The 71,122-nt window shown below is 35.8% G+C and overlaps 1 non-coding gene across 1 annotated transcript; it reads left to right on the top strand.

Annotated features, from left to right (window-relative positions):
* The first annotated feature begins 16,659 nt into the window (after positions 1 to 16,659).
* Positions 16,660 to 16,764, top strand: LOC144240441 (U6 spliceosomal RNA). The gene has a single exon (XR_013337718.1). It is a non-coding gene; the product is annotated as a U6 spliceosomal RNA (small nuclear RNA).
* Positions 16,765 to 71,122: the final 54,358 nt, after the last annotated feature.

Genomic DNA, 71,122 nt, shown 5'->3' with positions numbered 1-71,122 from the left:
CACCCCTGAACAGTAAGGAGCAAGTGACCATCTATTGTATGCTTGCAAATCCAGTTCGGTAGATATATTTTGGGGTAATTTATTTAAGGACTGTTTTGCACTCAGTGTCATCTTACCCCATTTTCTTGGATTTTTAAAGAAATCATGTTGTTCAAGAGTCAGAAAATGTGGGGGCGCCTGCGTGGCTCAGTCGGTTAAGTGTCCAACTTCGGCTCAGGTCATGATCTCACGGTTCGTGGGTTCAAGCCCTGCGTCGGGCTTTGTGCTGACAGCTAGCTCAGAGCCTGGAGCTTGTTTCAGATTCTGTATCTCCCTCTCTCTCTGACCCTCCCCTGCTCACACTGTCCCTCTCTCTCTCTCTCTCGGAAATAAATAAAACATTAAAAAAAAGAGTCAGAAAATGTGAATCAGTTCTTTCGAAGGCAGCCAAGCCTTTAGGACAAAGCTGAAATAGCAACATCCACCTCCATGTGTGGTACTTGGCTCCAGTGCTCGGTTTGCAGAACTGTAACATGATTTTTGATTTCAAAGTGATGCCTTCACTTTGTAAAAGTAAATGATAACTTTTATGTTAGAATGAAGTGAGGGATACAGAGGAAATTAATATGCTATTCTAACTTTATTTCAAATGGACACCTAACTCTATGCCAAACATAGAATATTATTTTATTTATATTTAAAAGTCTATTTCTGGTACACTAAGGGAGGTGTATGTCTGTGTAGATTTAACTTATAGGCAAAGCACATTTCTTGCCTTAATACAATAATGACCTGAAGACAAATTCGTGCTGAATATTAGTGAATTGAAAGGAGGTGAATCCAAACAATTAGGAAGCTTTTAGGTAGATTAAGTAAACTCTTGAATAAGTAGCATCAATGTTTCATCGAGGCAATGAGCCTCATGTGGTGAGGAGCTTAGAAATCCTGTCTGTCCCACCCTCTTCCCGCAGAGAGGTAAATATAATAATCTCAAAGAAAAGGGAGTATAATCTCAAAACTCAAGTAATGATTCTGAGGACAGCACATCCTTCTTCACCCAACTGCCAACTCATTTTAGAATGATCTTCCTAAATGGTGAGGCTTAAGGCCAGGAAGACAGATTACCTTCCCTAAACACTTCCATTGTTATGCACACTTAAAATTTCACCATTGTTAATTCATTCAGGTGGGTCTTAGAGGCTTTTCGAATTTATGTTCGATGTAGAGACTTTCCCTCTGAAATGCTAAAATGACTCAAAGTTCCTTGTCGGAGGTAGTTTTCAGTGATGTAAAGTTTTAGATATGAGATACTTGCAGCTCTATCTATTTTGCTCCTGAAGGACAATCTCTTGCTCAATATCAATATGATTTGTGTTAACATATTAATCTGAGTAAGCTTTAGTGATAGACCTTGTTCTGTTTTCCCCCCTGTTTACCAAGGTGCATAGTAAACTTAAGTAAAAGCCAATTTCCGGATAACGGAGAGTCCAGTAACTTTTATCAGGTACATGTAAACAAAAGTGTGAGGGAAGTAGAATTTTCTTTTATCACTATGTTGGAATCATATCAGCATACCTCCATTGCTCCCACCTCTAGTTTCCACCTCCTCTCCCTTCTAAGATGGTGGAGCCTTATTCTGTCCTATACATGCCTGTTTCAGCCTGTTCTTCTGCACAGATTCATTTCTTATGAGACGTATCAATTTGAGATGTTCGAATACTTTCTTAAGTCAAGAAAAAAGTCAACTCCCATATATGTAAGCCTTAAGCAAATGGAGTATGTTTTCAAAAAAGTTACTTTGATCCTTAAAACAGACCTAAAGAAAGGAAAGATGTTATCATAAAGCATATTGCTAAATGAGGAAACTGAGGTTCAAAGTAATGATGGAAGGTGTACAACTTTAGCATTGACAAAGATCTTAAAGATGCTCTGGTTCAGCAGTTTCATTTACAGTTGAGTAGATCGCAGTCCAAATAGGTTAAGTGACTTGTGCAAAGTCCTGTAGGGAATGAGTGGATACAGGAAAATTAAAGTTCCTCCAGTCCGCTGATATTTAGACTGCACTATTCTGTCTTTTATTTAATTAAGTGCAACCCAAAATATGCATTATTTTAAAAAGCTATTTAAAACACCATTTACCTGAAATGGAGTAAATGTCAAAAGGACTTTGTAAGTCACAAATTTTTAATATCTTTTACTTCTTCCTCATTAAAAGAGAGAAATCTTTGGGGAACAAAGAGAGAGAGAGGGAGAGAGAGAGAGAGGACTCTCTTATGTGAAAGTGTTCAGTATAAATCTTGAACCTTAATCATATTTGATTTTAAATTGGGTATGCAGCAAGAATGTGAAGTTAACTACAGGCTTAAATTCTACTCAACGTGTGACAAATCTAGGGTATACAGTGAAGAGAAAGATAACAGAAGATATTTAGAACTCTTCTTCATATAGAATTGATAACTTCATTTGGTTTCCAAAATATTTGGTAGCGTTCATTTTAAACTAGCAACAGCAATTCTACTATAAATTATTTCCACCATTATTTTAAAGCTAGAATACTGTTGATAGTATTTAATATGAATACTCTCTCTGTCCTAGATTCTGTAAGAAACAAATAAAATATGCAGTTCTGTTTCCAGGACAGTTTCATTTGCATTTCATTACACTTTTAACCCTCAATTTTTATTCTTTTAGAGGCCATTAAAGGGGCTGGTAATCATACCTTATATATTATAAACAACACTCAGGTCATCAAAGAGATCATGTGGTCCGTTCCTCTGATTCTCAGCATGACAACCTGAGATCATTCAAAACTAGAGCTGTTTCTCTAATTTTTCAAGACATCAGGTGTGAAGATCAAATCAATAAAATAAAAAGTCTACTTTCTTGGAGCCTGATCTGTAAAATGAATTGAACTGTATCTTATGACACATCAAATAATTAGCATTTGGTCTCAAGCTCACAATCTAAAGATAAACTAAAAACACAAAACAAGATGGAAACTAACACTTTAATAAAGCAAGAGTGAAATTATCAAGTGATACCCAATTTATTCTCAAATGATTGATTCAGGCCATCCACGCTGTTAGAGTTAGAGAAAGGGGAAATATATCCTGACATTCAATAGAAATTCTCTCTTACTGTAACTAAAGGTAGTTTTATTTGACTTAGTCATTTATGATCTCGAGAACTGACAGATTGCAAGTATCATTTTATTAAAAATTCTGTCTCTGTTAGATGTTATCCATGACTTCTGAGCATTTTAAAAAAATTTCCCCCCTAGGCTTCAGTTGAATATCTATTAAATAATCTGTCTTTATTGATAATTATGCTTTAAGTAAATTTCCATGATACATCTAACTTTAATGGAAAGTTTATTTCTATCTCTCATTTATATATATAAATATATATGCATATATACATATACATATGTATAAGCATACTTAAATCCATGCTGTTACCTTTCATGATTTCCAAATCAGTTTTAGCCTTATTTGAGTCTAGGTAGGCCTTTCTCACCTCAAATATACACAGTTCTTTCTTGAAATACTATGTGCTCTGACCCCTTAGCTATATCTTTTTTTGAAAGCGACTTGATTCAATTCTGCTCAAATATATTAATATTGCCTTTGCAAATAACTCACTTGGCAGGGACAAAAAAGTTCACATGTCAATGTGATTAGAAAAGAGGTGAGGCACTGGAATAAGTGAGAGAGGCATTTTGGAATTAATCAAGATAAGAGGACTGGCACATCATATTTTACCCACATGAAGGCACAGAGTATATGCAATGTCTACTTTCCCTTGAAATACTTATTATTTCACTTTGCCTTATAATTGATAAATCATTCCTTTAATTAATCAATTCTACTTTTAGACTACAAAATATTAAGTTGAATGTTCTTTTTGATTATTTTTTTCGTGTATCCTAAATTTCTGAATATGCATGATGTTGAAATGAGAATAGAAATAGAATATTTTGTGTAGAAGACAATATTAAAGACTACAGTGTAAAAGAAAATAATCTTTTAGTTATAAAGCCTTTTCGGTGTTATACAAATCAGAAAGAAATACCCTTGAAATAATTGGAGGGGATTTTCTTTTCCACTGATGAAATGCGTAGAGACTCAGTATCGTATGCCATGGTGTTTACTGTGTAAATTAAAATGCCTTTTCTTTCTCTATATCTCCAAGTCACTGTTATATTGCAGAGTTATCAATACACAGTAACACAACAAAATCTTATGTAGCTATTCTTCCTAGGTAACTATATTGCTGGAGAATTTTCTGTCAGGGCATGAATACATGAAGGTAAAAGTATGAAAATGCCCTTCGCTATCCAAAACTTTCCTTCATGTCTATCACACCCTACAAAGAGGAAGGAGACCTGATATGGAGTAAAAAAAATAAGTAGAATAAATTAAGCTCCATAAAGAGCTGTGGATCTTTTTTGTTTCATACTCACTGGTGCTAGTATACTTTCTCTCCAGAGAAAATAGTATCTCTCTTGGACATTGTGAAGAATATAAACCAACCATTTACACAAGTGGTAGTATAAACAAGCAAATATGGCATTGATCTTTAGATATGATTTTATTTCCACTAAATTATCCTGAATGGTTTTAATAACACTCAAAATGGTCAAGTGTACAGAGAAATTGGAAGAAATTTAAACCTAGACTACAGTTGATCATACCTAATATTAAATACTCTGGTGCCAGTGCTCAAACAAGTGACTTCATACCAATAATTATGTCTTTTGCCCGAGTTGTTCAAATTATATCATTGAATCAGTTTCCTAGAAATCAAGCTGGTTATAACAAATCTGCTCCCAGGAGCTTAATCTGTGGTTGTTGCTGGGAAACAACAGAACAGTTGTTGAAGGGAAAATTAGAACCTGACTCACCCACCTTCACCTGTATTGATATTGAACTTTATGTATGATTTAATCTTCTATGTATTTCCATGTGTTACAGAACCATCTGTAACAATAGGCCATCCATTCATTCAGCCAATACTTAAATAGCATTCTCTTAATGCCAATCATTATGCCGCATGATAAGCTTTCAAAAAAAACTGGAATCCCCTGAAAATGCCAATTCCTTTCTTTGCACTTGCATGAAAACAGACTCAGGGTCAGACTATTTAGATCTCTATATAAGTTATGACTAGGTGGCCACTACAAGGAGAAATAGCAGCAAAAATAAGGAAGAAGTGCTATATTTATCACAAAAACTCTTAGTTGTTTAAATAAATACTACTTTGAAAATGTAAAATCATTGTTCCGTATTACTATCAAATGATGGTCACGAAGATTCCTCGAAGTCAGGAGGGGAAAAAAAAGAACACAGAAAAACCCATGATTTCCCAGAGTTTAACAATTGATAATCGTAACTGGACCAAAGTCCTTTGAAATATTACTTATATTCTTCATAAGTCACATCACCATCTCTTTGCAACATATTTGAGCATTGAGTGTACATCTTGGCTGTCTGTGTATGTGAGTGTANTATATATATATATGCATCTAGAATATATATTACCCAAACAATTATTAAGAAAATGGGAATAAGAAAGCAAAATATCTGCTTTACAAAGTGTAAAACTTTTATAATGAATTCATATATCAGAAAATTCCACATTTAGAGGATATATTTTGAAAGTATATTGTCAGAACCATAAGCCTTACTGTCACTACTCTTAGAGCAACTACCTTATGAGTCATTTCATTGGGTTTCTTTTTAAGGAGGCTTCAATTCTTAGAAAGAATATATGCCAGTTGAGATGTAAATGGTTTTGTCACTATGACCACATTCTTGTAAGAAAAACTAAAGGCAGTTGAGCAAGCCATTTTAGTCTAGAAATAAACTTCAATGAGTCTTTCATCTTTTTCATTGAAAGTGACCCTCAGTTACCTATATAATTGTCATTGATTCCAAGAAATATTTATTGGATGAGAAAAATAAGATGCTAATTTGTTAATCATATTTTTGATATTAACTTTGATTCCTTGGGAGTTCTTTCTTTTGCTATTTTATGTGATCCCTTTTTATAATGTGATTCTATTATAGTGAATATCATAATTTGATATAGACAAAGTTAATCTTTATTCTAACTGGATTTTCTTATAAGGAAATGTTTGGAATCAGAACTATGGGCTTAGGGAAGAATCACTGTAATTCTCTCTCTCTCTCTCTCTCTCTCTCACACACACACACACACACACAAGATACTAACCTAGTTTTCCATATGCTTCTTTGAGTGATTGTTCCCAATCACATACACTGAATGGCTGTGCTGATTAAATTCTGTGATCTTTTCTCCACATTTAATTCATCCTGTCAGGTATGGAAGACCTATAGCTTCATTAAAAAAAAAAAAAAAAAGAATAGGGCTTTGTTCCTTGACCTTTACTTCTGAGAAAAATACTAAAACACTGAAACACACACATCTAAGTGGCAAACATTTATAGCTAGTTTCTATTTTGTGAAGGAGAATGAGGGATTTCTAAGCTTTAAAATGAGTCTATGTTTTGGAGTCAATGCAATTTTTTCTTTTGCCTTGGACAACTGCTGGAAAAAACAGCTTTCCATGTCTCTGTCAGATTCCCACATGCAGCCTATGAAGTTTGCCCGAGTCCAGGCTGGTTATCTCACAAATCTGTGCGAAGCTCTGGTGAATAATTTATACCAGGCATGAGGTGACAAGTTAAACACGCCCCATTTTGTCTAAAATACTATGAAAGCATCAAGATGGAGCCAAGCTGCAGGGCAAGGGAAGCTCGGCTGATGGGAACCGAGTTCGTCTAGAAGAGAGGATGCCGCTGTAAAGAAAATGAAATGTAATGAGATACTTTTTCATGCATAATTCATAGGTGAAAACATGACTGCATAAAAAAGCCATGGATTTTAACAAGGCAAGCCTGCAATCATGCACATTATCTTTCCAGAAGAACTTTATATAATATTGGTCAAAAGGAGAGTGTTCTGAATACCGGTACAAAATAAAGCCGACAGGCTTTCAAATGCAGCAGAATTAACTTTACAGTGCACAATGCCTGTAAAAGAAACAATTTCTGTTTACACCTGAAAATACTGCTGAGCCAAAATTTACTTTAAGACGTCTGCTATCTCTTCTTTAAATGGGGGGAAAAAGCAGAGGAAGAGAACAGAAGATTCATATTGATAAACATAACTAACATGCATAAGCCCTATGCACTCAATGTTGTGGGGTTAGGTTAGACTGGACAGGACAGACATTTTCATTTTTCTGGCAACAAAAGTTTAGATAGAAATGTCATCAATGAAGACGCTTTAAAAATGATAGCATGTTAGCTACTGTCAACATAAAATTTAATTTGGTTGTGTTGTAAGAGCCAATATTGTTAGTCTGCTTTCAGGACCAGTTTAAGGGGATAACACATGCCTGATTTGAAATGTTGTTTAACATGTGGGGCTATTAGTTGAAGGATTCTAGAGGAATGTTGATTAAAGCTTGGAATGCCTTAAATTTATCACCAACAAACCCTAAAAGTCATCTTAGACTGGAAGAATTGTTGAGGTGCAAGGTGGGGGCCAGGGGCCATCTTTTGACTGTCTACACTTAGAAAATACAGAGAAATACAGGATTGTAACCGAGGGGGTCAGGGAAGTCTGGAAAACATAGGCTGGAGAGCTGTTCAGGCTTGTTTGCTTGGCCTATGCCATATAATACTAATATTTGGAAGAAAAGCAAAGTAGCTACATTGCATTCAGTTAGTTTTGCGGCACTGTTATTTGGCTAAAGAAAGCATTAAATGTTGAAATACGTTGACAAATCAGTCTCAAAGGGATCATCTACCACAGGATTTTTGTTTAAGGTCCATGGTTTAAGAAAGATATACCATAAAGAACAGTAGGTTGAAGTGGCTTAGATGCCAGATAATCTGTTCCATTTTAGCAAAATTGTGTTATTTTTTTAAAAAATATTTTTATTTATTTCTAGGAAAGAGAAAGAGAGACAGCGTGAGCAGGGGAGGGTCAGAGAGAGAGGGAGTCACAGACTCTGAAACAGGCTCCAGGCTCTGAGCTGGCAGTCAGCACAGAGCCCGAAGCGGGGCTCGAACCCACGAACCGCAAGATCATGACCTAAGCGAAAGACGCTTAACCGACTAAGCCACCCCGGTGCCCCCAAAATTGTGTTATTAACCTCAGTTTGATGTATCTCAGTTATGCTTCGGGTTTTGACAACATTTGAAAAATGTGGGCTTTAGGAGTTAGGTGATGATTTAATTTCTATATATGGAATGTGAGCTTTTGTGACTCATTGGCAGGACAAAGCATAACCATGTCTGGAGGTGGTTACAAAAGAGAGTTCTTTCAGTATTGCGGGACTTCCATCCAGATTCCAGGGATAAATTTATAGCCCGAGTTTGGCCATTTACATGATGTTAAACTATTCACTTGCATACTCCTGTGGCATATTCCCAGCACTGTTTTGCTATTAAAAGGCATTTACAACACACTGCCTCAGTTACATGAGGTTATCTTTCTAGGATATCAATAACTAACCAGCTAGTTACACTTGTTTAACCCTGGCAACAAAATTTAATACTCCACTGCTTGCTTTTCTTGTTCTTTCTTTTCTTCCTTCCTTCTTTCCTTCCTTCCTTCCTCTACCTCTATCTCTATCTCTACCTCTACCTCTCTCTCTTCTCTCTCTCTCTCTTTCCATCATCTATATCCATCATCTCTCCTTCCCTTCCTTTATCCTACTCTTTTCACTCAACACACACACACACACACACACACACACACACACACAGTGACTTAGCTCTCCTATTAGCAAATCCAAATTTGGAATGTTGGAGAAAAGACAGTCAGGGTGACACTATGTATTCCTGATTCTGCTGGAAGGTGGGAAGAAGCGCTCACCATCTGTTTCCTCTACCTGACAGATGTACTCTCTTCTACCTCTTCTTGCCAGTTCAGCATGCTGCTGGGAAGTTTGCTACATTGAAGGATCAATTTTCAAGCACAGAAAGAATTTGTTTGCTTGTACACCTGTGCTATAAAGGAAGTTTTCCTATTGCTTATGCCAGTTGGATGACTTACTGAATTCTTTAGCATACATAAAAATGCAAAGTGCCTGAAATGGGAATCAAACGATAACATTATTAGAATTCTCTCTTGGGGTCAGATGAGACGGACTGCTGCATTAAGAGGATGTGCCTGGGTACAGCTTCTCTAGTCTAAATTTGTTTCCTATTTGTTTCCTTTTCTGTGAAAGCAATGCACATATTAAATATATAGAATACAAAGCACATTTGGAATAAAGAGGGGGCAGAATGAGACAAGAATTTTAAAATTCCCATTGGTTGAGCTTCATACAAAAGGACTGGTAAAGGCCATTGTAGGTCTTCTGGATTCTACCTTTCTCTGTCAATACCTCCTCCATTCAGGCAATCTTAAGAACCAAGTCATGGGAATGTAGGAAGATGCAATCCCGGATCAGGTAAATTTTCTTTGTAATCAGGTAAAATTAGATTACATCGTCACTTGTTTAAATTCCTTAAAAAATTCTCTAATTACACTTGAAACATTGATCCCTTTAGGATTTTGGTTTCTGTTTGTCCCTCCACCTTCATTTTTCACCATTTCCCCTCTCATTCTGCTTTAGCTACTCTGGCTTTCATGATAACAAGAAAGATGATGGGGTCTAGAAGCAAGACTAGAGAAGTTGGTAAGGTAAGAACTTTACTTCCCCTATTGACATGAGGAAAACACACACAGACACAGATGGTAGGAAAATTAGGAAATTCTTCTCTAACGATGTCTTTTCTATAAGTGACACATAAGGTAAGGAAAACTTTGGGAAGGATTTCAGATTTCACATTTTCTCATAAAATTACCTGGAGGAATTAGATGCCATTCCATGCATCTAGAAAAAGAAATAATGATAACCAGAAACCAGCATGGGTTCACTAAAAATAAAAATTTTGAGCAAATTTCATTTCTTTCTTGACAGTGTTATTAGATGAGCAGATTAGAGCATAGTAATGGCATTTGGCGAGGTCTCCTATGATGAAAAACCTTGACTCCATGCTTATGAATTTGATAGATTGGATGAAGCAAAATGACTCTGCCCAAAGCTGCTGACCATTAGCAATCTAGAAAGAGGAATCCAATTGTAAGTCACAGGGCTCTATTCCCCTCTCTGCTGTCCACAATATATGAATAATTTGGATGGAAAATTGTAAGGCACTTACATCACATTTATGGGTAACTTGAAACTGGGAAGAATGGATACTTGCATGCAGAATGAATATTTTAAAAAATCATGACAGACAAAAACATGTTCTTGATTCCTAAAGTCCTTTATGCTCCTGTGTCTCCTTTTCTTGAAGAGTTTTAAAATTAAAATGGTTTGTCCATGACTTTGATAAATCCAGGTTTGGAATGTACCTGGGTAAGAGAGTTCTAAAGGAGTGAAAACATGTAGGGTGATGACATCTACCTATTCCTAGAAGTGTTTAAAGATGTGCAGTGATCAATATCATATTAGTTCCCTCTACCTGGGTGAGAAAGTTTATTTGTTTGTTTCTTTTCTTTTTATTTCTTTATTTTTAATTTGAATATAGTTGACACACATTGTTACATTAGTTTCAGGTGTAGAGCTTAGTGATTTGACAAGTTTATACATTATGTCATGCTCACCAGTATAGCTACCATTTGTCTCATTAAATCGCTATTACAATACCATTGAGTGTATTCCTTATGCTCCACTTTGTATTCGTGACTTACTCATTCTGTAACTAGAGACAAGTATCTCCCATTCCCCTTCACCCATGTTGCCCAAGCCCTCACCGACATCCCCTTGACAACTATCAGTTGTCTCTAGAGTGCTGATTTTGATTTTGGTTTGTTTATTCATTTTAGAAATCTCATTTATGAGTGGAATAATATGGTATTTGTCTTTCTCAGTCTGACTTATTTCACTTAGTATAATACCCTCTAGGTCCATTCATGTTGTTGCAAATAGAACAATGTCAAACTTTTTTATGGCTGTATAATACTCCATTGGGTGTATATACTGTTTTCCTTATCCATTCTTCTAATGATGGACACTTAGATTGCTTCTGTGTTGAGAAATTTTAATTGCCCCTGTCCCTCTTTCTGCTGATCTTTTTTAGATTCATATTTCCAATTATGTCCTCATTCTCTTCTCTGATTTAAGTATCTGCGTACCCAGAAACATCCAATGTATGAACCACACTGTCTCTACTTTCTAGGTTACTTATGCTAGTAGGATTTAACTACTTGCCAGGAAGGAATTCTATATGTTTGACCTAAACATGACAAAGCTGGGTTTATGTGTCACAAATAGAGTCCCGTAGTGAAATAATGTAGAAATATGTGTTTTTAACACTTTTTTCAGTTCAAGAATTAAGTTTCTATCAAATAGACTGTGCTAAGAAATTTGCAAGTTGAGGTTCGCTGCAAGAGATGATAGATAAAAGTTTTAAATCTTCTGATTTTTTTTGGTAACTCTTCCTTTAACCATTGCCAATTTTTGGAATACTTGAATTAAGATGAACCAGAGGCTGGGCATTTGGTTTATTTTAATATGTCATACGACTAGTTTTTGGAAACCAGCTGATATTTACTTAGCTGCTTCCTCAGATCAAGGGCTTTATACTTTGTTACTCATGTAGCAGAATGCTTAAACATGCTGAATTGTAATCTGTGAGGAAAAAACAAGGGCATTGTAGATTGTTGAAGGAAGAGTAATAATTCAGTCTTAAAATGCACTCAGTTCTTGGGAGTGTGAGACTGTACTCATTTACTATTATGGAATGGTCCCAAGTTAAACGGAACCCTCGTTTTTACAAACTGCAGAGTCTAATGCTGGAAAAAAAAAAAAGAATTTAAGATGAAATTTTCAGAATTTGTTGATAAATAAATCATCTTTTTTCTCTTCTAAATTATGTTTATGTAAGACAATTAAAAAATACTTCAGAATGTTTTTCAAAATTTACTTGGTAGGATTGTTGTGGAAATAATGCTTTTACCATACAAAATGGGTTTGATTAATTTTCTATTATGTATATTTATTATACTATATGTATTATACATTTTTAAAAGAGCCACAAAGTTTATATATTCCCAAACCAAAAATATCCATCAACAGATGAAAGGATAAATAAATTATGGTGTGTCTGTGTAATGGAATACTACTTGTCAATGAAAAGGAGAAAAATAAATAAATGCAATAACATGGATGAATCTCAACAAGAGTATGCTGATTGAGAGACCAGACAGATAAGAGTACATACCATATGATTTCATTTACGGAAGTTTCTAGAAGGTGGCAAAACTAAAAAACAGATTCAGAAACTAGATCACTGTTTGCCTTGTCAGGGATAAAGGATGCGTAGTGATAAAAGAAAACTTTTCTGGGTAATGTTAGATGATATTGGTAGTTACACAGGGGTATAAATGTGGCAAAGCTCATGGAACTCTATATTCAAAATTGATCGTTTATTTGATATAAATTATACCCCAACAAAGGTGATTTAAACAAAACAAAACAGCTTCCATGTGTAGTTTTATGATCATGTGGTCCGCCCAAAAGTGTTTGGACTTTCTGTAAGCTACCAAAATGAGTGTTATGGACTCATTGAAAGTTTCTCCTCCTTCAGGACTGAAGTGTCTGCAGCCGGCAATTCAACAAGAGCTTAAAGTGGAAGCTGCCTTAGAGAAAGTGAAAGAACATCTACGGAGCGCTTCTCAGATCTGCATAAGATGCTTTCACTACATGTATATATATAGTGTTGTGTTTGAGAATTTCTGTTAGAGAAGAGATTTTATGCTGTCATGAAACATCAAGATAAGCCATGTGATGGGAGTGTCCTATATTAAAGAGGCTTGAGTGTGGTCAAACTATTCTACATGAGGCAATGGCAGGAGCTCATGGAATTCGGAAGGAAGGAATTTGAAACTTAGATGTAGTAGGCCCAGTTGTTGGAATCAGTAAACGGGGTACATTTGTGGGACTCAGGGTGGGGCCTTGCCACATAACTTTCTAAGACTACAATAAGAGTCTGTAAAGGTTTATAGCAGACTTGGTGGCTCGGTTCAGGGTGATCCAGAGTAGACAAGAAGCTGCTGGCAGAGGCAGGGAAGTCAGACCACCAGGGCCCTCTCACTGGGAATTAACAGATCTGTTGCAAGGCTCGAGCGTTTGCCTATGATAAATGTCAGGGTCTGCATCTTTCTCGCATAAATCTGTAGCACTTATTAGACTTTCTGGTTTATACAGTATTGCTTTTACAACATATATGTAACAATTTTTAAAAATCATCTCAAAGTAATTTCTCAAATGAGAAACATAAATCATCTTAAGCTCAGAGTTGAGAAGAAGGAATCATAAGGCTAGCTTTTAGTCTGTTGAAATCCATATACTCCAAATATGACTTTACATTTTGTATTTGAATTGTGGGTAAATTCTAAAACATCAATATGTGTGTAAATATCTATTCTGAGGCCAAAATTTGTGTGACACTTGTTTTGGAATATTTTATTATGTGACATTTCTACTTGAGGTGTTAAAAATTTAAGGTTAAATTTAAATACAAATTTCAAGTATTACTGTTAAAAGTTTATTTTGTAAATATTAGATTCACTGTTATTAAGTTTTTAAGCTAATGCCATTTTGATTTTTTACCGTAATTCTCCTAAGAGTTTACTGTTCAATTCTTAAATGCTTCCTTTCTACATTTAGAAAAAGGCGAAAGATGTATGCGATCTGAAGACAAACCAGAGTATGCTTCCTTTCTACATTTAGGGAATGATTAAGACCAGTACATGGGGCCAGGAGTGACCATAAAGAAAATCAGCTTTTCTTATAAGTATGGAATTCTTTCTTTTACTCCACTTAATATAAACATTGCCTTCTTAGCAAACACCAAGTTATCATCTTGTTAGGCAAAGAAAAGATTAATATCGGTTTCTTCTTTTTTCCTCAATTTAGTATTTGTCATAACATTGAAGAACTATACCACTTTTTATTCCTGAAAGGATAAATAACTTTAGCCAATAGTAATTGACCTAATTGTTTTTGTTTTTGTGTTTGGTGTATAGATTAGGGTATGTGGATTTCTGAATGACTTTTAGAACAAGATTTCCGGTCTCTAGGTTGAAACCCATTGATGAGTCATAAAAGTGATTTAGTAAGTTATGAAACATGTTTTCATGTTTTAAAAATGAAACAATAGAAAATATCATGAGTTCCTCACACAGTATTGTTCTGGGAAACATATTTTCTAGTTGTGCGTGCGTGTGTGTGTGTGTGTGTGTGTGTGTGTGTGTGTGTGTATGTACTGGGTTGTAAGATAAAATGTATTTTTGACTACGGGTTAGAACAGCAACAATATTTCTAAATAGTTTATACAAGTATTTTAGAGGATCACCTGGAAGTTTCTGATAGCTCAGATAATTGAGTATCCTTCCTATAAAAGAAATAGGTAGTAAATAAATTGTTGGACTCAGCTCTCATACTCACAGGTTTCATAACAATGGAGTAGAATAAGAATATTAGGTTCACAGGTTGTACTCTTACATCTTTGTCTGAAGTCATTTTCTACTTTTTAATTCATTGCTTAAACAACATATCTTAAAACACTACATCAGTATATTTTCAGGACATTTCAAAAATTAAAATATCATTGAACTTCTTCGGTTCACATTTTGATGAAATGTAAGTATTCCATCATTTTTCTCCTATTTTTAAAATTCCATTTCCCTGGAATGCTCTGCTTCCAATTGGGCATACAGAGAAGTACTTTGCATAATTCAGAGATCATTTCCAAGATCACCCCTAGAGAAGGGTCTCTTGAACCACGAAATTTAAAATCTCTCACCTCAGGGTTTCACAAGAATATTCTTTTCTTTTTACTAACACTTATCACTCCCTAAATTATCTTGTCTAATAAAATATTGGTTTTCTTCTTTACTCTTCTGGCCGTTTACTCTGAAATCCATCCACCCATCTCTCCAGAATGTAAGCACCACAAAAGCAAGCTCGTTGCCTATCTGGCCACTGCATGCCTTAGAAAAGTGTCTGACATAGGCATTCCTCAATGCTTGTTAAGTAGATGACTGACTTAATTTCAGAAATAATGACAAAACTTTGCTTATTGATTTATAAAAACTTTCTAAATGTGGAAATGAAGCTAGCTACAGTGATATAACATGTATAATGGCATCTTTTCAACCTGGCTTTGTCCTCACTAGGCCTTACCTATTTATTTTATATTTACCCTGAATTTCAACTTGAAAGTTACTAATTGCTCTTTGGTAGTAATAGGAGTGTTCAGATTCCAAACCTTCAATGACTTAGGAAATAATGGTGAGAAAAAGAGCTTATTACCAATCCTGATGGGCAATGACATTGAAAACTGGAGTCAAAAAAAGCTATCATGAAAGCAACTGAAATACTTGGAGTTTGTAAGGAAGGTGGATGCTTTGGTATATTACTAACTGTCCATCTTCTGTTTTAGGAGTCAATACAAGCCCTCGGTGTATTAAAACCTATTCATATGCTACAGAGAAATAGTTTTCAGTAAGCAAATTAATAGAAGCAGATGGTTACTACCTCTATTATATGCTGGGAAAACAATTTATTTGCTTAAATGCACTTATTTGAATGGAAAATAGGTAGATATGAAGTATGCTGAAAAGAAATAGGACAAAACCTTTAAGTTAAAAAGAAGCCGGCCCTATGTTAAAGGTTAAATACTTCAAACACAACATTATTTGGGGAAAATTTTGACTCTATGGATAATGGAACTGAGTCTTAAAAACTTCAGATATTGATGGAGGTGAGGGGATGGGGGACAGAGAAACTGAGTGATGGACATTGAGGAGGGCACTTGTTGGGATGAGTACTGTGTGTTGTATGTAACTGATGAATAACGGGAATCTACTCCTGAAGCCAAGAGCACACTGCATACACTGTGTGTTGGCTAATTTGACAATAAATTATATTTAAAAATTCAGAAATATATAACATTTAATAAGCTGGCTATACTTTAATAAGCTAGTTGCATTTAATAATAGTGATAGTGATACACATTGGCTATGATGTAGCTTTTTTACCTAAGAGATTATTGTGATTATGGAGCCACTTGTAGTGCAAATAATTACAGTTTAAATAGACTGCAGTTATTTGGAAGAAAGATCCAATAATAAATATATTACATCCATATTAATACCAAAGAGCAATTAGTAACTTTCAAGTTGAAATTCCATTTATTTATATACATCTTCTCCAGATTCTCCTTAAGTGCTACCCCTATTTGTTATGTTTTAACAGATGTATGAAACACCAAAGAGGAAGTATGTCAAATCAAACTGTTTATTATTTGATCTTAAAAGATGATCAAGGGGAGCAAATGTCCAATGTTTAAATTTTAAGACCTAAAACAAATAATTCAGAAGACTCTCATCTTTTGTTGATTGCTAAAATATACCACAGAATCTTACTTCCTCACTACTTAATTTGCTGTTAAGAAAGAATTTCTTGAAAAGAATTGCTTTGTCTGACAAAGATGGAAGATGGAAGGTCTACTGAAATAGGCATTGTGTGTGTGTGCACATGCGCACGTGCTCACGCGTGTGTGTGTGTGTGTGTGTGTGTGAGTGTGTGTATCTCGCTTTGGCTGTCCATATAATAGAACTGAAATGAGAAAAGATTAGCATGGCCCTTCATTAGGATGACACACAAATTTGTGAACTGTTCCATATTTTTCCTATAAATGAAAGTTAAGATAGTAAATTCTAAGTTTTTATCACGAGAAAAAATATTTTTGTAACTATATGAGATACTGCTGTTAAGTAAACTTGTAATTATTTCATGATATATGTAAATCAAATCGTGATGCTGTGTCTCCTAAACACATGCAGTGCTGTATGTCAAGTATATCTCTAGGAAACTGGAAGGACTGATTATGCCACAGAGGCACAAACTGAAAGGTACAGGTAATAATAATAAGAGCAGCAAAATACTGTTAGTCTATCTTATTGAATACTGAGTTGGTGCAGATTCTGACCCAGGTAGTTTTTCACAAAAACCCTAGGAAGTAGTTATACCAGTTATACTTCTTCCCAATTTACAGACATAGAAACTGATAATGTTTTCTTTTTTAAATGTTTTTATTTTTATTTTTGAGATAAAGAGAGACAGAGTGTGGGTGGGTGAGGGGCAGAGAGAGAGGAGACACAGAATTCGAAACAGGCTCCAGGCTCTAAGCTGTCAGAACAGAGCCCAACGAGGGGCCTGAACTTGGGAATGACAAGATCATAACCTGAGCTGAAGTTTGATGCTCAACTGACTGAGCCACCCAAATGCCCCATGTTTTCTTAATTAAACCCTGTAAACACTTATACTAGAAGTGCTTACATATCAATGAAAGAACTTTGTATCCAAAATATGGCTGGTGAATACAATGTTTCAGGGGATAATATGCTCCTTCTATTACAGCCACAAGATACTACCTTGGTTAAAAGGAGAATGATTGATTGATTGGTTGATTGATTATGACAACCCTATTTACCCTCACTTTCAAGTCGATTAAGAATTGTCCAGCTGCTACAGGTCTGAAAACGTTTGTAAGTAAGAAAGAATGCCCTTGATAAATGCAGTGTTTTACTCTGTCAAAATGTAACAAAACTTTTTAAAAAGTTACTACTAAAGCATAATTAAACATTTTTAAGGGTATGGATTTTTGAATTTTTAACTCCATTATGTACATTTTGAGTTCCTTCAAATAGAAGCAAATTAGGACTTCAAAGGGACCATGGGAGGATGTCTATGGTCAAGTGCATTTTCCAAAAAATACTCAACAACTGTTGTTTTATTACTCTCACAAGGATCACACACTACAAATTTAAAGCTATTTGGCCATTGTCATATTATTACTCTCGACTTACACTGCATTCTTACCATGAACAAAACAGTGATTGAGGACAAGTAGAAGATTTTCAGTTCTTAATTGAAAACCGGGAATTACAGAGAAACTTGGTAATCTAAGATTTGAGGTAGATCATTTTGAAGCCAATGATTTCTTGACTCTCTCTTTCTCAAAAATGAATACAAATATTTAAAGAAAAGAAAATGCTATTGAAAGTAGCCACAGTTTCAAGCTAGCCCACAAAAGTATCCTCAAACCCAAAATACTTGGGCTGCCTTTTACCCTTCAGAATGTTTATATTGGAATTAAACTACACAATCTTTGAGAGTTACCTAAACACTATTTATACAATCTGCTAGTAGAAAATTATGTTCTAAAAAACAGATAATAAATCAATCTATCTAAAAATATTTTATAGCTAAAACTAAAATATTATAAATAATAAAAATTATTAGGAAAGAACTAATATGCATAATATTTGTTTAATTCTATTTTCATAAATTGCTGCTTAGGCTGTCTGAGGAAACTCTAAAATATAACACAAATTAATGTATACTTATACATGTATGTGTACATACTCATGTATTTATATCCAAATCTCTGAAGATAAAGCCCACAGTATAGACCAGGTTTTCAAAGGGATCTCATATCTACGAAGCATTGAATATCAAGAGTATAGAACTCAATTTTAATAAGTTAGTTTTTTTTATATAACTACTACAGTCTATTATACCAGTCTCTAAATATTAACAAATATTTGGTAGTTCACACAATTGAACTTTATTTTATAATAAAGTGGTTAACCGAGAATATTCTGGAGTCTGTCTGCTAAGTTTTGAACCTCAGGTCTAGCAGAGGTGACCATAGACAAATACTAATTTCTAATTGTCTCCTTTTAATTTGTTGTAAATTGGGAAATTTATAGTGCTTACCTCTTAGGTTTATTGTGAAGAATAAGGAGAGGACTCAAGTAATACACTTAGAAGATGCTTAGTACAGAATAAATGTTCGTAAATGAGTTCTTATTATAACACTTCTCTTTTCTGGGGGGAAGCACTTATACAGTTAAAAATATATGTATTGTGTGTTTATTTTGAAATCAACCTGGATTGTATATTTGTCCCAAATACCAAAACATATATAGAATTTATTATATTTTATGTCACTCTTAAATGATAAAAAACAGTATATGTTGTAAGAATATAATATGTATATTTTATATATATGTATATTATATATATATATAATATACATATATATATATGATTTAAGTCCTATAATTTAAGTCAGGTTTAATACTATCTACCTGGAGATGGTGTCAGACACCACAGGTTAAGGGCTTGGTCTCACAAGACTGTGCCCTCCTCCCCCTTTACTTCAGACGTAAGTCATAAGGAGTAGGTTCTCAGGTTATTCACCACTTCTATCTGATTTGGCTTTCAACCAGAGATTCTTTTGACCCCCTTCTCAATTTCAGTTGAGTTGTTAGAGTGGCTCACAGAACTCAGGATAATACTTACTTATGTTTCCCAGTTCGGTAAAGGATATGATAAAGGATAGAAATGAAGAGACACCGAGGGTAAGGTCCTGAGGGTCCTGTGGAGTTTGGGTACGCCACTCTCTCCGTGTGGATGTGTCGGCCAGCCAAGAAGCAGTTTGAACACATCTTATTGGGATTTTATGGAGGCTTCTTCACACAGGCATGGTCACTGTTTTGCTCCATTTCCATCTCCTCTCTCCTCTCTGGAGGCTGGGAAATTATTTTCCACTCATGCCTCAGTCTTTCTGGTGACCAGTCCCCATTGAGGAGCCATGCAAGAGCCCACACAGAGTTCATAGAACAAAAGATGTTTACAGCGCTCTTCTCACTTAGGAAAGTGAGGTTTTAGGAAAGGAAGGTTTTAGGAGCTCTGTGCCAGGAACTGGAGGCAGAGACTAATAAATACAGTTTCTATCATGTCACCTTAGTACAAGCATAAAACAAGTGCACCAATTTCAAAAGTTTGGTTACCGTGGGTACCTGTACATCTCAGTCAGCTAAGCTCAGGTCATGATCTGGGTTCCTGATTTCAGGTCCCGCATTGGGCTCTGTGTTGACAGCTTGGAGCCTGGAGCCTGTTTGGGATTCTGTGTCTCCTGGTCTCCTCCCTGCCCCTTCCCTGCTTATGCTCTGCCTCTTTCTCTCTCAAAATAAATAAACATCAAAACTGGTTACTTTGAGAAAAGAAAGGTTGGAGAATATATAAAGAAGAAAGGGAGAGAGGAGTGAGCAAATACAGTGAAATAGCTACATGGGTGAATGTATGTTATTTTCTATATGTTTGAACTATATTTATCAAATACAAACTATGTACAAAAGTGTATATTCTAGAAACTTTAATGAATCTGGGCAACATTGGTAACTTTTTATTCAGTTATTACCGTTTCAAAACTACAAGTTATGATATTCCAGAAGACCTTTTTTTATTAAGTATTGCTCCTACTCCTTTTAAATATATAATAAATATTGTTCACAATATATAATGACTATATTGGATAACAGCAAAATGAGATAAACTTTTTCTTTTAGTAAAATAAAATATTTAGACATTGATAAAAGGCAGGTATGTGTTATCACAAGATTTATTTTCACCTTATTAATTTCCCAGTCTGACATATAAAGAGATTGGTTGCACTAAATCACTAATTATTTACTTTAAATAGGTCTTTATAACGCCTTGAGATATTTAATTGGTTACAAAGATTGCTTTTCTGGTTGGGTTTTAGTTACAGATAGAATTTAAAAAGATCTGAAGATATATATGTGTATGTACAATACAGTTAGTGACCATGTTGTTTGGTAATTCCTATGATGGGTATGATATTTAGATAATTATTTAATACCTACTATGTGCCAAGGCCTGGAATGGACTCTGAGAAGATAATGTTATAAGTTAATTTCATTGAGGATGATTCAAAATCCAATAACTATAAAATTATGAATTATAAATTATGTTAATATATCTGTGTAAAAATGTTAGAGAAGAAAGAAAGAAAAAGGTGTGAGAACTCACGGACTGTGATTTATGTGAGTTTCTTTCTCAAAAGTAAAGCTTTTACATTCCGTCTTGGATACCTCTCATGCGATCATCTATTCAGGGGCAGGCTGGTGTGGCAGGGGAGGTGAAACGGCTGCTATTTACACACAATAGCTAATGAAAAAGAGTCTCTTGGAATTGTGCCAACTGATGGCTCTTTGCAGAGGTAGTGATTTGTCTAAATGAAAATTGTTGTCTTGATTAATGAGTTAACAAATACAGAAGTTTGTGAGATTAGATTCTCTGTTACAAGGGCAAAATTTCATAGAATAAGCATGATTTTGAAATAAACACATTTTATTTTCTAGCTGACACTTTTATTCTTATTTGCTGTCAATAAAATAGGACAAAATTGGTTATACATGTATCCTTTCATTCCTAATCCCAAGATTCCTAGTGATACCCCTCTCCACACACAGAAATATTCACACTTTAGAGGCTATATGAGTGAAAATGAAGGCCCCCACATATTGCAATGAGGATGTGGTAATTAATAGGAGAGTATGAGTAAAAACTAAGCTCATGCCATATTCTATGGGGAAAATGTCTTCTTTAAATAACAAGAGTCGATATGTAAATATCTGGTTTCTTGTAAGATTCAGACTATATACTCTAGTATTTAATAATTTAAGTATAGATATAAACCATATATAAGAAGGAATTAATAATAGAAAGCAATAAATGATTAATGAAAAAAATATAAGTGAGATAAATGAGTAGAGTGTACATTACCCAGTAGCTTTGCTACTCTTACATGGTAAAGTGTTTTGAATTGATTAATTAGTGTGGGATTGGAGTGAAAGAGGTAACTCTAGCCAGGATTTGAAAGATTGTCACAATTTTGTTAAGTGGAAGAGACATAGGGGTTATTTTATTAATTCATTCAATAATTCATTCATTTAGTCAATTAGTATGTAAAAAAATTTTGAGTATCTAAGATGGACATCTAAGTAGCAAAATTAGCTTGTCACTGGGTAGACAGGTGTAAAGCAATTAGAAATGATCTCTGACCACACGGAACCACAAATTTCATGATAAGTATTATGAAATAAATGTCCATGATATTAAAACAGATCACTTTTAATTTAGAATTCTGAGTCACACAGAAAGATTGTTTGTGAAATAAATATTTAAGGCTAGAAAAGTGAATGGAATGCAGGGACCAATCTGTTCTCTGAAAATCAACTTTAGGAGCTCTTTCTGGGTTGCCTGACGAAGACCTCTCTTCCAGACACCAAATTCAATATCCCTCATGAAAGCACTGTTTTGGAGTGCTGGGATGACTCAGGCAGTTAAGCATCCAACTCTTGGTTTTGGCTCAGGTCATGATCTCACTGTTTGTGGGTTTGAGCCTCACCTCCAGCTCTGTGCTGACAGTGTGGAGCCTGCTTGGGATTCTCTCTACCCTCTCTCTCTCTGCCCCTCTCCCACTTTCTCTGTCTTTCTGTCTCTGTCTCTGTCTCTCTCTCTCTCAAAGATAAATAAATAAACTTAAAAAAAAGAAAGAAAAGAAAAGCCTTGTTTGTGGGTATGGATGAACTTCTTCACTTCACATGGAATGTCATACAGCCTGGTCACCCAGAAAGCACAGGAGCAGAAGCAGGGGGAATTTGTCTTTCGAGTGAAGCCTTCAGCCTCTTGGGCCCTCAAAAATCAATGCTTTATCTGGGCAATGTTATCTCACAGATTATTATCTCACAGATAATTTTGCACATCAGAACTCCTCTTTTCAATGATGGAAATAGGCCTTCATGCCACAGTGAGAAGCGGATACCACTCTGAGGATGGTCTTCCTCTCATTTGTTCTCAGGTGCATCCTCACACACACACACACACACACACACACACACACACACACACAAGTAAATCAGTACATTTAAGAGAGAAAAAAAATCTCATCCTGTCTCTTTTAGAAGTTTCCATATAACTGCTCTTACTAATATTTCCTTCGAATGGGAAAATGCACTAAATGCTCTTATAAATCACAGCAGAGATTTACAATAATAATTTGATAAAGTCTGTTAGAGAAAATCCTGAAGGCATTCATGATGATAAAAGCAGACACAATATTTGGTATGTCATTCAGTAGGGAACTCAGACACTAGGTATGAGTGTGAGAAACATTTCCAGATACCTTAGGTCCTTGTCCAGTCAAGTGTGATACCTTTCCTAAGTAATCTAGGCAGGAGTGATCTAACTTAAGTATTTTCTTTAATTATATTATTAGTATCAGCAACCACAAAATTACATTATATTCTCCATTCTATCACATTTTTTTTTTTAATTTTTGAAAGATAGAAAATGTACAATGAGCTAACCTTTACTTCCATGGATACACAATTATGGGCAGTGGAAATAGGTGCTGACAGATGTCACCAACATGGTATAAATCTGGAGATAGGGAGGCTTCCTCAGTGTTACATTAGTTACCCCCAAAAACTCTGATTTAATTAAGGAAATCTCAAGATATATGCAGAGAAAACATTTGTAGAATAGAAACGTGTGCCCTGGGATTCTTTTAAATTGTAGATTCTGTGCAGAGGTGTTTGTATTGAAGAAATCTTGCTTTCATGCCTTTCTGTACAATGCTCTCAATTTCTTTAGACGGAAAGATTTCCGTATCTGAAATATAAGGCATTATACTCAATACAGACCAAAGAATGCTATTGTCACAAAACATTATATGGCATCTCCTCCTCAGACATTTGTACTCCTCAGGGAAAGACAAATGTCACAAAAATGGTGCTAGTCTCACAATAGTGGCAATCCAATATGGCTGCCTAATTCTTAGCTTCAGATTGTTTTCTGTTTTGCTAACCCAAAGGCTTTTTCCAATGTCCATATTTAATAATATGACTGTTATACAGAAAATAACCTGAAAGTAAATACTAAAAATCAGGGGAAAAAAAAAGATGAAAAATACATCTGGTGAAACCTCTGTGGTGTGAACAGAATTAATCACAGACATGTAATTAAGCTAACTCTAGCCTAAGCGTCATTATTATTATGCTTTAATATCTGTGAACTTTTCATTACATGGCATGATGTATGCCAATGTGCTATTCAAATACCTCTATTTTCAGTTTCATTGTTTTTGTTATAGTTACATTGTCATCTTTTCTGTTAATAATTTAATTTAAAGGTAACCATGGAGAACTTCTAACCCTCATGTCTCTGCATATAAATTTTAACGAAAATGGGTTCAGCGGTTTTGATTCTGTTTTCTGTTGTTCAGAACTGACTAGAAGCCATGACTGTTTAATAAAACTGATCCTTTCAAAAAGAATCCAGCAAAGACCAAATTAGAGACAACTTCTAGCAGATACACTGAAAATTTGTTGTTAAAAAAAAAAATCTACCTTTCGGGGCACCTGGGTGGCTCAGTCTGTTGAGCATCTGACTTCAGCTCAGGTCTTGATTTAATGGTCTGTGGGTTCGAGCCCCACATCGGACTCTGTGCTGAGGGCTCGGAGCCTGGAGCCTGCTTTGGATTCTGTGTCACCCTTTCTCTCTGCCCCACTTCCATTCGCACTCTATTTCTCTTTCAAAAATAAACATAATTTTTTAAAAATCTACTTTCAGGGTAGCCACCTTCATTAACTATCTTAGCTGGATCTTCTGGATAATTTGAAGCTGCTTCTACATACGCATTTGCTGCCTCACTTTACACTTTATGTTACGGTTAATGCTGCTTTCCTTAAGCCGCATGAACCAGCCTGCACTAGCTTCAGACTTTTCTTCTGTAGCTTCCTCACTTCTCTCAGCCTTCACAAAATTGAAGAGACTCAGGGCCCTGCCATGAATTAGGCTTTGGTATAAGAGGCTGTTGTAGCTGGTTTGATCTTCTATCCAGACCACTCAAACTTTCTCCATAGCAGCAGTGAGGCTATTTTGCTTTCTTATCACTTGCATGTTCACTGGTGTAAAGGTTTAACTTCCTTCAAGAACTTTTCCTTTGTATTCACAACTTCGCTCACTCTTTGGCACCAGAGGCCTAGCTTTTGGCCTGTCTCAGCTTTCAACATGGCTTCCTCCCTAAGCTCAGTCATTTCTAGCTTTTGATTTAAAGTGAAAGACAAGTGACTCTTTCATATGAACACTTAGACACCATTGCGAGGTTATTAATTGGTCTCATTTTAATATTGTGTGTCTCATGGAATAAGGATGCTCAAGGAGGGAGGTAAGTGGGGGGATAGCCAGTCGATGAAGCAATCACAACAGACACAACACAAATCAATTAAATTCACCATCTTGTAGGGAAGCAGTGATGGCCCCCAAAATAATTAACAATAGTAATACCAAAGATCACTGATTACAGACAAACAAAATAATAATGAAATCCATAACAAATATAATAATAATGAAAAAAATGGAAATTTCATAAGAATTACCAAAATGTAGGATAGACACATGAAGTGAGCAATGCTGTTGGAAAAATGGCCTTGACAGACTTGCTCAACACAGGGCTGCTACACACCTTCAATTTGTGAACAATGAAGTACCTGGAAAGCACAATAAAGCAAAACACCATAAAATAAGGGCAGGCCTGGGATATGTTTCATAGTCAACCAAAAATCAAGTTTTGTTTATTGTATTCTATTTAAGAAGTCAGGAAAGTGAATAGTCTATTTAAAATATCAAAACAAAAGTAATAATGTTTTTCCTTTCTAAGTTTTTATTTAAACTCTAGTTAGTTAACATATAGTGTAATATTAGTATCAGTGTAGAATTTAGTAATTCATCACATAATACGTCACCCGGTGATGTATTCATCACAAGTATACTCCTTAATACCCATTACCCATCTAGCCCATTTCCTCATCCACCTCCCCTTCAGTAACCCTCAGTGTGTTCTCTTAAAGTCTGTTTCTTGATTTGCCTTTTCTTTATCCCCCCATGTTTGTTTTTCTTAAACTCAACATATGAGTGAAATTATATGGCATTTGTCTTTCTCTGACTGACTCACTTAGCACAAGACTCTCTAGCTCCAACCACATCATTGTGAATGGCAAACTTTCATTCTTTTTTATGGCTAAATAATATTCCATTGTATATATTTACTACATATAAAGTAATAATTTGAGACACACAAATTGTGAAGTCATATCTCAATCTGCAAATATTTTGGCACTGTAAATATATATCTGTAAGATTCACTTCTATGGACCACATTATATTTTACTGAAGATGTGTTCATGTTCTTGAATCACAAGGTACCTTTGACACCCTGATAACCCCAGCCCTTACCTCCCTCTCTTTTCAAACAAATGCCAGAATTTGTTTCTATATACTTATATATGCATGGAAGACTTATCTGCAGCTAAGTGAAGAGAGATGATGTTCTTCCATGCTAGCAGTGAGGAATTGAGTTGAAAAAGGAAAAGAAGTGTATACTAGAATAGAAAGGCTTCTATAGCACAATAAGTGTGCTGGGGTAGACATTCTAGAGATGAGAAGTTAGGGGAGGATGCAGATGGAACTAGTAAAGAGGATTCAGGAGCCAAACACATGAGTTTTCCCTCTTTTCCCAGAATGTAGTAGTGTCCCCAGGATTGGAGGCTGTAGGAAACTCAGAATATAACAACTAGATCAACACACAGATGACCCCAAGCTGTACGGTGACAGCATCTGGGGCTGTGCAAATGGCTTTGCTCATGGAGCATGCAAACAGAGCAGGAGAAGAAAACAAGAGCAACTAATATGGTGATTGCAAAGAGATTTTGATAAGTCCCATAAACTACTAAGCAAATGCTTGTGGATACTTTTTTTAAAATTTTTATTTTTTTGAGACAGAGAGAGACAGAGTATGAGTGGGAGGGGGCAGAGAGAGAGGGAGACACAGAATCTGAAGCAGGCTCCAGGCTCTGAGCTAGCTGTCAGCACAGAGCCCGATGCGGGGCTCAAACCCACAAACTGTGAGATAATGACCTGAGGTGAAGTAGGATGCTTAACTGACTGAGCCACCCAGGCACCCCAGAAAGAGACTATTTTAAATGAGTAGATGTTTCTGAGACCATAGACCTATAATCCACATTCAAAATTTATTTTGTTTTTATCCTGATGAACTTATTTTAGGTGACCTGTGTCTCAGTTTAGCCTTTCGTTTTCCCTCGGAACATACTGGTGATCTGTCCTTATGAGATGATAGACTAATTTCTTGGCATTAAGATCATACTGAATTTACTTCAAATGCACATTGGGGCATATTATGCAAATAGACAACTGTTATAAATCTCAATACCTAGGCTGACACTCTACAAGTATGTGTGAAACTCAATTTAGCTGTTAGAAGTGATTTATTATTTATATTTCCAAATATGTATATGTCTCTGAAAGATCTGTTTACTGTTCGCTCAGTGAAATGTACTGAGGATATTGCAAATGAGTGAATTGCAGATCTAAGTCACTGACCCAACAGTTCTCTTAGATATTCTGATCATTAACTGGAGGAAATCTGGCCAGTATCTACTGATTTAGTCAAACATTTTCCAACTTCACATAAAGTTATAGTACTAGATTCAGCTTCTTGCTTTAAAAATTCTTGCACAGGATGACAACTTGAAGCTTCTCTCTGTGATTAGAGTTGTCTGTTATATTTGGATACCCAAGGAACTCCAGCATGGACGATCTGCTTTATTCCATACAAAATCTAAACTTCATTTCTAAACAAACTCAGGGTTTGTTTCTATCCTGAGTTGATACACCAATTATTTGCACAACTCCTGATGCTTTTCTATTTCAAAAGGTTTTTCTTTTTACAACAAAGTTTATAATATAACAGCTCTTTAAATGTCAAATGCTCAATTATTTTCTTCAATTCCCATGAAGAGAGTATGTATATATATTATTTTGTCTAATCTATGACATCTTTGAGAAAGTAAGAAGCCGTTATCATTAATGGCATTCTGTGTGTTTAATGGGGCCCTAGAATAATCAGCACAAACGGAATTTGTGGCCTCCTTACCTGTGATGCACAGGAACATGTTACGCACATTAATGAAAACCTCACGAGCCATATGTACTCTTTGTATATGTGCTTATGTCTAATATATATATGTATATCTATATCTGCATCATCTATATATCTATATCTTGTACTTTGTTTTCTTGTATTTTGCCTGATTATGCAAGACAACCAAGAGTGGTGCCTGGATGGCTCAGTCAGCTAAGTGTCTGACTCTTAATTTCGGCTCAGTCTTGATTTCAGTTCACAGTTCGTGGGATCGAGCCCCGGGTCAGGCTCCACACTGAGCGTAGAGCCTGCTTAAGATTCTTTCTCCCTCTGAACCTCTCCCCCACTCTCTCCTTCACTCTAAAAAAATATATAAGAATAAAAATAAAAGAACAGTAACGCCTCTCACCACCCTGGAATGATGTGACAGTAAGTAGTAAATAGTATACTTTCTGGGCTTATTATTTCCCTTGGTGGTATAAACAGGCTATGGGTTTCTTTTGAAAATCTCTGCTGTGGCCACTGCTTCTTTCATGACTTTACAAGATGTTTTTTACTGATAATTATCCAGAAAATTTTAATTAAAAAACAAATTTAAACAAGACCATACACAGAAATCTCCTGTGCCCATTTCTAGCTACAGTTTTCACTAGTTACTAAGTGAGAAGGGGCTGGAGGTTAAGATTTTATATTACCTAGTGCTCGTTCCAACTTCATTATGTTTGATTTAACCAAGAAGAAAGTTTTTTATAATGTTATTTAGATAGAGCATTTTCAGGAAATCTTTGTTGTCTTTCAGAAAAATCTGGAGATAAATAACTCCTTCAGATATTGCTAAAGAAAAATATTTAAATCAGCTGGAGCTTAAAAGACACTTATTATGTAAATTCTGATGCTCACACTTTACAGGGAAGAACAGTCAGCCACAAGATAGAAATACAATAAATTATCCTCTCTTTCCTACAATTGCTTTTCAGTGTATTACTTCTCATGGTTCTCCACAAAATTTTCTGTACCGAGAATCTAGAATATTCTGTTTGAGTAAGTACTATTTGTTTAAGATAATTTTCTATAAACTATACTGAATCTCATCAATAGTAGCAACAGGGCATACAATTTCCTAGAATTCAGTACACATGATGACAGGGGATCAGAAGCACAGTTGGATCTCTAGGCAATGTGATGGAAAAGGTTTGGAACATGGACTCAGGTTGACACTCAATAAGGTCACCTGCAAAATAATGATAGTAATATTGACCTTTTCTCAGAGAAAGAAAAAAAAGACAATGTGTAAGAACAGCCCTTCCTACACACTTCAGAGTGCTCCACGAACACTAATTCATATTAATGATGACTGTCATGGATAGCTTTGCCAGTGTGTGTGAAATGCTGTCGTCTCCACAGCATCAATACCAGGGAGGGTATGGTAGAGAAAAAGAGAGCTTTGGCATTCTCTGGACCATTGCTGTGTCTAGTTCAGGACTGCCATCAGCCAGCAGAAGCCTTGCCTCTCAAGATGGACACGTTGCTGCTACCAAGCAGGGTTATAGTAAAAGTCGAAAGAGTTTATCCTGCCCTTGTGGCTAGAATTCCTTTAGTTCACTTTCCCTTTGTCCATGGACAGGGTAACTGCCAGAGGGAAAAAACGAGAAAACTCTGAGAACTAGCCCCTTGCAATGGCACATCCTCAGCAACACCAATGGCCACATTTAGATTTGGTATTTTATTCTCTAAGATGAAGTTAGTTTATTTGCGTTGGCTGTTTTTTTCTCTTTGCAAAAAGGATTGAGAAACTTTCTACGATGTGCCATTTCTATTTGTCTCTTTCCTTGTCTGTTTCCCTTACTCTCTGCTTGAGAGAAGAACAATGATAAATTTATTTCTTGAAAAAAAAATAGCAAATTGTGAGAAAGCCCTTTCATTAGCTTTTCTTTCTCTGCTTTATTTGCTTCAAGAGATGGAATAGTCTGAAAGCAAGCCTTTTGCAATGGCCCTGGATTTAACAATTATTTCCAAGGCTCTATCTTCAAGTGCAGAACTGCACCCTAGCAAATTCCACTAAAAGTGTTATAAATTAACTAGATGTTCCAATTAGCAATTGAGACTCTTTGCAAGCTAACTTTTAAAATAATAAGAGCCCTGAAAATCTAGCTGAGAAACCAGGAAAGGACATTGGAGAGGCTGTCACGATGACGGGATTTTGTCCTGACTGTGCAACATTTTAGCTCCTTTCACTGAAGGTTATGGAAGAGGGGGCACATTAAAATCCTTAAGTTGGGTCAGGTAGCCTGACAGACTCTGTCTCAGTCCATATCAATGATGCTAACGTGTGATAAATGTTTGGTCTTTGACCTTCTTTATGCCAAACTTCTTTAATTTGCCTACTTTCCTCCTTTCTGTTTTCTCCTAATCACTTCACTTGATTCTCATTCAAACTCACTTGGAGGAAAAAAGAGGTAAAAAAACAAAAGCAGAAAAGAATATCACAGACATTCATTGAATCCATTTAAAAGATATTTAAATAGGTTTTGCCATTGATGCTTCATTATAATTGCTTATTAGAAAAAAAGCAATTTGTCTAAGCTTGTTTACATTTTTTACAAATTGGAATCCAGATGGTATTGTGGAAGGAAATGGAATGTATGATCAGAAACCTGGTCAGGTTGACCTGAAAATAAAATGTGTGTCAACATTTACTACCCTTCGGATGTTGAACAAGTGATTTAATTTATATATGGTGCATCTTATTACTATCACAGTTTCAAAATCCAAATTCCTGATTTCCCTACATATTAGCTCATTTGCTCTCAAACCAGTATAATATATTGCCATTAATTGAGATTAACTTGAAGTAATGACATCTTACTTTGGAATAAAGTTAACATTTTAAAATTCATTTTATGATTGGTTAGAAAACAAAACTGATGGTTTATTTCAGGCACAGAATTTGGTTTCCCAATGGGACTCATAAAGCCCACCTCAGTGCTGTGAATGGACCAGAGGGCCTTCCGAGTTCCCCTCTTGATACGAAATCTGAGTCTGATAATCACCCTTAACAAATGAGGACCACATAAAATGCAACTATGCTAACATGATTTCCTGCACAAATGTAATGAGGCTGAAAGTTGATGACGTTAGTGCCGGTGAATATGACAGTCCACACTGATAGGGAGATCACCTCAAAGTCACCTGAGCTCTCTGGCCACTCATTCTCGGCTGCCTCTTTATATCCCCTCTCTTTCCCCTTGACCTATCAGCTTCTTTTCTCTAACTGTCATACATGTGGACCATTCCATGTGCTCTGCACTGGTCAAGACTCTGGGCCTTGGGCACGCATGCTGCAATATGTGTTAGAATGTTTTGTAAGAGATGATTACTATGCTTGGCTATCCTCAGGCCCAAACACTTGTCAATTTACTAAAAATCAGATAAGAAGCTCTTCCAGCTATGCATCTTTATGCTCCTGACACTTTAAAGTACGCTCTTGAGACTTTTACATTTTCTTTCCAAAATCACAGAATTAAATAATACTTTAGTAAATATGCTTTAGCGTCTATAAGGCAAATATGCTGGAATGTGAAATGCCTTAATGTTACAGCTAATAATAATTAATAAAGGAAATATAAATAAAGCTATGGGTGTAATCTTCAATTTCTCATTGAACAGATTGAACCTATGCTTGTTCGGGCACCCTAGAAAAAAATGTTAGGTTTTTTAACTTTGATTTTTAATGGACAGCAACTGTTCTCCCCGGGGAAATAGTCTCAGCAGAAAAATCCAGGAGTCCTATGGTCAATAATACAAGAAAAAATATGAGAAATGGGGAAAATATCTTCTGAATAAATACATAGGTCAAGAAAAGAGTGATATACTTAGAAACATTTTTATAGTATCTGTACATCTTCTTCTCGGGGCTGGATTTATCAGAGAAATGTCCGGCAATGCGTGACTTGCTGTGATGCTATGGCATCAAAAGGATACAAATTTTTGAGCAAGGTTGTAAATGATATAAAATATCTCCTTTTAAATCTGAGCTTATACAGTTATATCAACTCTGTAGTCGTAACACACGTTAAAGTAACTATAAACAATAATGTTTTCAACTAATAATATCTGGAATCTTTTTTTTTTTATCTTGTAATAGGTAAGTTCAGATCACCCCATAACCAGAGTGTAATGAAATTGTCAACATTTTCTTCATTTCTTCTTTTCCTGACAAATGGTGTGAACATATCACCTTTTTCTCTTAATGGAAAACCTAACTGGAATACGTCAAAATGCTATTAGGTTTTTCATTTTCCTCTACAATGCAATGCTCGGGAATGCATGCAGCCTTCATCTGGGCACCACTGTGGAATATTCCTTGTCCCTGATAAAATGACTGCAAAGGAAAATCAAGCAGAATTGTTCTCTGGTTTGTATTGCTGCTCCTTTGTTACAGTGTCTCCGAGAAAGTGTGCAGGGGGATTAGCTGTGCTGCAGGAATACACATGGGTTATGTTAACCAAAATGTGTTTAAAATTTTACCCGAGTTATTTTAATGTGCAAACATGTTTAATGAAAAAGTCTTCATGTCCAACACTACTTATGCATATGCTATATTTTGGAATAAAAGAAAGCACAGTAACATAGATTGCTTGCCATAAGTTTCAAAAGACACTTATTGCAATATTATGTAGGAAGAGGGGAAAATAAAATCAAGTGCCCTCACCCCATGGGAAATATCTGTAGCCTATTCATTGTTTAATTTATTTTGTCTTGAACTAAACCAATAATGGGATATAAAATAAATCCAAGTGAGCATACATGAGGCATAGAAGTCAGTATAGGAAATGGACATTCTTTCCATCTATAAAATTTTACCTATGGGTTGCAATTATTAAAAAAGAAAGTAACATTTTGCTCCAATGGCAATTTAACAAGAAGAAAGCCTTAAGTGGTATTTTTGTTGATCTCGTAAGCAATTTGATTACCTGGAGTAAAATAAAAGAAAGAATACTTAAAATGGAGTGTGTGTGTGTTTGTGTGTGTGTGTGTGTGTGTGTGTGTATGTATTTCTTCTAGGACATCAGTTCCTAAAAAAGTAGTTATGTGGCAGAACACAGATTTTTGAGTAATCAACACAAATCTTAATGTCATTTTTAGTGAGGTGGTCCAGTGTGACATACATAATCTGATCGTTTCAAAAATCATATAACTTAATGAAAAAGTAATATAAAGCTATTTTGAACCTCTGTAGACTTCAGCACAATAAAAATTACTTCATGCTACTTGTATCAATCAGCTCTAAATAATTTACATTGTTAATAAATTAAGAGACAATTGACTCATTTCTCCAGGTGTGTTATTCTTGACAATGCTTTAGTGATTCTTCTAGCAATGTCTGAACAGTAGTATCTTGATTCGCTCTGAATGACAGGTCCAGAGCAAGCATTTCTCCTAATGCTTTGGAAGAGCAATAAATATTTTCTTGGAGCTCTTGTTATGATTTATTTTTAAAATCCTAACTAGAGTTATGGGAAGACTTCATAGTGAAACATTTTCATTTTATGTTCACCTCAACAAAAATGCACCAGCTGGTAGGGAAACTCATTTGAAGTACCGAAATGATGCCACAGTATTCAATAACTGAACTTCCTAGAACAAATGGCTATTACAAATACACAGCACAGTCCTTTCAATCCACAAATAATTTACTGCTAAATGTGGGATGGGCATTCTGAGGCCAGAACAAACAATTTTATGCTTATGCTCCTTTCTCTTTCTGTGTCCAGAGAATTTAAAGGCCAAAACCAAATATTTCCTTAGGAGGAGAATTTTATAAGGAAATGTATCTTCGAATTGAAAATTAGAATTAATATTGTACAAATTACATATATATCCATTAGAGTGATTTGAGGGCTACTCAGCAACTGTCTTCAAATTTGGCTGATTTAAGGTACAATAGTCGCTATGGAAAAATTCACACTTTTTATTCAGGCTCATCAGTGTGCTGAAGCTCCTGTCTCAGATAGATATATTTTCAAATCAGGAAAAAATAAAATAAAATGCACCTAGAAATCAAATGTCGAGGTCATTAGCTACCACCATTTGGTCTTGCTGTAATGACATCCCAATCGCATGCGTGGCAATTTACATACCATTACCCATTACGCTCTGTTCTGCAATTTGGCTTCTGGAGGTCACTGTACCTTGATTTACTTTGTTAAAAGAGAGCATTTTCTAAGCATCAAAGTCATGCTGTTTCAGGGCCCACTATATCTCTGCCAGCAGCTTCTGCGAAAACAAGGTGCAATGACAAATTGAACTGGAAATCCTGAAATTTTAGCCATTAAAAAAGAAATCTGTAGAAAAATCTCACAATATTCTATTTTAAGAAACCCAAAGGAAAAGAAAGCTAAATTGGAAATCGGTGTCTGTTAAGTTTTGTCCTTTGGTGCGTTTTTACAGCTATCACATAGATTTTGCAGGTTTCCTTTATTTGTGTGGCATTTATTTGTTTTATTTTTAATTATAGGTGTGAAGTAGCTGCCTCACTGATTCATTTACTTCAGCATTAGCTGCTCATGGTAGATGCTCAATCCACTAGATATCTGTCACAATTTTGGATTGGATACCCATTATCGAGATTGATAGCAGTTATCAAACCTCAAAATACGTGTGTGTTCTCTTTTAAATATTAGCTGTCAGAGTGTGATAAGTTGTGTTGGTTGTATGGAGCAGGGTTGAGCATATGACACAGTGAGGCTTAGTTTTAAAGACGAACACACTTTATAGCTGAAATCCGTGACAAAAGAGAACTGCAGGCCGGATGCCAACATGCGGAGAAGACAAACACCAGGGTTCAGTAACCATTCCAGATAAAGGAAAACAATTTGACCTTCCTACTTTTGTCTTATAAAACGATTTGTTTAAGTTTTAGCTTTAAAAAGAATAAAAGAGAGGAAGAGCATTAAATGGTTTCTGTTGTGCAGCGGGGAATATGGGCTCTATTGTAAGTGCTCAGAGAGGTGGTTCTGCCGAAGAATTGTGAAATTCTTGAAATATGCATTCTGGGTAATGCCAGATACCATGAACATATGAAAAATGTTCCCATTGTCAAGACTTAGTTGAAATTGGTATGGAGCAGTTTGGGAACTCATTTTTAAAAAGGACCCTCGCTCGACAGATGCCTTTTTCGTCACGTCCTTACCATGCTTCTGTGAAACACCACCTATCGGCTTAGAAGCAGTCCACATTGGCATATCCAAGCTCCAGTTTATTTGTTTTGTCTTAGTGATTTTATTTTTACCACTCCTGAGCGGATTTAAACATCTTGCTTACATATTTTTTTCTGCAGAAATTTGCACATTAATTCTATCTAATTGGCGACTCTACAGACTTTATTGTATCCTTGCAGAACAGACAGCTGTAATAGGGAAACCCTGGCACAATGCTGCCTCTTTAATGGCTACTTTAAAAGTATATAATTGTCCCTTTGTCCACACAGTCTAACAAATATGCTGTTCTTCTGACAAAGAGTAACTGCTAATTTTATTACTATCGTGTTTTACAGCCTCGAAATATGCTAGTGGAGAGTTCACTTGTAACCAAGCAAATGCGGTGTTTTAATTAAGCGGAAACTTGAAAAGGAAGGCTTCTGCAGAGAGGCTCAATTGTTTCCCACAACCTTTATGAAAAGGGCAGGGTGTTAAAACAAACCTCCCACTTTTATTTTCAAAGGAGAAAAAAAATCAGAGCTAAAGATAATCTCTCCATTAGTATTATTAATAGTGTTCAGCTTTCTTGACATGCTTTAGAAGCAGACAGTCTTGTCATGAGCATCACATTTGCAAGCACTGTCACGGCTCCTGAAGGCTCTGGTGAAAGCAGGGAAGTGTGTTAACAGTAACTGCAAACGGCCTTTGGGGAACAATAGGCTTACCTGAGACTGTGCCCGGCTTTTCAAAATATGAGTTGCTCTATTATGCTCCATACTCACGTTAGTAAGCATACAATACTTGACCCGGCATCATTTGGTGAAGTACCATTTCTGACTCTAAACTCCTCTCTCATCCCCTTTGGATCATCTGATTTGTGCGTTAGAGCATCTACTCACGGCACAGCGAATCCAGCATGCGTGTCCAATGTTTCTTGCACCCGGGCTTAGTTACCCAGATTCATGGATGTATGTTTTCCCCTTTCTCCAAAATATCTAACTTTTTGGTTCTGTCCAGTCTTCTAGCATTTAGGTGACGTAAATAATTACCTAATAAGACTCATAGGTAGTAAGCTAATAGCTGTAGATGATCCCAAGATTTGCAAAACAACTGTGTCATGAATCTCTCCAAGCATATCAGGAGCACTCAACAAGAACAATGTAAAATTCTTACAGAAATGGCTGTAACTAGGATATAATTTTTGTTTCACTGTTCTGTTTTATAATTAATCTGCTCTATGTTGCTGGTGTCGTTGAATAAAATGCCTTGTAATGGCAGTTTCTCTATGCAGGCTGGCCAAGAGAATGGGCTAAATTTACATGACTGGATTTTGTTCCAACAGAGCACTGGCTGCAGCATAATCAGTTTGAATAAGTAATCAGCTCGGATATTGTTTTGAGCTTTGTTTTTTCCTTAGGTCAAGTAAGTCCCTAACTGACATACTTTTATAGAATTAGGCGAGGACTAACTGAGTTTGGCATCTAATCTGTTTTAGCCAGTAGTTCATTTTATCTATTGTCTACATCCATTGGGAGTCCAAGCTGCCCATCATACAAACGATGTGTGCTCTATTTCTTGGTGGAAATGGTATAAATTCTTGTTTCAAAGATGAAATATGAAATAAAATATTTTGTAGAGTCACATGAAATAAACATAGAACAGAAAGACTGTTGGGGAGAAAAGAAGTGTCCAAAGGCAAGACAGATACATCCATAGACCCACACAAGTATCGGACATAGTGAAACAAACAACAAAAAGATCCATTATGATTTTAGAGGGGGTGGGTAGCACTCTTTTACATCTCTCTTTGTGATCTGCAGAGGTGTACTTAATATACATTACAATTTTCACGAGTAACATGTTTGGCCCTGCAAGATTTTTAAACCCATAGGGTGGAAGATCACTTTATAATGGAATTTTTACTGGATAGCTTTCTATTTAGATTCCTAGGTAAGAATGCCACAGCATCATGTACAAGCCAACTGACATGTAGATTCTAATTTTGAATATAGTATTGAGACACTGCAGTCTTGAAACAGAAGACATTATCGGGTGCAAAAAATAAGGAATGTTAACCCACTAATATAGCTGTTAAAATGTGATACACATTAAAAAATAGACGGTAACTGAGAAAAGGAATATGGATTATTTTTCTGGATAAATTTGAGATGCTCAAGTAAATTTTCAAAATATTTTAGTTATTTTAATCCAGGAGGAAACCGTTTTCAAGTTATGAGAACTTGAATTTATGAAATCATATAGGTAGTCCAACCTCTACATACACAAATATGTATGGGTACATGCTTAGCATTTGGGAACATGTGTATTTACATGTACGCTCACATACATATCACTGTAATGATTTTTCTTCTTTCATGAATGTAATTTGAAGATACTTAAAATAAAAATAAGAAATGATAATGAACTTGCCCCTACTTATGATAAAAAGGGATATAAAATCAATATATCATTATTCGGGCATTAGAAACTACTGTGGCTTAGCCAAAAAAGGAATCCAGAGGCATAATATGGTTTCATCTGTTGTTATTTTCCTCCCACTGAGCAGACCTCTCCAACTCTCGGCTCTGATGCTCAGGGAAAGTAAAGCACAGCAGCTGAATTTCACCCACTCACCCCCACATGACTTGTGGATAAAGATAACGGTTCTGGTCCCTGTTGCCTTCACTTCTTTCCCTGAGATGACTTAATTCATCACAAACAGAGTGAGCAATAAAAACTAAGGCTGAAGCTTGTGCTTTAGTATGAACATAAACTGTGCCTTATATGTATTCAAATTCCTGTCTAGTTGGAGGAAATATTCATGACTCATATTAAACTAAGCCCAGAATTAGGCAAAATGCAACAGACATATATTGAAGTGAGCATTTTATTATGTGCCATGTCAGTCAGATTAAAGAAAAGAGGGCATGACACCAACAGGATATTGCATGTATATCAAGCAATCTATTTACATGTGACAGGGAGGGTTTGATTTCTGGAGAGAGTGACAACCCAACGAAATAACGGCTTGCCTTCAAAATTGCTACAGTATAAATGTACATCTTTTAAGATGGAATTTTAAATTACAATTAGCAAAATGTAGATAAATACGCTTAGGAATGAATAGTGACACACAGAAAAAAGGGGACGGAGAAATCTGTATAAATGCAAAGGCTTTTCAAGACATTAGTGTCGGTGTCCAGCACAGAATACTGGAGGAAACTTCCCATGTGCCTTAACAATCTAAGAGCCAGACATTTCAAACAAGTTAACATTATGCCGCTACTCAAACAGAGAAGTGTGCGGGTCTAGAAGGTAGCTAATCACCAACTGGGAAAAACTAGAACATAAAATATAAGCACTACACTGTTATTAGCAATAGATGATCAGAAAATGATTACGTTCATAAAATTCAGGTCTACCTTTATTCTTTATATTGACACTTTTTCAAGTGAAATTATATATTTTGCTCTATAAATAGCCTGCTTCTATTTCTCTAATTCTTTCCCTCATTTATTAAGGGATAGGACTGAAAGAAGGCAGACTATTGCGCTAAAACAGTATAATTACTGTTTGTCTTTCATGGAGGTGGCCTTTGGGGGAAGAAAGAGAGATAGAGAGAGACTAAAGTTGAAACCACTAACTTCATTACCAGCAAAGATAAAGTGCAGTGAAACAGAAATTCTTTGAGTTCACAATCATTACACTTGGATGCTCTTACCAGGTTCTGGGATAAGAGGGAAGAACAATCAATGGTCAATTGACTTTATTTCCTTTCCTTAAATTATAATTTGTATGACTTTTACATGTCTCTAGGATTAGCTGAGCAAACCACACAGAGACCACCTGACAAGCAGTCCATAAAGTACATTAAATGAGAAAAACAGTTTGGATGTGATGCTCGTCAAGCTGGGTTCTCATAGCAGCAGCAGGAAGCTCCTGTCTTTCATTTCCAGAGATTTAGGCAATATCCGAGCGGTGCATGTGGGGGAGCTAAAGGACAGAGGCAATCAGAGCTGGCTTTGTACATCAATAATGGCAAACCGTATTTTCTCATAACCTTTCCTTCTTTGTTCAAAAGGGGACTTCCATTTTAAACTGTAATCTGTGACTTTTGAAACGGACATTAAGGAATCTTGCCGGCAAATACTTCTGGTTGATTTTCTTTTACTGTCCCTCTTGCTGGTTTAAAAGGAAATCATCATGGCTGCCTTATGTGCAGGTGAAAGGTACCAGAGCTTCAGGAAACAATTAAGCTCCCCTCCACCTTAAGATTCTTTGACAGGATTAAGTTTTTGGAAAATGTTAATCAGTGTGGTACACTGATATTACAGTTCAGTGAATATTGTCTGTACATCCTCAGATCAGGCCATTTCCACCATACCCAGACTAAGATTTTGGATCAGATATTTTCTACTTCCAATTTCCATTTCCATTTTGCTTAACTATATGCAACTTCTGAATGCATTGCCAATGCCATCTTAATCATGAATGGAGATTCAACAACCTAACAACACAAATGATGACTTAGAAACTATAAAATTCTACGATAGAGAGTATGGTAAGGGTGATTTGTTCTATACAACTGGCCATTGTAGCGTGGTCTTGACAATTCCATGATAGAAAACTTAATGATGTTTGATTGGGAATGAGTCTCTCTCTCTCTCTCTCCTCCTCCTCCTCTCTTTCTCTCTCCTCCCCTTGAGAGTAAGACTTTTTAGCTGCATCGTTTGCAGATATGTAACACACTGGCTAAATCTTAGAGACAAGTGTGAGAAGTAACACTTCTGGCTCCTAGACGGTACATCACACATGATAAAAAATATATCTTGCTTGAATATATTGGTTGTCATAGTAGACAAACTCAAATCATCCTAATCCTTTGGGAAAAGTTTGAGAACTTTCATCTTTAAAACACTTGCGAAGAGTAGGGGAGAAAGGGAGAGGAAATAAACAACAGTAGTCTTTAAGGTGTATTTATAAATTGGGTTTCATTGTTTTCTTCAGCGTTACAGTTATAAATTAGGTCTACAGTTTGCAAGGCCATATGTCATGGGCAGAGTTTAACCGCGTCTGGCATGTGTACCCTCTAAATAAAAAGCAGGAGGTGGTTAGTATACTGCACCTCCAATTAATTGTATGACAAATCTCTTCTGACTAAGACACAGAAGAGTGTTCTTGTTTTTTTTTTTCTTAGAATATTAAAAGACACAGGATATTTGGAGATGAAAGATTATTCTGATTGCCTCATAAAGCTAAACACATTCCTAAAGATAATGATTTTGAAAAAGCATTGGAGTAGCTGATGTTCCAATAACTCGGTTAATTTGGGGACCATGAAATCAAATTCTAAATATGTGTACTGTTTTGTTTATGATGATATTGCCACTAGCTTCCATATGTTCTTTGCATATTATGTCCCTCATATGTTCTATTATGTCCTACGCATTATTTAATGCGGCATTAAAGCTTTTCTTGAGCTCCAGTCCTTTGTCTTCTCAATATGTTGCAGCCTGTCTTCTGAAGAACCTATTAATATTCCCAGTTTTCCACATATAAGATGCCTTTACTCAGATACTACCCTATATCTGATACAAAATGAATGCACCGGGCACAGTGACAAGCGGTAAATGTTTATCTCAGAAGCAACACCAAAAATTCTTATTTACCCTAAATACATTCTGATGCTTAAATAATGTGAGTAAATAGAGTCATTGGACAATAAGGATATATAATAAGTTATATAAAGAAAGAAATGACTTTTTATTGACAGGACAATTTAGGCCTAGTCTCAATATGGAAAATTCAGCTAGCTTTTTCCTGGCCTGCCCTAATAATGGTTTATTTGGGATTTGTTTACTTCATTAATCGGATAGAAGTTACTTCATCTCTTAGTAGTTGTGCAGTGTCTGAAATTATTTGGGAAGACTGCAGACAATAAACGACTAGACTACAAACCTAAAGAGAATGCTGGAGAAGTGTGTATTCACCTTTGAAAAGTCAAAGCCTAGCTCAGTTCTCGTTCCATGGGAAATGCTTCACAAATTGTTTAATAAATGAATGAGTCAATGAATAATTACACAAATGGGTGAACACAGAAATTTGAACGTGCAGTTGCAAAAGGTAAAATAAAAAGCCACAACTGAACTTGGAATCATAAAAATATTGAATGATATTTAAAAATTATTTATATTTGGAAAAAGATTATCTTGGTTTTGGCACTTTTTTATCCAAGAATATGCTAGGCAGAGTGTTGTCCCGAGTATTCCCAAAGAGTTTCAGTCAAGTTTCACCCGTTGCTGTCCCTGTGCAGGCACCCTGTGTTTGAGCGTGGTAATGGAGCATAGCCACCTAGCAGCCCTGCTTTTGAACATGCAGTTCCCTCTGTGCCTAGCTCCTTTCCCCAAGCTACCTCATCCCTTCTTACTTTGTGACACTCAATCCATCTATTGTTTCACTGGCATTTTTCTGACCTCCTCAAGGCCATGACCGCTAGTTCACAATACTTAATTAGACAACCTCCAAAATCCCACAAGACTTAGAGCACATGTCTCTGTTATAGTTTCAGGAAGATACTGTTGTGGTACAATGCATTCTGTACCTTTTGAATTCGTCCACTTCTTATTCATTTCTTTTTGAATTTTTTAAATGTTTATTTATTTATTTTGGAGAGAGCACAAGTAGGGGAGGGACAGAGAGAGAGAGGGAAAGAGAGAGAGAATCCCAAGCAGCCCTCCTGGGACTCGATCCCTTGACTCCCAGATCATGACCTGAGCCAAAGCAAGAGTTGGGCGCTTAACTTACCGAGCCACCCGAGAGCCCCCATTCATTTCCTTAACAAAATATTTAGCACTGTTTCTGATAGAAATGGACAATCAGTACATTTGGCGACTAAATCTAGAGAGAGGTGGGGGCCCTGAGTGGCTCAGTCAATTAAACTTCTGACTTCTGCTCAGGTCAGGAACTTACAGTTCATGAGTTTGAGCCCCGCCCCACTCCTCCTTAGGCTTGTGCAGACAGCTCAGAACCTGGAATAAGCTTCTGATTGTGTCTCCCTCTTTCTCTGTTCCTGCCCTGCTTGCCCTCTGTTTTTCTCTCTCTCTCTCCCTCTCTCAAAAATAAATAAATGTTTTTAAAAAAATTTTAAATAAAAAAATAAATCCAGACAGGGAGTATATAGATAACAGATACAAAACAGTCCTGACAATATGATGATCAGTTGAATTATCTGGGATGGAAGAGAGTAAATATTATGGTAGAAAGCAAGTGTTAAAAATACATCATAAGGATAAGTAGTAACATGTGTGATAATGACAGACACATAAAAACAAAAGTGCACAAGTTACTCATAAGGATTTGACTTTTGGGTATTTAGTAAATGTATGTAAGCAAGAAATACTTTTTCAGTTTAAAGCTCTTTGAGCTAGTTTCCCAAATGAGTTGTGTGTTAACCTTCCAAGGGCACCCCTGCTTCTTGGAAACACTTGGAGGTTAAACAAATCTTTTTGTTTTGTCCTGTTGTGTTTTGCTATATTTGCAGAAAACATAACCCTTGCCATTGATAACTTTTGAAATTAATTGTAGTTTTTTCTATGGTCTAGCATGTGATTGGTTTTGTAGAAGTTTATGAACACTTAGATATGAGGTTTGGCAGATAGAAAGTTTGACATATATGTGTTGTATCTTACACATTCTTATCATCATTATGTCTACATCATTCTTCTCTGTCTTTAATTATATTTTGTCCATTAAGACTACTAGAATGTGAGTAATGTTGGAATTCTCCCACAAAATTTTTATTTATGCTACTTTACCTAGTATTTTCCTATTTTATAATAGTAATTCAGTGGCATTTAGCACATATAAGTTCAATGCTATCATAGTCTGTGTAAAATTATATGCATTAAATGCTCACCAATAGAAAATAACCTTCTTGCTCCATTAATTCGTTTTTACTCATTAATTATTTTGACCTGAAATTTTACTATCCCTTACACTCTGCTTTAATTTTGTTTACATGTGTTTGACATATATCTTACATTTTCATTTCTAAGTCTTTTATTTTTATTTTAGGTGCTTAAACAAGTATATATTTAGATTTTGGCTGATTTCACTTTTTGCCACATGTAATGGATTGGGCTATATCACTATTATCTTATATAGTTTTGTTCTGTGTGTCCGTTTTAGTTGTTTCTTGATATTTATTTGTTTGTTTTCTGGATCTTATTTATTTTTTACTTTCTATATTGAAGGCAAAGATATGATTAGTGGACCAGCCTACTGCCAATTACTTTACTAGGTACTCAAAGCGATTTAAATTCTTATGCATCTAACATTCAGTAATGAAACAAAGCCAAAAGCAATGGCCCGATGATACCACAACAACATAATGTGGACTTTTGTGGACTGATCCGTCATAATCAAGAAGGGCTGTAGGTTTTCGGAGTCTGCAAATTAAGCTGTTCAAATACACACTTGTCACATGAGTGGCACTTTCTTCCTTCCACTTTATTCTTCATCCTTTTACCTTGTTTTGTCCAAGCAGCATACAAATTCCAGCCAGAAAACTATCTGACTGTGGCTGGAAGAGTAGGGCTCTGGTTTATATCATTCAACTATTCTTCCGGCCACTGCTCTTTGCCTTCATGAGGTGTTGCTGATGAACACTAGAATAGTACCGTCTGCTAAGATCATGGCTTTTTGTCTATGAGGCAACAAAGATCTGCTCGTCTGCAGTGTAGGAAGCACTTTATGAAGGATGAGCAATCTGTAGTGATCCCAGTGATCTCAGCACAAATGTTGTCCCAGAGTACCATGTGCATGGAAAAGGATGAGCCTTTTCATACTCCAAATTTTCTCCAGCAAAAGCACTTGATTGTATCTATGTTTGAGTTAGGTTTCCAATACTTTTTCCTCAGTTTTTTTTTTTTTATTTCTTTGTATGTTGAGTTGAGTTCCTGTTCTTTCTATAAGGTCCTTTTGTATGTTCTATTTTTAAGTAGACTTTATCTTTTATAGCAGATTTAAGATCACAGCAATATTGAATGGAAAATAAGAGATTTCTCATATATCCCCTGCCTCCATACATGCATAGCCTCTCTCATTATTACTTCCCCCACCAGAGAACTACATTTGTTACAACTGATGAAACTATGTTGATGCATCATAATCATCCAAAGTCCATAGTTTACACTAAGAGTTAATTCTTAGGATAGGTACATTCTATGGGTTTTGACAAATATATAATGATATGTTTCCATCACTATAGTTTTAATACAGAACAGTTTCACTCACTAAAAATTGTCTGTGGTCTGTGTATTCATCTCCCCTTTCCCCTGAATACCTAAAAGGACCATTTTTCTCTCTTTCTGTCTCTTTTCGATATAGTTGGAATCACGCAAAATGTAGCTTTTTCAAATTTGCTTCCTTCATTTAGCAATATATATTTAAGTTTCTTCCGTGTCTCTTCATGAATTTATAGCACTGAATATTTCATTGTCTGGATGTACCACAGTTTATTTATATATCCACCTAATTAATGTAGGACATCTTGGCTGATTCCAAGTATTGGCAATTATGAATACAACTGTTATAAATATCTGTGTGCCGATTTTTGTGTGGACATAAGTTTCCAACTCCTTTGGGTAAATACCAAGGAATTAGAATACTGGATTGTAGGATAAAAGTATATTTAATTTTATAAGAAATTGGCCAACTATCTTCCAAAATGGTCATACTATTTTGCATCCCAACCAGCAATGAATGAGAGTTCTTGCTGTTCCACTCCCTCATCAGCATTTGGTATTGCCAGTGTTCTGGCTGTTTGCCATTCTAATAGATGTGTAGTGGTATCCCATTGCTGTTTTAATTTGCATAGCCCTGATGACATATGACATGGAGCATATTTTCATATAGTTATTTGTTACCTATATATCTTCTTTTGTGAGGTGTTTGTTAAGGTTTGAGCTCATTTTCTTTTAAGCTTTTAAAAAATGTTTTTATTTGTTTTTGAGAGAGAGCCAGAGTATGAGTGGGGTAGGAGCACAGAGAGAGGGAGTTACAGAATCTGAAGCTGCCTCCAGGCTCTGAGCTGTCAGCACAGACCCCAATGCAGATTCGGGGCTCAAACTCTTGGACTGCAAGATCACGACCTGAGCTGAAGTTGGATGCTTAACCTACTGAGCCACGCAGGAGCCCAGGGCTCATTTTCTATTTGGGTTGTTTATTTTCCTACTCTTGAGTTTTAGGGATTCATTGTATATTTGTTGATAGACACAGGTCTATTCAGATTGCCTATTTCTTATCCAGTGAGTTTTGGGAGATTGTGCTTTTCAAGGAATTGGTCTCTTTCATCTAGGTATGAACTTTGTGAGCATGGAGTTGTTCATAGTATTCCTTTATCTCCTATTAATGTCCATGGGATCTGTAGTGATGTCCCCTCTGTCATTACTCATATTAATTATATTTGTGTTCTTTTTTTTCTTAGCCTGTTAGAGGCTTATCAGTTTTATTCATCTTTTCCAAGAAACAGCTTTTTATAGTTGATTTTCTCTATTGATTTCCTGTTTTCAATTTATTTGATTTCTGATATAATTTTTATTATTTCTTTTCTTCTCCTTACTTTGGATTTAAATCTCCCTGCTCTCCCCCCAGCTTTCTAGCTTCCTATGGTGGAATATTAGATTATTGATATTAGACCTTTCTTTTTTTTTCCAGATATATGTGTTCAATGCTATTAATTTTCCTCTAAGCACTGCTTTTGTATGTCCCACAAATTCTGATAATTTTCATTTAGTTCAAAATATTTTTAAACTTTTCTTGAGATTTGTATTTGATCCATGTAGTATTTAGAAGTTTGTTTTTTAATCTCCAATTATTTGGGAATTTTCCAGATAGCTTTCTGTTATTTATTTATGGGAACGGACATTGTATGATTTATGTTCTTCTAATATTGTTAAAGTTTGTTAAGAATGTAATCTATCTTAGTGAATATTTTATGTTAGCTTGGGAAGAATATGTATTCTGCTGTTGTTGGATAATCCAGTCTATAGATATCCATTAGATCAAGTTGATTGATAGTATTGTTGAATTCAACTGTATCCTTACTGATTTTCTGTCTGCTGCTCTGTACATTTCTGATAGAGGGATGCTGAAGTCTCCAACTATAACAGCAGATTCATCTATTTCTTCTTACAGTTCTATCAGTTTTGCCTCACATATTTTGATGCCTGTTGTTAAGGACATACACATTAAGGATCATATATCTTCTTGGGGAACTGACCCCTTTATCAGCAATGTAATGTTTCATCCCTTATGACTTTTTTTTACTCTGAAGTCTGCTCTTCCCAAAATTAATATAGATACTACTAATTTCTTTTGATTACACTTAGCATGGTATCTTTCTTTTACATTTACTTTTAAACTATATGTATCTTTATTTTTAAAGTGGGTATCTCACAGACAACACATAGTTAGTTCTTATTTCATGATCCACTCTGACAATTGCTGCATTTTATTTCGCGTGTTTAAAACATTGATATTCAGAGTAATTTTTATATATTTGCATTAATATTGTCCATATTGTTCTTCTCCATTTGTTGCCCCAGCTCTTCATTTGTCTCTTTGTCTTCTATATATTTTCTGCTTTCTGTGGTTTCAATTAAGCATTTTATATAATTGTTTTTTCTCCCTTTCTTTAGCATGTAGCTATGCTTCCTTTGTTACTCTTTTTAGCAGTTGCCCTAGAGTTAGCAATCCTCACGTTCAACAAATCCAAGTTCACTTCAAATAACACTATACCACTCACAGGTAATATGAATACTTTATAAAAACAAAATAATTCTAATTATTCCCCCTTGCCTCACGTATCATTACTGCCATTAATATCAATTTTACATGAACATAAATAAGCATATATATAAACAAATATATGGCATACAAAAGCATACATAGCTAATAAGTTTTGCAATTATTATTTTGAACAAACTATTAATAGGGAACAAGAAAATAAAATTTTTTATTTTAACTTCACTTATTCCTTCTGTTATGCTCTTATTTTCTTTATGTAGATCTGTGTTTCTGATGCTACAGCAGCCTAAAATGTACCTTCAGTTTCAAGGACCTCATCTGTCTTGTTCACTATTAGGTATCCAGCCCCTAGAACATTCTCTAAATCCAGAAGGCACTTAATAAGCATTTATTGATCAAATGAATAGAAAATAAATGACTATTCTATAGAATATTGTTTTTACCTTTATTGCAAAAGTCACACTTACGTCACCATCACAGAACCTAAGAACAATATCGCTGCAGATGTGTTCCAAGGTTTTGACGCTGTTTGCATCAAGTAACATTTAATGAAATTGAAGAGAAAGATTACTAGATGTTTTCTTACCCTGAAAATAGGTGGCAGCTTTGCATTCTAAAATATATGATTGCTCACAGACTGACCACAGTTAGGTAATCATACAAAGAGTTTTAAGACATTATTAAACGTATGTTATAGTTCCCTTTAAAATGCTGATCTCCAACATCCACAGGGATTTTAATCTCCCCACAAACACCTTAAAAGAACAAAAATATTCAAGTTTTTCTGAAGCTAAAAATCTCATGCAAAACTTGAAAAATGGAAGAAAGCAAGCTGCAGAGTTTTCCATTATTCATATCTTAAGATTCTTAGGCATCCCTTCATTGGTCTAAAGTGATAAATAAAAGTAAATTTCATGTTATAAGCATAGAACTTCAGAATAAACTGGGGTAATTCTTGTACGATGGAAACATAGTCATAGAGTCTTTTCTAAAAAGTATACTATTTTTTCTGCCTCAATTCTGATTTTTACTGTAAATCTTAAGTCCAGTTGGTAAGAGTATATATAAGTAAGAATACCTTTGATAATTACATTTCCAGCAGGTTTGTCATCTGTAAAAAGAAAAATTTTGTCTCTACCCTCACACTGAAGGTAACTGAGATGCCATATTCTTTTTTTTTCTTTTTCTTTTTTTAATTTTTTTTAAATGTTTTATTTATTTCTAGGAGAGAGAGAGACAGCGTGAGCAGGGAAGGGTCAGAGAGAGAGGGAGTCACAGACTCTGAAATAAGCTCCAGGCTCTGAGCTGGCAGTCGGCCCAGAGCCCGCCGCGGGGCTCGAACCCACGAACCGCGAGATCATGACCTAAGCGAAAGTCGGACGCTTAACCGACTAAGCCATCCAGGCGCCCATGAGATGCCGTGTTCTTAATAGTTTGAGTTTCTTAGAGAAGAATATCTATATAAACATAAGATACTGGATCGCCTGGGTGACTCAGTCGGTTAAACATCCAACTTTGGCTCAGGTCATGATCTACCAGTTCATTCATGGGTTTGAGCCCTGTGTAGGGCTTTGTGCTAACAGCTCAGAGCATGGAGCCTGGTTCAGATTCTGAGTCTCCCTCTTTCTCTGCCCCTCCCTGGCTCCTTCTCTGTCTCTCTCTCTCTCTGTCAAAAATAAAAATAAAAATAAAGCATAAAATTTTTTCAAAAAAACCCAAGGTAGTATTTTAGGGAAATGTTAGAACATTGAAAAAATGGGGAAAAAAAATAAGAAGAAAAATAAAGGCTCTCAGAATTACAAAAAAAGACCTTCCTTACCAGGAGTCTGTTCACATGTATCAAAGGTCAATAGGAAGAGCAAATCAGTGGTATTTAATTATGGAACTTGTTCATATATGGTTCAGATAGAAATAGGAATGTTTAGTATTGCAGACTGAAACTAAAGGTTAGTAGCCAAAATATTTGTGCATGCTTAATGGCCCGTTTTTGGATGTTAAATGTCATAGCTTTCCACGTTTTCCAGGTTTTGGCATTTAAGTTTAAGAAAACCGTTTTGTCTGTGAAAACTCTCATTTGAACAAAGATGGGCTTTAAAAAAATCCATACTAGAAAATGCTGCGACCTGCTGAAATTAATTTGAGTAATTTGGAGAGATGTTTATTCATCACAGCAGTTTCAGAGATGTATATTATTATCAATTGGCCTGTTCCTATGGTGAATAGGAGTGAAGAGAAAGAGCTTTCTGACAGTAAAGTGCTTCACCACAGGGACTAGATTAACTCTTTAAGAGCAATGGGTCTTATGTACAAGTAACCTCTTCTATGGTGCTAAGTGGTTTCCTAGAGACTAGATGAAGTTAGTTTATCAGACTGCAGCTATAATAACAAAAAATATATAATTTCCATTTGCTTCAAATGCTTTCTACAACATATTCTGTTTGTATAATCACAAATTCCATATTTAAAATGTAAAATTGCTTGCACACAGAGAAGAAGAAGTACTACTTCCAGAAGCCAGTGAATAAAAGAGTTTGCTATAATCAATATATTGTTTTTTGTCCCACTGCTTATGTATTACCTGAATTACCTGATTTTAAAACAGACATCTTTGCCTTTTATTTTTTTAAAGATTAGTAACGGTATAGTTCAGTCCGTAGCTCAAACTGTTTTGAAAATACTTAAGGATAATATAGTTTTTTAGTACGTGAAACAGTTTAGTATTCTTCATTTAGAATTGAAATATTAGGGCATAGCAACAGACATAAATTCAATTGATTAGAGTTCATTGTTTATAAATGAAAGAATACAGTATTTACACAATTTATTTTGTTTTTCTCAAATTCATTTTGAGGTTTCTGAAGTTTATCTTGTTTATATTACACTATTTTTTATTTGTATTTTTATTTTTTAAATATGTATTTATTCTTGACACACAAAGAGAGAGAGAGTGTACTAGCAGGAGGAGTCAGCGAGAGGGGAGATACAGAATCTGAAGCAGGTTCCAGGCTCTGAGCCGTAAGCACAGAGCCAGATGTGGAGCTCGATCTCGCTAACCGTGAGATCATGACCTGAGCCAAAGTCGTACACTTAACCGACTGAGCCACTCAGGCGCCCTTTTGTTTTTGTTTTTGTTTTTTTTGTTAATGTTTTATTTATTTCCAGGAGAGAGAGAGAGAGAGAGGGAGAGAGAGGGAGAGAGAGAGACAGCGTGAGCAGGGGAGGGTCAGAGAGAGAGGGAGTCACAGACTGAAAGAGGCTCCAGGCTCTGAGCTGGCAGTCAGCACAGAGCCCGACGCGGGGCTCGAACCCACGAACCGCGAGATCATGACCTAAGCGAAAGTCGGACGCTTAACCGACTAAGCCACCCAGGCGCCAGAAAGTGTTTCATAAGCTTCAAAAACTGAAGAGTTTCCGTAAATAATCTGTGGTTCTTTCAATTGGCCTTGACTTTTTAATTCTTAATGTGCTTATTTACTCTCTCTCTGATATATACACATATGCACATATACTTATGTCAATACAGATGCATAAACATAAATACAGATGGACATATATTTGCAGAAAGACAAAAAGATGGATAATGATAAGTAGATAACACCCAGTCATAATGTATTTTGTATGATGCTTTTGAGAATAAAAGTTCTATTGGTTATTTTCCTCCATTGCTTTTAGGGTGGCCCAATGGCTATATCACAAAAATATATAACCTGTATTCTTGAGACACAGGTTACATTTCACTAAATCAGACACTACTAAAGGCATCTTGTTACTGTGACCAGACACACCTTTTTTTTGTGTTCTGCATCTCATTGTCATCTCATTTCTTCAGTTTTGCTCACTGGCTGCTAGAGTGGAACAAATTTTTTGAAATTTAATGAAAAGAACTAAAGCAATTGCAATGAAAACTAGCAAAAACTGCCACTATTGGGAGTTTGATTTCAGATATGGACATAGATATAGACACAGTTATAGGTATAAATATAGTTAGTTATAGATGATACAGGTATAGATTAACATAAAAATATTGAATACTTACTATGCACTGGCTCCCCACTAGACACCATGATAAACTATACTTTGAAAGATTGAATCAGAAAGATGGGAAAAGTTATGATGTTTCCTGATACTATTTATCTGTCTCATTCCTTCTTTCTCCATCCTCACCTTCCAAAACTAGTGAAAGACTCAATGCAACTTCTTCCTAAGCTTCTCATTTCTTCTTTACATCTATCCTCAATGAGATGGAATGAGGAGAAAATAATTATGTACTTGGATTTTTAAAGTGTGAAACAAATAGTGTTTCCTTAGTCCAGGGCTAAAAATGGTCATAAATAAAAGTTGAGAAAAATCAAAAGGGGATTTCAATGAAATTTCATTACAACACCAAAAAGAAAGTGAGGACAAGATGAGCTCATATTAATTAAAATAATGAAAAGCTGCCTACAGATAATCAAGTGTAGACTGTATAATCAATTTTTGTTAAAATGAAGACGCTGACAAAATAATACTACCAGTTCATTTAGGTTTGAATAAAATATTTGTTTATATGTTTTCTTATATTAGTGTCATATTTCTTTAGCATAAAAAGCTCCCAGAATTTTCAACTTGTCATCATTTTCCATTAATTATTGTTTTTATTTTAATGTTTCTTTACGTTTGAGAGAGAGAGAGAGAGCAGGCAAGAGATAGAGAGAGTCACAGAATCCGAAGCAGGCTCCAGGCTGTGAGCTGTCAGCACAGAGCCAGACACGGGTTCACACTTATGAACCATAAGATCATGACTTGAGCTGAAGTCAGATGCTTAACCAGCTGAGCCTCCCGGGTGCCCCTAAAATACATCTCTTGTAAGAAGCATTTATTTTTATCCATTCTGTTGATGCCTTAATTGTAACATTTAGTCCATTTATATTTAATATAAATAATTATATACATTTATATAATTGCATCATTTATTTTCCAATTACCTCACCTTTTCCACAAATATTTATATTAGGTTCTTTTCCTCTTATATTAAATTACCCTTTCTTTTACCATTCTTGTACCTCTCTCTAGAGATTACCAAATGCATCCTTACCATATTACAGGCTACTACTTTATAAGCAATGCTAGTATTTGGACCATTTTAATTGTATGTTTTGTGTTTTAATTTTCTGCCTTTCATATTATCATACCATTTATTCTAAGTCTACATTTTATACCCCAAAGATATTATTATCATTATTATTATATAATATGTTAAACAATCATTTAAATGGATCCATGTTTTACCCTCTCAATTGCTCTTCATTCCTTTCGATATTTGTATGTTTCTCACTAAGATAATTTTCTTCTACTTGAAGCACCCTTTTCTGATGTAGTTTGCCTCTAAGGTTTGCCATTATGGATTTCTTTTTATTTCCTCTTCAATTTTGAGAGAAACTTTTACTGAGCATATAATTCTAGCTTGTTGGTAATTTTATTTCAGCAGTTTAAAGGCAACATAATACTGTATACTATTTTACATTACTAATCTTAAGACACAAGCTACTTGTCTTATTGATGCTGCTTTATTTTTTTTAATGTTTATTTTTATTATTGAGAGAGGGAGAGAGGGGGAGAGAGGGTAAAGGAAAGAGGGAAAGGGAGACACAGAATCTGGAGCAAACTCCAGGCTCTGAACTTTCAGTACAAAGCCCAATGTGGGGCTCAAATCCACAAACGCTGAGATCATGACCTGAACCAAAGTCAGACGCTTAACTGACTGAGCCACCCAGGCGCCCCTCATGCTGCTTTAAAAGTAATGCAATATTATCCCTCTATCTGCTTTTTAAATGTATTCTTTGGTTTTGTTTTTAGATTCACACAGATTTTTGAACATATGGCTTCATATTTGTCATTGGTTTGAAATTATCAACTAGTGTCTATTCAAATACAGTTTCTGCTTTAGTTTCTCTTTCCTTCTCTTTTAAGACTTCAATTACACATATTATTTCTCAGGCTCTTTCAAATATTGCCTTTTCTTTGGACTCTCTGAGCATTGTCCTGGGTACTTTCACACCACCTATCTTTCAGGTCACTAATTTTCTCTTCTGCTATGTCCAATCTTCTGCCAAATCTTTCATAATTTCATTTTTAATTTAAAAATGACTTGCTTATGTTTTATAACTTTTAATTTTTAGTTATATATTTCACCTATTTTAAAATATTTATTATAGCTATTTGAAATTCTATGACTGCTAATTCTAAATATGTTTCTATCACTTCTATCACCTGCTTTTTATTGTTCTCGTTGCTGTTTATTTGTGTTTATGGGTGTGTGTGTGTGTGTGTGTGTGTGTGTGTGTGCCTGTTTCTTAGCATATCTGCTAATTTTTGGTTGAATATTATGCTTTCTGTATCATAAATAGTAGAGATTTTTGATGATGTGATCTTCTTCTAGAGAGAATTGATTCTTTCTTCTGATGGGCTGATAGAGTTAGGTATAAATTACCTTAATTCAGTGATTAATCATCTGATTGAAAGTTAGATTCTACTTTTTAAAGATTTCACTCTTCTCTGGTTTATTCTGACTTTTAGAACACAACTCTCCAGTGATTGAAAATGAAAAGTTGTGCTGCTTATTGAGGACCTACCCTTTCAGCAGTTCCTGAACTAATTTTTTCTCTTTCCCTGAAATTGAACAAAAGTCCAGCCTTCTGTTCAGATTTTTACTTAGATTTTTAACCTCTTTTTATGTGCAGCTTAAGAATTTGTCTAATGCCAAGAAGCAAAATTGTTGAATATAAAGTTCACTTCTTTGAACTTCACCCTTTAGTCAACTCTTGGTTCCACGTGTCTTGGCTGCTTTGATAGCTCTGACTCTTCTGTCGACAGCTCCAGCCCTGTATCATCGCCTAATTTGCTGCTTTTGTTAAAGCCTTCTATGACTCTTATTTGTAGGCTTTTGTTTCACTTGTTGGGATCCAGCATAATGCCAATAATTAGCGATTATGCCATGAGAAAATTGGCTTCTAGTCTATGGGTTCTCCTTTTTCTACATTTTTATTTTCCAAGATCTTAGCCTCTCAAGTTCTGATTGACTTGGCAGCTCACCAGTATCTCTAAACATATTAAAAAGAAATGTACCTGGATTTTCTAAGTATTTTTTTAAATGTTTATTGACTTTTGAGAGAGAGAGTGTGAGTGGAGGAGGGGCAGAGACGGGGGGGGAGGGGGAAATGCAGAATCTGAGGCAGGTTCCAGGCTCTGAGCTCTCAGCACAGAGCCCGAGGTGGGGCTTGAACCCAGGACTGTGATATCATGACCTGAGCTGAAGTCGGATACTCAACTGACTGAGCCACCCAAGTACCCCTAAGTATTTTTAAATGTAGTATTAGTCTGTTACAAGATAAATACATCATGGTCTCAAATCAAGTCTTCAGGAAAAAAGTTTGTGAAAGAGAAATATTAATTTCCATTGTGGTGTTAGAAATTTATCAAACTAACAACAAACTGAAAAACAACCTCTTATTTAGGTGAACAACTTGTTTTATAATTATCTCTTTTCCAACTTCCAATTTAGAATGTTTTAACATTGAACAAACAGAAAAGTATTCTGCTTTCTCTAACCTTATTCCATCTCTAGTCTGTGCAACTAATGATTAAATATTTTATTATTTAAAAGAATCATGAGGGTGTCTGGGTGGCTCAGTTGGTTAAGTGCTTAACTTTGGCTCAGGTGGTGATCTCGAGTTTCATGAGTCATGACCTTGGGCTCGGCTCAGGTCATGACCTGAGGTTCGTGAGTTGGAGCTTCATGTCAGGCTCTGTGCAGAGAGCTCAAGCCTGGAGCTTGTTCCTGATTTTGTATCTCCCTCTTTCTGCCCCTCTCCCATTCATACTCCTGTCTCTAAATAAAAACATTTTTAAAAATCATGGAAAATTGCTATCTCTTCTGTAAATAAAGTGTTCTAATCTAAAGTTAGTGTACTTATGCTAAGAATAAAGTCACTATACACTTGGGCTTACATTTTAAAGTCCTTCCTCTCCTATACTTCCTCTGAAGTCTTTTCATTGGCTGGTATCATAAATAAGATATTTTAGAACCAGTCCATTAACTACTTAACTGAGCCTTCTGTATTTTGGCATTGGCATTATATAAGGAAAATATTTTTGCTGTTTTAAATTGGAGTGTTATTCAACTTTATTTGACAAGGTGGAATACAAAGATACCTAAAGGGGATACAATCGGATGCATGACTAATTGTAACATGGAGAAGACAGAAATACATGTTAAAGTTACGCTACAATGCTCAGACTTCAGAATGTTTAAATTTAAATATCACTCTAAAACTTTATAGAAAACCTAGTCTAATATTTTTTTAAAAGCAAATATCTACTTAACTAGGCCTTAAATAGTTTTTATTAGCATTTAGATTATTAGTTTAAAAATCTCCAATCTTCAGGTAAATTCTTATAATCAACAATTACCTATACAAGTTTAATTTTACAGATTATGGTCATAATTAACTTCTGATAAAATGTTCATTAAAGAGTTTCAATACATATGTACATATAAATATATGTATATATTTAATACTAAGTCCTATCTATCTTAAACATTATCCTTAGATTATTAATATTCTATGAAAATTCACTATTCTAATTATTTTCTTTACATATATGGAAAGCTATGTAATTTAAATAAAATTAAAAGAAACATATCCTATAAGGAACAAGGAACATATTTCTGTCAAGAGTATCCACAGACTCGGTCTCAGTACACTTATGTTTAAGTCATTTACTTTATAGATATACTTATTTCTTAATTGAATGTAGAACTAGTCCTCTGCCATAACAATAAACATCTCGAAGAATTGGAGATTTATATAGTCACAAACAAAAAGTAAAGGAAAACAGTTCAATTATTTGATGATGATATGTGATGACACATTGTGACAAAAAGCAATGTATGGGGCTTAATATTTTCCAAAGAGACTACGCTTAGAAAACACTATGTGATATATTAAAGGATAAACACACTCTTTATGTGCCCCAAGACAGAGGTAATTTGTAAGTTTAAGTTTTGAATAGTTTTTAAAAGTGAGCAAAAAATAATTCTGTTTTCAGATGGAGCGTTCTTTTATGTCCACCATGTTGTTTTTGAGCACATGTTGATTGCCATTGAGAAGTAAGTGAGAAATAACATTGAAGTAGATTGAACACATTGTGAAGACGCATTATTTTCCACTGAACATATGTTTAACTTGTGTGAATTCCAATTTCTTTATTCAGAAGTTGGATTAACTGTGTAAAGCCATGTCTCGAATACCGCCCAAACTGTCTGCATTTTATTAATATGTGATTAAGTAAATGTTGACTGAGCTAGGGCTCAGACCAGGAGATTCTTAGTTAAATAATAAGGACACCAAATGTGGTTTATGTAACAGAACTAAACTAAACACATTTAGTTTTCCAGAGTTTAACATACAGGATTTAGAAGAAGAAAGTCACATAATAGTATAAGGTCTACTTCCTGGTTTTGTTAGAGATTGAAATTGCCCAAGATAGATTCAGTCAGTATTCAAAGAATTTCCTGCAACATGAACATGACTGGAAAAATAATTTTCAACATTAAATTTGGTGAACTGCTGAACTTTGTTAATATTTTTTGCAGTGTTCAATTTAATTTTAATAAATGGCATAGCTCTGGCAGCAGAGTGAAGTCTAAAGATTGAAAGGCTGAATAGGTCAAAGAAAAAGTTGGCTTGCCAATCCAAGCCTGTTAAAACACTAACTGGAAAATTAGGCAGGAAAAACAGTTTAAAAAAATATTGTGAGTATCTTTGATCATCAGCTGGTTGAAAAGAAGTAATATGACAAACAGGAAATTACAAAGAATAACTATTTTGACTGTAGTGGAAATAGCGACTTAGGTAGTCACATTTCAAACTAAATGCGGAATATTTTCCTGGAATTTAAAGAAAAAGTATCCAGATGTCTAAACATTCTATTCAATGCAGCTTTTATTTGGAGTTTGGCAAGCCTTCAGAAAACTAGTAGTCAAGTTTAGTTGGAATATTTTTTCCAGCCTATTTACATAATTTCATACGTATTTTATGCTTCTGCATCACATTTTTTTAGCAGTGGCCATATTTAATTTTAGGCTTTCTGCAAATGTTATATTTGTTTGCATGAATTGTTTTATTGCTCCCCATCAAATGCTTTGTGGATAAATTTAATATTTAAACTTGTGGAAACTACTGCTAACATCAGTGAAGACAAACTTACATAATGATATCATCAAGTCCTTGACCCAATGTATCCATGTAATGATCCCTCCTTGCTCTCAAATAGGAAAAAAAAATCCCACTCCAAGGAAGGGATGGAAATACTCTCTTACAGATTTTCCACAAATTTGTTTATTTTTAGTATTAAAAATACCATATAAACAAAACTTGCTTTATGGATGGTTACACCATATTGGACATTTTGGTTCAGTATAATTACATGATAAAAAACTTCCCTTATAAAGATTTTATTATGAAAATATAAAAATACAAAAGAACTAGCAGGTGTTCTGAATGATTGTAAAGACAGCAACAAAACTAGCAATTGAATTTATTTATTTGAATTATCTGATTAAAATTTAATTACTGTTACTCTTTGTGTTAGATACTACAATCATGCCAACTTTTAATGTGGAAAAGCCATATGGAGTTTTAGTGCTGTGCCTAAGGTTACAAAGCTAGTAAAATTTGGAACCAGTATTCAAATCCATTTAGTCTGATGATAGAAACTACATCATACCACTATACTAACAAATAAAAAATGGAGAAGAGTGAATAAGCCAACAAAACAAAAAGGATCAGCAAACAATTAAGCCAAATCAGTTGAGGACAGTGTGGCAACAGTCGAGAGAACCACATTCAAATATTTATGGATATCAGCAAGTTAACACTCAAAAAGACAGAAAAAGAAACAGAGTATACAGTTCTTGATCTCAGAGAGTTGAGTCTAGGTGAAAAGTATACCAACCAGGGTTCTTAGTTGTGAGCAATAGAAACTGGTGGTTTTTTAATCAGAAAGGGAAAATGTTGGAAGTATGTGATGCAGCTCACAAATGCCTGGGAAGACTGGAGTCGTGAGGTGAAAATGGTCAGGAACCAAACAGCCTGTGCAGATATGATCACCCCACTGAGTTGTTCCACTGAAGGTTCCCTGTTATCACTACCAGATTCGCGAAGCTGTACACACCACCAGTTAAGACGCCACTGGATGCTAGATGCATGTTCTGGCACTGCTAAAACTGAGTGTGGCCAGTGTCCTTGCCAGAGAAGAGTCTCTACTGCACCTGTGTCTTTGCATCACTGCTCTGCTGCAGATGCCTTGGATGGCTGATCCTTCCTATCATGTCCATGTGGAGCATTTGTAAGGAATCTAGGAAAAATGAGTATATAGTATATCTGTCAGGGTTCAACCAGAGGAGCATAACTATATTGTGTATGTGTATGCATACCTACATACATCCGTGTGTGTGTGCACATGTGTGTGTACGTGTGTACTTACTACAGGGCTGCGAGCTAAGATGAACCAGGTCCACAAGCAAGCAGTCAGGATGGAAAACTCCAGGAGATCCAAGGGAGAGAAATTACAGTCCCAGCTGGGGCTTAGAGCCCCTAAATTTCAGGAAGGGCCTATTTCCTCTTTAAAAGGCTCACACTGGCCTTATTCAGGTCCAACCAGGCTAATCTCCCTTTTGCTTAATTCAAAATCAACTAATTTAGAACTGTAATTGGATCTGCACAATTCCCTTACAGCAACATTCAGAGCAATGTTTGATGGAACAACTTCGAGAAAGTATGGGTGTGCTACAAGTAGCTGCTTTCTTCTTACATTCTTCAATTTCCACAAAAGAAACTTCCTTGTAATTTATACTAACTGGAGAGCTAGCACAAAGGGAAGTCTTGGGAATGCAGGTTAGCCCCATCCATGTTGACACATGACTAAGCCATTAGGAGTCACCTATTGTCAACCAGGTATGAAAAAACATACCCTTAAACCATAATAGTAACAAAGTACTACTTTCACCAAACAATGCAAGTACCCTGGATACACCAAAAAAACCCACTAAACTAATCTGCAGAAGAATACAGCCCTTGAACAAAAATATTCACTCTTCTCATGACTGATTCACTCTCCCTCTTTGATATTTTATAACTTAAATACTTAAAAATAAATATTATTTTCTTAACACATTTTAGATGATAAGAAAAAGAAAGGGGGAAAAATAAAAATAGTTGGCTAATATATATGCAGACCAAACAAACTTAAAAAAACAAAAACATAATGAGAGGCACCTGGGTGGTTCAGTTGGTTAAGCGGCTGACGTTGCTCAGGTCATGATCTCATAGTTCATGGGTTCAAGCCCCGCATCAGGCTCTGTGCTAACAGTTCAGAGCTTGGAGCCTGCTTCAGACTGTGTTTCCTTCTCTCTTTGCCCTCTCCAACTTATGCGTTGTCTGTCTCTCTCTCACTCTCTCTCTCAAAAATAAACATTTAAAAATTTTTAAAAAGCATAATGACAACTATTATATTGGTTTTTGTTTTTGCAACTGGTTATGTGATCATAGCTGGTATTAATAATCATTTTTCTATTACCCACTCTGTACTCCCTTTGGCCTCAGTAAATACTCCAGCTGATCATAGTTTTTTGCTTAGTGGAGTAATCCACAGCTTCATTTTTGAAGAGTACAATCCATAGCCTTGCTTGAATTGTTTTCCATTTACTGTAGTCACAACATAGAATATCACATGTATGTCTCCTTACTCCCCTTGGTTAATAGCAACTCAGTTTCCCTTCATAGTCAGGATCAATCACTCCAGGAAGTACAGTAACTCCTTTCTTTGCCTGTTGATTCAGAGGTTTTGAAAGACCAAAGTGTCTGGGTGACAGCCTAGATTTCTACTTTGACAGAAGAATTGTGTCTCCTGGTGCAAGTATTTCTCTTATTAGAACTAAGGCCTCTAGAGCAGCAGAGCCTAAAGTCATGGGCACAGGAAGAAATGTTTTGAGGTGGATCATTACAAGTAATAGTAAGAGAAGCCATTCCTATTTCCACTCCTTTATCTCTGACAATGAGAGAAATAGTACCACATATTAGACTCATATTTAGAGCATATACTACATCGCTGTGCTATAAGGTATTGTCACATACCTGAAATTTTAAAGGGCTATTTCATATTTTTTTTAAGCCAGCTGCTCAGATTTATGGAGAACATGATAAGATCAGTGAATTCCATGAGCATGGGCCCATTGCCACACTCCATTTGCTGTGAGATGACATAATATTTCTTGGAGTACTATAATTATGGATACAGCATCCTGTTACACCATGGATGGTAGTTTTGGCAGAATCATTGAAGGCAAGAAATACAACTCTATATATTGGGTAAATGTCAATTCCAGTAAGAACACAGTTCTACCTTTTCCATGATGGAAGTGGTTCAATGGAATCAACCTGACATCCCCAAGTGGCTGGCTGATTATCTTGGTGAATGTTGCTCAGTGTTGGCCTCTGATGCTGACAGTTTGGGCACATAGCTGTGACTATATTCAGGTAAGCTCTGGCGAGTGAAAGACTGTGTTGCTGAGTCTATGCCTAACCTCTATTCCTTTGTTCATGAACCCATTGAGCAATGACAGTAGAAACTTGAGAAAGAAACTGGTGGGCATCCACAGACTGAGGCATCTTATCCCCTTGATTATTTAAATACTTTACTTTGTAAGCTATCTTTTCGTGAGCATTTACATGGACACAAATATCCTAATACTCTGTACTCAATCAGAGAAGTCTACCCTCACACCTCTTCCCCAGATGTCCTTGCCATCAATTTTCCAATACTGTTCTAAGTCCCTAAACAGTCAGCCAAGTCATTGGCCATGGTCTATACATTGATATAGATTTGTCCCACTATCCATCTCTTTTTTCAAGGCAAAATTAATAACTAATGGGCTGTTTGAAGTTTTGCCCACTTTGATGATTTCCCTTTACCACTGTTAGCCCAGAGTTGTCTCACGGTGGGAATGAAGTATTGCAATGATTGACTCTCAGGTGTTCTCTGCACTGTCAGTTAAACAGACTCAAGCTTTTATTTCCTCAGTAAGCTGGTCATTGGGAACTTCTTATGAAGCCATAGGTATTGACTAAGTGACAGGTAAGACAATATATCACGTGTAGGGGCCACAGATGTCTACTTCCTCATGCAACTTAATTGTGCATTCAGGATTTGTTTCAGTCTGATTTCATATATACCATTTATATTTGGTGATGGAGTGCTTCCGTGTCTCAGTCTTCTGACCTGGTGGGTTAGACAACATCTATTTTATAACAGGTGGTTTAGGTTATATTGTATCATTATGGTCTATGGTCAAGCAATCAGTCTCTACAAAGCCCTAGTCATAAAGCCAAAGATGTTTCTAAAGGGAGAGAACTTGTCTACAGAGAATCTATGGTTTTTATCTAACATTTTAAGGGTATGAGCTTTCACTTAACTATACAGTCCTGCCATAGGTTTCAAAAGTCATCCCTATAAGCAGGAAGAAGAAACCAGGAAGAACCTTTACTACTTTTCTCAGAATTCATCACTGTATAATGAAACATCATTTACACATTCTGTTTTCCACATGACTGTAGGAGGCAATATTTCTAAGCTACCTGTGACCACCTGACAGCCATCGTCTTTCTGATGCTTTCCAGTAATGCTTTCCTCATGTCCTTTTGAGCCCTCTGCGACAGTGTCCTTAAATTCTAGATTTTTACTAACAGTCTGGTAAAGGCAATTCAGGCTTTCTCTATTATTTTCCTCAAAATTCTTCCAGCCCTGACTTCCAGCTTCTGTCCCAGCATGTAAGTATCTTAGAAGTCACCACCCTGTCATAACAAGTTAAAAATTGAACAAAATGAAAATCAACGAGTCATCTAAGATCCTTCAGAGAAATGCGATCACACAGCAAAATTGGAGAGACAGACAGGCAGACACAGAGGATCACAACTTAACTGGGGCAGCAACTCTCTAGATATGAGTGTCAGGGCAGGAAAACTTCAACTGTAATTGGTGAACTGCTGAAGCCTCAGTGTAGACAACTCTGAGAATTAAAAACTCCAGGGGACTCAATCATGGTAAGTTTTATATCCAGGAGTTTTACTAGGTCCTCACAGTAAATATCAGACAAAAGTGTCCCAGAAGCATAAGGGGGAGGGAAAAGGAACCAGTTTGAAATACTTCAGAACACTGTTTTTTTTTTTTTTAATAATGTTTTGAATAAGATTCATCTTTTCTGAATATTAGCAGGTATTGACTTTTATTTATTCATTTATTTTTAATGTCCATTTATTTTTGAGAGAGAGAGACAGAATGCAAATGGGGGAGGGGCAGAGAGAGAGGGAGACAGAATCTGAAGCAGGCTTCAGGCTCTGAGCTGTCAGCACAGAGCCCAATGCAGGGCTCGAACTCCCGAATCAAACTGTGAGATCATGACCTGAGCCAAAGTCGGAAGTTCAACTGATTGAGCCACCCAGGGGCCCTCAGAACATTCTGTTCTTAATAGGGCCTGCCTTTAGAAAGAACTATGTAACCAGACCCTAAACTGCTAGAGTCTTATCAGAGCTTAAGCTACCTGAGGAGGAGGGAAATGCTAAACTCCAGCCCTTTCTAGTCACTCTGTCTCACTAAACAGGAGGGCAAAGTGAGGTATGAACTAGTGAAGGGCACAGTCTGGGGAGGTAGGTTCACCCACCAAAAGAAGACTTAATCCTAGGACTAGAGGATACTTACCTTCTCTGATACCTTACCAATATAAGGGTAAGTTGAACATCTGAATGGCATAAGAGCACCTTTGAATATAATTTTAAAAAATCATTACAAAGTTACAATGTTATATATCCTATGAAGTTATATGTCACAAATTGTAGCTGTGCAGAAATGTTTTTACTGAATGAAGAAAAAACAGATGCTTCAAACTCTTTAAGACAGTACCTCGTGGCCTGAATTGTATTCCATATTTTTATTTCTATTCAACAAAGGAAGTAAGTATTTATCCCTTTCAAGATATAGAATGAGTACAGGACCCAGCTGAGTAATTTTAAGCTAAGTATTATATTGCTTTAATATCAATAGGATAAGAATAGTTTCTTAGGGGAAGTTACAGTTTTATGGCAAAAGCATTAAAAATCAAAACCATGCTCTCTGAAAAGCCCTGAGACTTGTTTTCTTATATAGTGTCATCTCTGAAGAATCTTTGTCTTTTTCCCCTGTTATTTTCTCCTTTAGTTGTTTGCTAGCAGTTATTTGGCTCTTCCTCATTTCAGCCTTCTTTATAGTTCATATTGTAATATTACATGTAATACCCAAGAGAAACAAAAGGAAAGGCAGTTCCTGCCTCAAGTATACAAGTGGCTTTTGTAGTTAAATCAGGATATATTGTGTCTCTTGGCTACCTTATCTTTAAAATGGGAACACTTAATTTAGAAAATATGTTGAAATTTAGATAACACTAAATAATCCACACATAATCAAGAGAAAATACTTCTTTTTAATGTTTATTGATTTTTGAAAGAGAGGGCAGGGGTGGGGGCAGAGAGAGAGGAAGACACAGAATCAAAAGCAGGCTCCAAGCTCTGAGCTGTCAGCACAGAACCTGATGCAGGGCTCAAGCCCATGAACCCTCGGTTCATGACCTGAGCCAAAGCCTGATGCTTGACTGACTGAGCCACCCACATACCCCAAGAGAAGATACTTTTTAAATTGCCAAGTCTGCATCTATAAAACTATGTCTGCCATTTTTTCAGTGGTTTCTGGAACTGCTTGGTTTTCTGCTTCAAGCTTTGTTCTTCCTGTTCCTTCACAGAGAACCAAATGCAGTTTGTCTCATAATTGTGGTGGGTGTTATGATTTTGTTATATTAACATTTGTTAAAGGAGCAGAGGTTGCTGAGGTGGTGAGTCACAGTTCAATGGTTCAACAGTGGACCGTAAGAGAAACTGAAATAGAGAACCAGCAGTTCTGGAAGAGTTACGCGCAGTGCCACACAGGGCCACATGGGGAGATCAAGGCAAAGTACAGGCAGAAAGAGAGGCTTGAGCAAACAACTAAAGGAGCTTGAGCACATGTTTTCATTAGGGTCTGTGGATGGAGTGCATTCAAGTTTCTGTTCAGGCCTAATTGGTCAGTTCAAACCAAAAGGCAGGACTTTGGTAACTGCATGGTGATGTTATCTAAGGGGCAGCACAAGGATTGGGCCCTGGGAGACAGCGGAGACAGGGGGGACTGTTGGGGAAGTCCTATAAACAACTGGCATTTGCTTGTGACCCTGAGGGCCATTCTCCTGGCCATGCAGTTGCACCAGTGTCAGTTGAAAACCCCCTCCCCCCTTGCACCCACCACAGGCTGCTTAGCCAAACAAAATGAATGCTGAGGCAGCAATACCACGGATTATCTTAGCTAAAATCTTGTTATGAGTTATTGCCATGTCAAATTCTAGGAATGTTTGCTGAGTCTCATTGAAATCTCTCAAGACTCTTTTTGGAGATGTAATTCTTTTTTAAAAATTTTTTATTTATTTTCATTTTTTAAAATTTATTTTTGAGAAAGAGAGAAACAGAGCATGCACAGGGGAGGGGCAGAGACAGAGGGAGACAGAATCCAAAGCAGGCTCCAGGCTCTGAGCTATCAGCACAGAGCCCAATGCAGGGCTCAAACTCACCAACCATGAGATCATGACCTGAACTGAAGTCATACGCTTAAGTGACTGAGCCACCCACGTGCCCCTGGAGATGTATATCTGTTCAGATAAATTGTGCATGCACTCTTTCTAGATGCTCACATCATCATGCCTCCTGCCACCACCACTGCCATCCCCTCTAAACAACGTATGTGCCATCAAATCAATGCTTCATTCTTTGTGGATCCACTTGGACTGCTATTGTTACACGCTGTCTTCAGCTATGCTTAATTTTTTGCTAGTCTCATAACATAGTTTAGCATAAGTGTAAGTAGAATCACCTTTTCTCTAATTTTTACTCTTGGACTTTTTGCATTTTACATTTCATAAGTACAGAAGAGCTCTAAAAAAGAGAAAGAAATGTTAAATAATAGCTAAATGTTCTTGAGGGTGCTAAAGACATGGGTGCCACATTTCATTTTTATTTTTGATATAAACCTAAAATGGTATTGCTGTCATGCTTGGTATTGAGCTTCAGAAACTGAGGCTTCCAAAAACCATGAAACTTGCCCAACATAGCCTAGCAAGCAATCTACCAACACTGACTCAAGCCCAAATCCCCTAACAGTGATTAATTTTCAACACAATCCTGCACATCCTCCTGGATTGGATCCCTTTCACTTAGAATCAGATGAGATTCTGCAGAGGGGAGGTGAGGAAAGCAGACTTGGTAAACAGGGTCCCTCTGCTTTCAGGGGTCTCAGTGTGAGGTATATTTATTGCGGAGTGATTTGTAATAGTCCATCAAGAGAATCTATTTTCTTAATGTGAAGTAAACATAGGTAAAGAGTATAGATATTTGATCATCTTAAGGTATATGTTGAGGCCTTCATCCATTTTAATACTATAAAAGTACACTATTCATTTTATAAGATTAAATAAAGAATAATGGGAACATGTTGCATAACTCACTTCATCCATTTAATTACAATTATGCCTTTAAGGTGATGACTGGGGAAGAACAAAGCCCTGTTGTTTTGTGGGGGTTGGGCAGTTCTTTCATTTTCTTCATTAGTGAAGAGACTTAGCCCAACCTAAGGAGAACATGATTAAAATTTATGCTTCATCTACATCTTCAAATAGTTGAAATCACTAATATCAAACTACAAATGCCAAGAGTTTTTTGACTCTTTGTCAGAGACCAGTTAAAGACCAGCAGAAAAACTAAAATCTCAGGCCACCACTGCTTAGTCTTAATAAATCACACAGAGTTTTTGTGACTAAATAGTGTAGGAAATGACAGATTTCGGAAGTGTAGAATACCAAGTAGTGTAAGAAGTGCATCATGGTCTATAAATTGCTGAAAATCTTGGCCATTACATTACTCTTTCCAGTAAGCTATCCAAATTCTTCATTAATAGGAGCAGATTATTTGGTATAGTTATTTTAAAAAACTCAATTTTTAAAATCTGTTCAAGAGTATCATAAGCTTTATAGTCAGTGTTTTATTTCAATTGTTTCTTAAAGTTTGTTAACTTTACACTTTAAGGAAAAATTCACCAGCCATTTCAGGGGGAAATATAGTTGAAGGAAATGGTATATTGTTAGTGTTTCTCAATCTTTTAAAATCCATGCTTACTTTGATAAACAGATATTTGTCACATCTATCTTTATATTAATTTGAAACCTTATGATAAATTATAGCATGTGACTACTATAAAAGCAAAAAACAAAACAATAATTATTTTGTAAAATGCTTTTTCAGATTATCTGAACTTCTGGAAATATGTATGTGAACTCTTATGGAACTATCTTCTTATTTCATGCCTGGTAACTTTCTTCTCCATTTGAACATTTAAAATAAGTTATAATTTAAATTAAACCTTAAAAATCAATCTGTCTTACTCTAGAAAGAAGTTGAGAAAGACAAATCAAAACCACAATGAGTTACCATCTCACACTTGTCAGAATGGCTAAAATGAACAACTTAGGAAACAACAGATGTTGGCGAGGATGAGGAGAAAGGGGAGCACTTTGGCACTGTTGGTGAAAATGCAAACTGGTGCAATCACTCTGGAAAACAGTATGGGGGGGGTCCTCAAAATATTAAAAATAGAATCACTCTATGGTCCAGTAATTGCACTACTAGGAATTTATCCAAAGGATTAAAAAATGCTGAAACAAACAGGCACATGCATCCCCAATGTTTATAGTGGTGNAATCTGGCCATTTCAACAATGTGGATGGAACTGGAGGGTATTATGCTAAGTGAAATAAGTCAATCAGAGAAAGATAGATATCATATGACTTCACTCATATGTGGAATTTGAGAAGCTCAACAGATGAACATAGGGGAAGGGAAGGAAAAAATAAGATAAAGACAGAGAGGAATGCAAATCATAGGAAACTCTTAAATAGAGAGACCAAACTGAGCGTGGTGAGTTGGGGGATGGGTTAAAAGGGTGATAGGTGTTAAGGAGGGAACTTTTTGGGATGAGCACCAGGTGTCATATGTAAGAGATGAATCACTGGGTTCTACTCCTGAACCCAAGACTACACTTTATGTTAGCTAACTTGACTTTAAATTAAAAACAATAATAGAAAAGAAAAAAAGAAGTTGAGTTGCAGAAACAGAAGAGAAACATACCACTGGCAGAATGAGATAATTTAGAAGTCAGATGTGATACCATATGTTTGCACATATAGGAGGATTAGGAGAAACTTAACAGAGGGCCATGGGGGAGAAGAAGGGGAAAAATAGTGGGGGAGAGGGAGGGAGGCAAACCATGAGAGACTCTTGAATGCTGAGAACAAACTGAGGGCTGATGGGGGGGGAAGGGGGTGATGGGTATGGAGGAGGGCACTTGTGAGAATGAGCACTGGGTGTTATATGGAAACCAACTTGACAATAAACTATTAAAAAAAGAAGTCAGATAAGGTAAGATAATTGCATTTGAAAACAGGACAGGGAAGAAGGAGCTTGGCAGCATGATGTTAGGGTGAGGAGGAAGGATGTCAACAATGAGGTAGGACATGGAAAAGGAAAGAATGGAAAATGGAGAATATACACACTCAAAATAACTTGTAAATTGATTGTTGAAAAGTTACCTTGAATCAGAGTGCAGAAAAAGGCAAAATTAGATTATTTGTACATGTATTAAGGCTTAACTAGACAATGTGATGGGCATATGTATTGGCTTGAATTGTGTCACCCCAAAATTCCTGTCCATTTGGAACCTTAGAATATGGTCTTATCTGGAAGTAGGGAATTTGCAGATATAATCAAGTTAAGATGAGGTCATACTGGATTATGGTGGACCCTAAATTCAGTATGATTTGTGTTTATACAAAAGAGGGAAATTTGATAGTGAGACATGGACAGAGAGAGAAGAACCCTGTTTGAAGACACAGAGACACAGTCAAGGAAGTACACTATGTGAAGACGAAGGCAGATATTGGAGAAATGCAGCTTCAAGCCAAAAAATGCCAAAGATTTCCAGCAATTTCCACAATCTAAGAAGAAGAAGAAAAGAATATTCCTTAGAGCCTTCAAAGAGAGTGCCACTCAGCCAACACATTCATTTTGGAATTCTAGCCTCCAGAACTGTGAGAGAATAAACTGCTGTTGCTTTAAGTCTCCAAGTTTATGATAATTTGTTCCAGCAGCCCTAGGAAATTAATACAGCACATGTGAAGATACAGGGTGAAAAAAAGAACTTATCACCTAAAGATGACACAACCCTAAAGATTACAGGCAGAAATTGGTGCTTTTAGCACTGATCAAATGGAAGCCCGACTCAGATTTCAAAAATTTCACTTTCTTGAAAAGATTTTCACTGTATTAGGAAACAGAGTCTCAAGCAATCTTAGCTTAAGGACTTCTTGTTAGAATGGTTATTTCTCCTTTAATTTTACATTTTCTAGAGTAGTTAACTGTCAGATTACAATTTGGCAACATGTTCATCTCTTATAGGAGAGGATGTCTTTAATCATTTAAACGCCAAGTTTTACGGTTTCCATGGCAATGATGCCTCACTATAAATTAATAAATTGAGAGCCATGGGTGTCTTAAGCATGGTATTTACATCTGTGGGGCCTGATCACCCCTGGGCACTGATAAGAGAAATAATTCCGAAGGAACCGATAGCAGGATTACATGACCACTCAACCATGACCTTCAAATGCCCACTTTCCTATTCCTAAAACTTGCATATCACCATGTCAGACTCTACACACACATATGATCATGCGAAATAATTTCAGAATTGAAAGGAGTTCTTATGGTTACTAAATCCAATCTCTACATTAGTGGATCTCAAATAGTTCAAAAGAGCCCCAGAGGTGGTTCCCCGGAAGTGCCTGAAATAGATAGCCCCATATTTGTTTCCACTTCAGTTAGATGCCCTGAGTTATTCTGTTTTTTAGAGTGAACTTCATAAGATTCTATTTGAAAGAACATTTTGGATACATACACACACACACACACACACACACACACACTCACACACAAAATTTGAAAACTACTGCTTCACTTCTGTCAGTGTTCTAGCTCTTTAGACTATAATGAAGGAGAATAATGTGAATTTTTTAAAAAGTGAATTGGTACAATAGTAATTCTAAATAGAGTATGAAAAATTAAAAATACATAATGTAAGTTCTAGAACAACCAATAGTACAAAGAAGTATAATTTTCTCTTCAAAAAATATTACAAATAACCAAAGGAAGAAAGAAAAGTTGGATCAAATTGACAACAACAAAAAGAGTAACAAAGAAAAATGGATAGAAAATCAGAAATCAGATTATTAACATAATGGACCTAAGTCCAGTTAAATCTACAATTATGCTAAATGTCGATGGGCTGAATAGTCCAATTGGAATTCATAAAAAGCTAGAATGGATTAAAAAACAAGATATGAGTATATACAACATTGATGAGAAATAGTAAGGGACAATACTTTAAAAAATAAAGTACTATCAGTGATAAAGGGGGCATTTCAAAATGATGAAAAGATCAGTTCATCAGAAAAACATGATATTCATAAATATTTATATACCTTATATTCAACCAGGAAAATAGATGAACTAATAACATAAAATATCAAACACAGAAATGTAGAAATTTCTATTAATATAGAAAATTCCATAATTACATATAGAGAATTTAACACCCCACTCTTGGCAACTAACAATAACGTGATAAAAATCATTAAAGACATAAAAGATATGATCAACACTGTCGAACACTTTGAACAAATTATAATTTGAAAAACTATGTGCCACAATTGTGGAACACTCATACATTTCATGTGTACATGGTCTGATCACGAAGACATGCCATCTGCTAGCCATAAAACAAGTATTAATAAATATTAAAAAAATGAAATTAGTATGGTCTCTGACCAAAATGGAATTAAAATAGAAATCAATAATAACGAGATATCTGGGGATAATAAATATGTGGAAAGTAACAATATACTTCTAAATAATTTACGAATGAAATAAGATTTTAATATATCAGCTATATAGAAAATCCTAAAGAATCTATGGAAAAATGAGTATTTTAAAAGATCTATAAGAAACTAGTATAAAAAACTAAAAATTGAATTTAGTAAGTTAGCACACACAGTATATGTACAAAAGTCAATTATATTTTTCTATACTAGCAGCAAAAAATTAGAAAAGAAAGGTATGTACATTTTTAATGGTGTCAGAAACAACATATTTAGCACTACATTTAAAAATAGATACCTTTTGGGGCCCCTGGATGGTTCAGTAGTTTAAGTGACTGACTCTTGATTCAGCACAGGCCATCAACTCTCAGTTCCTGAACTCAAGCCCTGCATTAGACTGCATACTAACAGCCTGCTAGAAATTCCCTCTCCCTATCTCTTGGTCTCTCCCCTCCCCTGCTTGTTTGAGTGCTCTCTCTCTCTCTCTCTCTCTCAAGAATAAGTATATAAAATTTAAAAAAAAAGGTAGGTCAGAAAAGGGATTATTAGTATTTCTTCCCCAAATATGAGCAGAAACATTAAAAAAAAAAATGGAGAAATGACTCCCACATAGTGAATTACAGTGTTATTATTGAATTGTTGTTGTGCCCGAATCGCAAGTCCCCAGAGACCTCCAAGGAGCCGACACCGATGCAAGTACAAAAGGGTCTTTATTACAAGCTCAAGCAGGGGCTCACCCATCAGCCTGCGCAACGGCAGCAGAGTGAAGCCCCGAACAATAGCGAGCAGGGATTTTATGGGGTAAGGGACGGGGGTGTTACAGTGCACACGCGGTAGGTATAGCATCATCACATAAGTACCAATCCTAATTGTACAGCACCCATAGTAACAGTTTTGACCATTCAGTGTCTGTGAGGCGTCCGTTACTTTTGGGACCCAAAATCATGACCTTTGAGAATCCTTTGATAATGACCAATTATGAGGTGAGTTCAAAGGGCCTACGTGGGGTTTAGGCAAGCGGTGAGTGAT

The sequence above is a fragment of the Crocuta crocuta genome, unplaced genomic scaffold, assembly GCF_008692635.1.
Source record: "Crocuta crocuta isolate KB4526 unplaced genomic scaffold, BGI_CrCroc_1.0 scaffold81, whole genome shotgun sequence".
In the NCBI taxonomy this organism is placed as follows: Eukaryota; Metazoa; Chordata; class Mammalia; order Carnivora; family Hyaenidae; genus Crocuta; species Crocuta crocuta.
The sequence above is the reverse complement of the archived record's forward strand: the minus strand, read 5'-3'. Positions and strand labels throughout refer to the sequence as shown.